The sequence below is a fragment of the Eumetopias jubatus genome, unplaced genomic scaffold, assembly GCF_037043125.1.
Source record: "Eumetopias jubatus isolate StellerSeaLion01/CBP00866 unplaced genomic scaffold, mEumJub1_p1.0 scaffold_2, whole genome shotgun sequence".
Lineage (NCBI taxonomy): Eukaryota > Metazoa > Chordata > Mammalia > Carnivora > Otariidae > Eumetopias > Eumetopias jubatus.
The window spans coordinates 12,952,457-13,024,545 of NW_028274808.1; positions in this window are offsets into that span (position 1 = coordinate 12,952,457).

Consider the following 72,089-nt stretch of genomic DNA (forward strand, 5'->3'; position numbering starts at 1 on the left):
TACTCCTGCCCCAGACTGGAGGATGTTGACTCTTTGGATGAAAAGCAAATATAGATGGCCTCCAATCCATTTGGGCTGATGGAAGGTTTAGAACTCAAAGTGGGCCACTGAAGGAGGCAGTTACTTTGTAAATAGTGTATTCAAATCAGTGGGACCAGATGATGGAAAGCCTTGCTGATTAAAAGAGGAGGCTGATTGGATTACAGCGGTATTTGTAATTATGATATTCAGTTCTCATGCATGGTGAAAAGGTGTTTGAACTCTGAACAAGAGAATATATTGTATTTGTTTTTAAAGAGAGAGGAAAGAATGAATCTTTTGAATAGGCTAGCTAGTTTAACCTTAGTGTTTGGCTGGTAACAGACATACAATATTAATCTGTGAAAATCTCCAGGAGAGTAGCAAATCTGGTAGTGAACACAGTGACAAGGAAAACCAGAACAGTTTGCTTCTATGGCAGATTGTATATTTAACAAAAAAGCAATGGATGAAAGACTTTTGTCTATGTTTTGTATGAGGACCTCTCTGCCTGGACTCCATCTTTTCCCCATCTCCATCACATTCACTACCTCTTTGGAAATCTCCCGCTCATTCGCTAAGACTCCACCAACATCATCGCATGAGAAATTTTCTCAGGTCACGTTAATTTCCTCTGACACTGTGACAGGCAGAGTAATGCCCCTACCCCCAAAGATGTCTGCCTCCTAATCCCCAGAACCTTCTCCAGCAAAAGGGACTTTGTAGATGCGATTCAGTTAAGGATCTCGAGATGGGGAGATGATCCTGGATTATCTATCTGGGCCCATTGCAATCACCAGGGTCCTTGTAAGTGAAAGAGGGAGGCAGGAGTATCTCAGTCAGAGTGATATGATATGAGAAAGGCTCAAACAGCAGTTGCTAGCTTTGATGCTGGAAGGGGGCCACACATCAAGGAACATGAGCAGCCACTAGAAGTTAGAAGAGGCATGGAAACAGATTATCAGAGTTTCCAGAAGGAGTGCACCTCCGTTAACACCTTGATTTTATCGCAGTAAGACCCATTTCTGACTTGTAACCTCCAGAATGGTATGATAATAACGTAGTGTTATTTTAAACCACTAAATTTGTGGTCATTTGTTCCAGTGGCAATGGGAAACTGGTGCCACTTGGCACAATTTTTCACTCATCTTCTGTGCATCCATATTATCACACATATATGTACTAGCGCAAATCTGGCTCTATCACAGTTTGTTTATGGATTGTCTCCCGACATATTCTTTCCTCAAGCACTCAACAGTAACTGGTGTCTTACTCATCTTTGTTTCCCCGGTGGCCTGCCCAGACCAGTGCCCCACCAGCGTGTCCCAGAAACATGAGAAAGATTCACTTGAGATTCATATGTCTTAAGGATTTGCTCAGATATCCTTCTTTCCCTGTTACAAGCCATTCTTCCACTGATACTCAACCCCTTGGTCCTCCCTGACTCAATATCCCAGGTCCGCTTGCAGTCTTTGCTGAAACATGGAGGCACAAATATCTGGCTCTGACCTTTGACACTGTTTAGGTTTTCCAGGCCCAAGCAGTCCCCCTGAGATCTATATCAGTAGGGACAGCTACCTTCCCTCTCCCTGCTACTCCTGCTTTCTCAGTTTCCTGGGAGTAAATCAGGCACTTGACACAAGTAAATACCAAGTAAAATTTTGCTAAATAAATAGGTAAATGCATAGTGTTCTCCAAATGACATAGTAGGTGATGGGATAAACATCGAAGAGATCCAAAGATTTCTATTACCTTATGAGGTTGCAATTGCACAGCTCTAGAACTATCTCTGGTTTCTTCCCTTTAATGACTTTGTCAGTGATGTAGACGAGGTTTGGTGCTAAGTGAGTTTGTAGATGATATTAATTTACTAAAATCTGCAAGAAATGATGCATAGTGATTGCAACACTGTAGGTCTTCTAGTTTTCAATTAATGCTAATATTAAAGATCTATTTTCTCTTTGGTTATTTACCTGAGAAATGGCTTTGTCTGCATTAGGAAAAGCTCTAACAAGGGGGCACATAACATCTACCCAGGCATAGTGAAAGAATATTTATTTAATGGAATACCATTTTATCCTGAAATTACCCAATGATTAAAATATATATATTGCGTTTGTTTGAAATATTACCATAAACGCGTAAATGGGCGTGCGATACAGCAGAAGAAACATGGCCTGGCGATTCCAGAAGTCTTTATGGTATCCTCAGTTCTGTCCATAATTTTAAGACCATCAGTCAATCCTTTTAAACCTCACCTTCCCCACCTCAATGTGAAATCCTGAGGATTTACTCCCAATTCCAACATTCTTTGATCTTTGGCAACATGCAGGAAATAGCATGACCCTATTAGGAAAATTCTTTCCACTATTGTGCATATTGATCTAAGACCTGAGTTAATGTTCATGTGCAAAAACGGTTTTTGAAAATCTTGAAAGAACCCAGTGAAGAAAACTCTAAAAAACTAAATTATTGGAAAATAAGCTTTGTAAAGGTACTAAAAGAATCACTGTTACTTTGTTATTGGAGTATGTTTAGAGGAGTCTTCCTAACAAAATTCAATAAGAGCTCAAGAAAGAAGGTGAATGGAAGATCCTCATAAATACAAAACAAAGCAAAACAAAAAGCCAAGTTCAGATTCCACTGACTTTGATATTTTTTTTTTTTTAAGGTCTAATCTTGAGTGTGATTCCTTACTATTTTTATTTTCCTCCTAGTACCTACCACTAGGATGGGTAAGCTTGAGGAGCAAATCATTGATCTCTTTGTATCATCGTCTCCTTATTTAGCAGGCAAAGTATTTGTAGGTGTGTTTTTATGTGTAAGAAATGTACCAAAGGGAGACATTTCTTTCTGAAACGTGGAAAATCTCCTTGTGGAGTCGAAGATGACTTCTGTATAGGAGTTAGAAAAAGGATCCTAAGGTTGTATTTCAACTGGGAGCCTAGCTGCCCCAAATACCCAGAGCCATATTTGCATAATCGATTCCAATTCTTTTCATCTTTTAAACAACTGAAAAAAATATTGTTTGTACATGAATTCTTCATAAAATTTTCCCTTAGTATTCATTATATACTTCTGGTAAACTGCGAATATATCTCCGTCTCAGTTTTGGCAGAGCTAAGTGTAGGGATAGTGTTCAGGGTCTAAAATTTAATAGGATTTGGGGAGGGACAGTGATCTTTACATATGAAAGGAAATATTGAATAAAATTAACTTCTCCGTATTATATTAAATTTTTTTTCTCACAACAATTCCGATTGTTTTATCTAGTAACTTTAGTTAAAAATTGAGACCCTATTTAAAAGTCTGGTTTAAGTGGGAGCCCACGTAGAAGGCTAGAGCCCAGGTTTGCTTGCTTCGGTGAAGCTATAATGGGGTTACTTTCGCGTTTGAGCACAAGGTAGATCTGTCCTCTATCGTAATAGGGCCTGGTGGCTGTAATATTTTACTCATTTTCAGCTATAATAAGCTTTTGAGTATCTGAAGCTACAAGGTTTGTGTTTTTCCTCCAATTTGTTTTAGTCCAAGGGCTCTCTGATGGGGTAAGGTGTAAAACAGTGCACAGGAGACTTTCAAAATTAGTTTCCTCACACCTGCAGTTTTTGAAAAATAACCTTTTTTCCCCCTAAAAATAAAAGTGAAATGTTTACAAAGACCTAAGGAGCTGATTTTTTTTTCCCCACCTCAACCAATTTATAGGATTGAGCAGAGTACTTTGGAAGCAGGGGGTAAAGCAAAAACTTGCTTTAGGAGATTTAACAAGCATTTGCCAATGGAAACATATTTTTGTACATTTTCCCCCTCTTGAATGGTTTATTGAAAAGCCTGTTGGGTTGAGTATATAAATGCGTATACTGAGTGATTTTTCTTTGCTATTTACATTATATTACTCCAAGCTTAATCATGACATTGAACTCCTTCCTTGGCTCTACGCTTGCTTGAGATTTATCCCTATGTCATTTTCTTCACAGCTGGTAAACGTGGATATAACTGGCTATAGGGATGTCACTTGACCTTTACTTGCTCCCCCTTCCTATAGAAGCTGCACCTTAGATCTTTAATCTTAGAGTCTACAATCTGGATAAGTTCTAGAGATCCTTCAGCCTAGGACCAAATAACATCCATTCTGCAGTTCATTTTTCCTTGAAAAATCTTCCATGGTACCCTGGAAATTCTGGGGATCCAAAGGATGAAATGAGACCCAGTTCCCCAAACCTATAAGTGTTCATGTAGTTCAGTATTCTTTTTAAGATTATGGACATGCTGTTTACCTGTCAAAGATTATTGAGACTATAAGATGAAGTTGAATTGCGTCTCAGTGCATTATCTGTCTGAAAACCCTTGTGTTTAATTCATCTTACCTGTAAGTGGAAGCTAAACATTCTAGAAGGCCCTCCGTCATATTTATTCCTGACTATCTATCTGCTATCCTATAAAAAGTATGATTTTGTCATTTTTTTGTATGTTTTTCCAGTTGACCTAGAAATGACATTGAGGTAAATTTACTAGTGTTATTAGAGAGCAAGAAGTGGGTAGCTATCACATGTGAGGCTCGGGGCCTGGATGTGGGACAGGGTGGGTCAGAAAAGAGCAGTAATCAGTTCCTCAAAAATTCACAGCCTGATTGGAAAGATTTAAAAAATGCATATGCAAAAAGCATGAAATAGCATTTCTTAGCTTTCTGCTGTCTGGATTTGGGCAATCCCTTTATTACATTACTGAACCAATTTAAATTTACCTTAGTGTAAGAGAGCAAAAGCCATACATTTTTCACACCCTACATATTATATCTCAATAATTGATTTCCATGATACCTGTAGGAAATGTATCATGCATTTGCCATTTGACCAAAACCATGCAGGGGCATTTAAAGTATTTTGGTGATCGAGGCCTTAAAAAAATTCCCCAAGTCTTAATGTAATGAAGTACTGTGAACTATATATTTTGTTGTGATTTATGGCAAAAAATATGAAAAACAGACGTTATAAAACTCTCACCTAAATCAACAATTATGACTAATTAGTGATGTGCAGTAACAAGATAAATTGCAAATAACCAAACATGGCGTAATTAACACAAATACTATTCTGATGTTCTTCAGTTTGTGGCGTTAAATAATTTCTGATATGGTTTTCATGTCAGTGACTGGAGGGAAAGAGGAAGAGATAAAGTATACAAATAATTACAGGAAAACAAAGAGAAGGAAGGAAAGTACAAATTCCCCATGGCCTTGAAACGTGTAAGGGTGAGAGACTGTTCAATGTGGAGTATGAAGTAGTTTGGAATTTGCTATCCTACTACTGAACCTATTACAGTTAGGATTTCACCACTGTTAAATGAACTATTTCCTTGAAAGTTGGTGTGCCCTACTTTATTTAACCAGTGTTTTCCACTGACACAAAGTTATTGTCATCATAACCTTTGAGGTCCTCTGTTTTGGCATTTCTAACAGGACTGTTTTCTATGTTGGGGGCCCCTGGGAGGCACGTTCTGCTGAGATGTCCAAGTACAATTTTACATGTGAGGCATAGCTCCCGAATTCCTCTTGGGTTTGCCTATTGTTGCAGAGAGAGACTTTGTAATTACCTAGGGATTATAGCAGAATATGAAAAGCCTGAAAGCAGCTTTCATGCAAATCAAGAATGTATTCAGCACAAACTTAGGGAGAAGCAGCTAGGAAGGGAGGCAGAAGTGTCTGAAAATGTTAAGGGTTCAAGCAGAAGGTCCTGCCTGAAACTCCTAATTAAAGAAGTAAAAACCGCTTTTAAAGAATGTCAAGGACCGTGGTTTGTATTCTCCACCAAGAAAAGGGTCTTCTGAGAATTGTAAGTGAGGTGATGGCACTGTCCAATACCCCGGGTTTGCCCTTTTTTAATACTCCAAAAGTAATGAAAATGGAGCTTAATGGTACATAAATAAAAATAATTAAATAGAAGATAGTGGTAGTGGTGCATTACCTGAATTAATATACAAGATTAAGAGGCCAATAACCCAGAAACAACTTCGTTATTTTGGTCTTTCATATAAATGAGACAGCTCTCTCAGAGTAGCATAAAACATAGCTTTCACTCTACCATCTTGATTCCAAATTAAAAAAAAAAAAACAAGAAAAACATTTGCTATGGATTACGTTTTTGGTGTTCCCTTTAACATATGGTTTCAGCACATGTTGTCATTGAAACAAGCCAGATTATCAGTTACACCTCTTCTGGGTATGTCTTTTTTAATTTAAGTTTAAAAAATGACTTATTTTTCTTACTGATTTCATAACCCAAGCTGGAATTGGTGATTAATTTACAAGTGTTAATTTTTCTGTCCTTAGGTTTATTTCTCTACTTGCAGAAGTTTTGACAAATGCAGGGAGCAATGAGCCATGTAACATTGAAAGCCCGTAATGATTTGCAAAGCTGTTTCAGATTGGGTGATTTTGGAAAAATAAAGGGGTAAATTGAATTCAGAAGAGAAACAGGCAGAGAGAACTCCAGTTATGGCTAATAAACACTGTTTCTTTTAAGGAATAAAAAGCATAGGTCGGATCGTTTCCCCCTAAAATGTTGCATATTTAACTTGCCAACATTTATTAATAGAGTATGTAGGAGAGAAATACCTAAGTTCTTATTAGTAATTATCCTTTCTTTGCTCATACAAAAGTCAGCTTTTCATTGTCCTTCCATCTTTTATTGTTTTTCTTTCCTTAGGTAGGCTTTGACAGTGGTACTACCTTCTCCCTTTTACTTATCAAGCTCATCCAAAGGCTTACTTACAATCCTCAACATCAGACTTCCCCAAGTATTGTAGGCCACACTGATTTTCCCTTCCTGTGAGCTTATTCAGAGACCCTATATTTTTTTTTTTTTCCTAGCAATCACTTGTTACTTAAACAGATATACCCTCCCATCTCTAGCTGCTTCACATATGGAAACCTCATTCTGTAGCAAGGACAAAAATCGTGTCTTTGATATTTGCCGGGACAACATAGTCCTATGGAAATATACTGTAAACCACATGTGTAGTTTTCAATTTTCTAGCAGCCATTCTTTATTTTTGTTGCATTTTTAAATTTTTTATTGAAATCCAAGTTAGTTAACATACAGTGTACTATCAGTTTCAGGTGTACGATACAGTGATTCAACAATTCCATACAACACCGGCTCATCATGACAAGTGCACTCCTTAATCCCCATCACCTCTTTCACCCATTCCCCCATCCACCTCCCCTCTGAGATCCCTCAATCTGTTCTCTATAGTTAAGAGTCTGGGTCTTGGTTTGCCTCTCTCTCTTTCTCTTTTTTTCCCCTTTGCTCGTTTATTTTGTTTGTTTTGTTTTGTAAATTCCACATATGAGTGTAATCATATGGTATTTGTCTTTCTCTGATGACTCATTTCACATAGCATAATACTCCCTAGCTTCATCCACATCGTTGCAAACAGCAAGATTTCATTCTTTTTTGATGGCTGAGTAATACTCCGTTGTATCTCTATACCACACCTTCTTTATCCGTTCATCAGTCCATGGACACTTGGGCTGTTTCCATAGTAGCCACTGTTTAACAAGTAAAAAGAAACAAGTGAAGTTAAGTTTAGTAATACATAATTACTTAACTCAATACCTCTAAGGTATTATTTCAATATATAAAAATTACTAATGAGATATTTTACATTCTTCTTTTGTACAAAGTCTCAAAATTAGGTGTGTGTTTTACATTCATAGCACCTCCGGGTTCAGAGTGCTCAATAGCTGCATGTGGTTACTGACAGCCACATTAGACCACAGTGCTCTGGAGTTATCATTCCCTAAATTAATGTATCTAAAAAACACAGGTACAAATATTTGATTGATAAATCTAGGTCATTCACAACATAAGAATGTGCTTGCTTAAGCCGTTGCATCTTTGTTGCAGTTAGAAGTTCACTTGCCTAGAACTCTGTTGGGAGTAATCTTGCTCTTCTTGCCTTAATAAGGTATTCGTTTCATTAATAATTTTAGAGGTAGGCATTTGTGTGGTTAGAAAAAGATTCTTAATATTTCAGACTTTTAAAAAAGACTCTTATGTTATGTATCTTTGGACAATTTAATCTGTTTTCTGATATTGGGAGATATTGGGGTTTGAGGCTATTTTTTAATGGATTATAAGGGGAAAACTGGTGTCTGCATGATACAGCATAGCTCCCACATAGGTACCTTCTAGGGAAAACATGCACAGAGCCACAGTGAACAATGGTAAGGAGGTGACACAGAGCAGCATGAAGACTGGACAGGTGATGTGCGTCTCGGTCCCAAGTCTACCACTAATTTAACATGTGTGCCACATGACTTAAAATCTCCTTTGCAAACTGAGGATAAGAATCCCAAAGTCGTCGTGAAGATCCAGTATAATAATATACGCAGAAGCAGCTTATAAACAGGAAGAATAAGGTCCATGGGGGATATTACGGCAACATCTAGATTCTTATATTTCCAAACATGAGGACCAGGTTACTGGGGACTGGATGATAACAGGCCCTGCTCCTCTGACCAGTTTCATAGGGCACAATTTTGAACTTTCCCAAGATTAAAGGGAAAACGAATCTGTTTTAATGCACTGCTATATTCACGTGATATTCACGGATGTATAGAATAATATAGATAAAAACATAGGCAAACTATAAACATCCCGTATTTATTAGCAAAATATGATATACTTTGGGAAATTTTATTTTTTTAAGATTTTTATTTATTTGAGAGAGAGAGTGAGGACGAGAGCAGGGTGAGGGGCAGAGGAAAAGGCAGACTCCCCACTGAGCAGGGAGCCTGATGTAGGGCTCGGTCCTGGGACTTGATCCCAGAACTCCGGGATCATGACCTGAGCCGAAGGCAAATGCTTAACCAACTGAGCCACGCCGGTGCCCCTACTTCTGGAAATTTTTTAAAAAAGGAAACTTCACCTGGGGGTTTTAGTAACAACGGTCTGTAAAGGTCTTTGGAAAACTGTTCAGATATTCAGATATTAGCAACTGCATTTCTGGTTTCTCTGATTTTTCAAAAAAAACCCCAAATTGTCAAAATTTATTTGACACGGTTTACAGCATTATTAATAACTGTTTGACAAGGAGGCATCATGATTAAAAAGAATTTCTAAATGGTATAAAACTCCATGATTCCCATCAAAAGATTGTCCCTGAAGTTAAGGACACTTCGAACTTAGAAAGTGGCGCTAGGCTTTGTGACTTCCCTCCGTCGTTCGGGCTAAGCTACTTGCTCTCCCTTGGAAGATATCCAGAAGCTACAGATAGGGCGGAATGGGGACTGTTTGGCTACTGTGTGGATTGAGCTACAGGGAGAGCATTCCATCAGTCCTCTGCCGTCAGTACCGCCTGCCTACTTGCTTCTGAGTGCAATAGTCTATGGTCTATAAAGCGCTAAATGGTTGGGCCTTCACCACTTAGAGCTCAGCTTTCCTCCCTGGGCAACCTCAGGGCAATTGGGTTGAGCCGGAGTGCTGCTGCCATATTCCCAACTGCCATCTATTGGGAGCTCGAGGCAGGGAATCTTCCAAGGAGGGCCCTCAGTGGTGGAGGGCCTCGCCTTCCATTAGCCAGCAATGAACTGATATGGAGATCTCCAGGGCATGGCAGAGAGCCCATCTTTTAGTCAGAGTTGAAAAGCAGGAATTTCTACTCTTTAAAAAGAATAATGCATTCAGTGAGAATGATCTGATTCCTTAAAGCAGGACATTAAAACAAACAAATAGTACAATTTCTTGTTTCTTGCCTTTAGCCTCCGGCATTCACTGGCTTGCTGCTGTCCTTCCTTGTCTGACTTTTACCTCACCTTTCTCCCATTTAGAAGGCAAAAGGTTGAATGAGAAAGAGATTTGAATGAATGCTAGATTTGGATTTTGAATTTTTCAGTTTGAGATTTGACCTAATACGTAAACCTTTCCACGTATTCGTTTATTTATATATTCTTCCAACAAATCAGAATTGGATGCCTACAATCTGCCAGCGTTTACTTAAGTGCTTCAGATATAGTAGAAAAAAAGAATCCTCTACCTTGCTGTAAGTTGTGGCCCACAGAAAAACAGGAAGATAAACAAATACACGTAATACTACATCAAAGGTGAGTAAGTGCCATGAAGGAAAATAAAGCAGGGGAGGAAGTGAGAGATGTGACTTTTAGATAGAATGACCTAGGGTGGTTTCTCAGAAGAGGTGATATTTGACCAGAGAATTAAAGTCAAAGGTATGTGCTATGCAAACGTAAGGGGGGATACCAAGTGCAAAGGTATGCTCAGTGTCATTCTGGGCTGACTATAGTGGATGGAAAGTAAGTACTGTTTGAGAGGTGTGCAGCCAGGTAAAACCTTATGGACAGAAGTAATACTTCGTATTTTACTCTCAGTGTGATGGTTTCAAGTAGGAGTGTTGATGTGATCTGTCATTAAAATGATCTCTAAAGATTAGTCTGCAGGTGAGGCAGAATTAGAGACAAGATGAGGGATAGTGGTCCCTTGGTCTTGGGTGATGGGAAATAGTCAGATTCAGGATATACTTTAAAGGAATGTCCAACTAGATTTGCTAGTGGAGTAGATGTGGGATTTTAGAGAATGGAAAGAGTAGAGGATGATTGCTAACATTCTGTCAGGAAATTAGTTAGTATATATTCTTTGCAGAGCTGTTAGGCAGTAATTATTATATAGATGTACTGAGAGCTAGGTAATATAACAATGCTCATGAAAGAGAAATTTGGGGCGGGGATAATCATTACTGTTATCCAATTTACAAAAGAATGGCCACATGATTCCTCTCAATAGCAAGATCCTTTGGTGCAGTTAAAGTGTGATTCAATTATTATAAAATCCATTTAGAAAGAATTATTCGAGAACATAAATAAAAGCCACTTTCATTAAGCACTGGGAGAGAGTAGCAAAAGGCATACTCTCTCCTGTCATCTAAGGGTGTATAATTAGGGTAACCATACATAATTGTTGGATGGGGGACAGCATATCTATTACTTTGGCGAACCTCACACTCATACCCCTTTGCACTCTTAAAAGTGTCATGGTTTAGACAGTAAATCATATGTCCACTCTATAACACAATCTAAATATTGGAAATTTCTGTGCAGCAAAAGAAACAATCAAAAGAATGAAAAGGCAACTTATGGAATAGGAGAAAATATTTGCAAACCATATATCAGATGAGGGATTAATATCCAAAATATATAAAGCACTCCTACAACTCAATAGCAAAAAAAAAAAAAAAAAATTCTTTCAAAAAAATGGGGGCACCTCGATGGCACAGTGGGTTAAGCATCTGACTCTTGGTTTTGGCTCAGGTCCTGATCTCAGAGTCATGATATTGAGCTTGGAGTCTGCTTGAGCTTCCCTCTCCCTCTCCCTCTGGCCCTCCCCAGCCACTCTCTCTCTCAAAAAAATAAATAAATCTTTTTAAAAAACAGGAAGATGACCTGAATATACATTTTACTTTTTAAAGAAGATCGACAGATGGCCGAGTTCAGGAAAAGGTGTTCAGCATCACTCATCATCAGGGACTAAGATACCAGCTCACACCTGTAATGTTGATAGTGGCTATTATCAAAAAGATAAGAAATAACCAGTGTTGGGGAGGATGTGGAGGAAAGGGAACCCTTGTGCACTGTTGGTGGGAATGGAATTTGGTACAGCTCCTATGGAAAACAGTATGGAGGTTTCTAAAAAAAAATAGAACCACCATATACAACTCTCTGTTTTCAACTGGATACCACTGGACCTTAAACAAATAGGATAGTTCTATTTAATAATAAGAATAGGCTTCATTAACTAAAGCGGGAAATTTGAACCTCCTCGAGATTACACCTCAAGGGCAGAATCAGCGTAGGCCTACTGCATCTTCCATTGTGACGATTAAATAAATAAATAAATAAATAAATAAATAAATAAATAAATAAAATTGAGTAATTCATTAAATCACTGCTCAGGGTATGTAAGGATTCTGATGTTTGCCCAGGTGACTTTTCAACTCCTAGGCTTACTATCTGTATTCCTCCTTTGGATCCTGGCTTCTTTGAAAGTTTAATGCTAACTTTTTCTTGGTGCTGACCTATGCCTTGAGACCTATCAGTAAATCATGAATGACACCCCCTTGCTTAATAATTCCCAGAAAGATGAGTGGTGTAGGCCATGATCCAGACAATTATCATATTATTATTGTTATTGCTATGACTAGTGTATTAATAGTACCACTGTCATCATCAACAATTTTAAGAGCTACATGCTATAGAAGAAGAAAAAAGAAGTGTATGGCTCAGTTCTTGGCCCTAAGGAACTTATAATGTGCAAATAGTTATTGCTCATTATATTTGATTGATTCACATTCCTTAATAGAAGTGAATTTAAAATTATAATTAAGGCTTACAAAAGGTCTCATTTTTAGACAAGTAATATTACATGACATTTTCTCTTTCAGCTAGGGATTTCAGGGAAGTTTATAAATATTACCTTGATAAACTTCACAAAACTCCTTTCAGGTTGTATGTATAAAACTAATTTGCAGATAGTTAATAAGGAAGAGAGCCTATATCAAGATCAAGGGATCTGCCCCAAGTCAAAATAGCTCTAATACTCTTTCTGCCAGTTGGGTGGAACGGCACAGCCCACCATAACATTCTACGCATTTTTTTCATAAGTATTATGTTACTTCTTTCAATATGAACTGGTGAAATAATTACAAAATATTTTAATAGGCTCATCATTCATGTTAGAATAGTGAAGCTTACAAAATTTAAAGTCCTTACCTCTAGTTATCCAGCTATTTGATCACCAAATAGCATTCTTTTCACGTCTCAAAAAAGATGAGCCAATGGAGGATATGAGAGACACAATGCAACCAAACTCTTTTCTATGACTCTTAGATTAACAAAAATTAATCATATCACTTATTTTCAGTAGCAAACATTATCAGAAAGTGTGTGTGTGTGTGTGTGTGTGTGTGTGTGTGTGTGTGTGTAATTTTGACCATTGAATTCTATTCTTAATAATCTTTGGGAATCTTAGTAAGTAAAAGCACCCTGAGGTTAATCCATTTTTTATAATGTCGGATACATTTAATAAGGTAAACAGTGGTTCCCAATTTTATCTCTTTCAATAGTAGAGTTTTATAAACCCTATTATCTACAAAATAGGGCACATTTGTCTACCTGTAAATTATTTACTTTGATACTATTTTAACTCATTCAAAATAAGCCATTTTGCAGTTGATTATCAGCTCTTATTTTCCCTTTTGACCTTTTTCTTGTTCTTCCTGACATCCCTGCCTCTCCCAACCCCCACCTCCTCCAAGTGATTTGCTTCCTCTACCTCAGAGCTTTCCTGTGTGGAACCCCTCCTATGTCTACTCATGCTCCAGAACCTTCCTACTCCCCTTTTCTGCTCCCAAATCACAGGCTTTTGTCCATCTTTAGATGCAGTGAGGAAATAGATCCTTTCTAATGTATTGGTGTTTTGTAGATGCTCAGCATACTTGGGTTTTATGAAGAATTCCTGAGGACTTAAAATTAGCTCAAACAGTTGGTCTCTCCAGTTGCCTTCATGTACATGTCTGTTTTCATGAGCATCTAGGTTTCTAGAGCATCACTGGCATCTCATCGGTGAAAGGAAAAGACACCACTTAGTGAGCACTGACCCTGTGTCAGATACGACTGTAATCATACAATTACCTCCTTTACAGTCACAACAACCCAGAAGTAGTACTATTACTACTGAATGTGGGGAAAGTAACTCGCCCAAAGCCACCTCGGTAATTAGTGGTGGAGCTGAGATTTGACTCCGATTCTGTCTGATTCCATGCTTCCAACCACTGTCTCCCTATAATTTTTATCCACTATGCTATATTTGCTCACATAAAATAGTTGATTTTAGCTAGTTGAAATAGCTGAAAAATGATTTTGAAAGCAATTATGCTTACAAGGTAGGTCGGAAACCACTAGGTTTCATCAGGAAAAGAAACATTTTTTTTTCTAATTATCCTGCCATAGCAGTGCTACATGTTTGAATAGTGCTTTGCAGTACATACAGTTTTTCCATGTTTATCTTGTTCAACCTTCACACGTGCATGTAGTAAGTTATAACTGCATTTTACAGATGAGGAACTGAGGCTAAGAGAGATACACTGACTTGGAAAAGGACCCCCAGCTAGTGTTCTGAAGAATCAGGATTCAAACTCTCACTTTCTAAAATATGGCTAGTACACTTTCCAGGATACTATGATTGTCTTACATTAGCCTATCTAAAAATACAGAAATTACAAGATATGAGATTTACACTCTGGAAATCACCAAATGGGAAGATTTCTTTTTTTAAAGATTGCTTAAGGGAAATGGGAATTTCGGATTTAACACCAGTTACTCAGTGAATAGTTTCTGAACGTTTTGGCATTTCTTCGATAGCTATCATTAGCAAATATGCAAGCATTGAAGGAGCATGGTCAAATGCTTTGCTATTTTTGTAACTGTATGTTACAACTCATATTACAGTATAGGAGATATAGGAGATGCAGATCCTAGATGCCTGGTGGCCAACTTCTTTCCCATGTCATTCCCCTAGAATAAGTAACAGCAGCTTCTAGCCATGTTGACTTGTGACGTTAGGATGGAAAGTTGACACTGTCCATTAGGATGAAGCACACCCCAAACCCAGGTTTTATGAGGCACATAATCCACATGTCTTGACTTTGGTATCTTCACATTTTAATGAACTCATCTCTTTTCTGTTTTTTCTGACACCCTAAGTATCAGGTTTATTTTCTCATAAGCCATAATTGAGTTTTTTTTTTTTTTCAATTTCACCAAGAAAACTAAAGTAGTAAGAAAATTTATATTAGCTTCCATTACATCATTTTTCACCTACTGTCATTTGTGCCCCTGTGCTTTATTTTCTTCCCCCGTTTCTAGGGAATTCAATATCCCAGTGGAAGGATACACAAAATTACATCCTCTCATCTACTCAAGGATATAACTTACCAATTCTTCTTACTCCTCTGTCATAAATGTTTCCCACTCTATAGGGACATCACTATCAGTATCAAGATCAGTTATTATTTCTTCCATCTTATAATATATAGTTTAACCTTATTTCCCTCATCTGTGTTTCTGCATACGAAAAATGTCTACCTGTTAAGTATCTATACTTGCTGATTCTAATTTCCCTTTTATCATTTTATCTTTTGCCAATCTCTGTAAGATTTTTGCCACCATTATGCCAACAAAAATCGTCTTATCAAGGTCAGTATTGGCCTAAAGAGCATCAGGTACTGTAAGGTAGGCTGCAGTGAGAAATATACCTGAACAGGTAAGTTCATTTCTTTACCTCCATAACCACAAGTCCGATCAAGTCTTGGTATAAGTTTAGAAAGAATAGAAAACACACTTTAGTGACAATATTTACCTTATTAAATAAAAGAGACTATTCTCAGTCCTCATTTTACCTGACTTATCAGCAGTATTTGACACTGTGGATCACTCTTACCTCTTTAAAACACTTCCTTCACTTGGCTTACAGTGCATAGTGATCCCCCTGCATCTCCAAATGATCTTTATTTAGACCCCTTTGATTTTTCCTTTCCTTTCTAATTTGAGATGCCAGAAGCTTACTCAGCTCAATCTCGAGTTCCCAATTCTTTTTAGTCTACATTCCTTCTTGTTGATTTTGCCCAGGATCATGGGTTCTAGATGCCAATCACTCCCAAATTTATATTTCAGTCCTAGGAATTTCCTATAATCCACATTTATGTGTCCAGCTGCCTACTTGACATCTTTACTTCAATATTTGGTTAACAAGCTTAACATAGGCAAAAGTGCAATTTGAATATCCCCACCCCTGCCTGCCTCACCCAACCTACTCCTCATTCAGTCTTATTTGAATCAGTTAGAGGTGTCTCCACCTTTCTAGTTTTCTAGCTGAGGTCAAAAATTTTGACTGCAACCTTTTTTAAAAATATATTTATTTTTGAGAGATAGAGAGAGAGAGAGCACGAGCAGGGGAAGGGGCAGAGGGAGAAACAGACTCCCTGGTGTGCAGGGAGCCCCATGCAGGGCTGGATCCCAGGACCCTGGAATCATGATCTGAGCCAAAGGCAAACACTTAACAGACTGAGCCACCCAGGCTCCATCCTTAATACATCTTTTACTCTCATCCCATACCCTCATCTGCAATGAGTCAGCAGAATACTTAGGTTCTGCCTTCTGATTGCATACAAAATCTTAAAACTTCTAATAACTCCATGATTACCACCCTACTCCAAGCCACCATTGACTCCTTCCTGGACTAATAGAATAATTCCTTGATTCTGTCCTTTCTTCCTTTACATCAGGTTATTTTCAAAACACCATGCAGAGTGACCCTCTCAGATCATGTCACTTTTCTGTTTAACACTTTCCAAAGACATCTGGTTTTGAGTAAATCCAGCGTTGTTACCATAACCTATAAGCCTGTTCATAATCTTGGACTCAATAGTCTACAAACTTTTCTACTAGTCTCCCCTTCTTTACTCACTAGCTTACCAGATTTTTTTTTTTTAATACTCCAGACGTGCCTCACCTCAAGGTCGTTTTGTGCTCTTACCTCAGATGGTCGCATGGCTCACTCTCTCACTTTGTATTCTTTGTTCAACTGTTGTCTTCTCAGTGAGAGCTTTCCTAACCATTTCATCTAAAATTGAAATTTCTCCCTACCTATTTTTATTACCCTCACCTGCATAATTTTTTCCCTTGGCATTTATTTCCATCTAACATTATACATGTCTCCCTTCAACTCTAAGCTACATGTATTTTCTTTGTTCCTTTTTTTTTTTTAACATCAATATACCCAGCATCTGGAAGAGTGCTTGATATAGTTTGTATTGATTGAATGAATGAATTAGTCTAAATCTCAATGGTCCCTACTTTCTCTTAACTTCTATAGCTCTATATCATTTATTTGGATTGTGATCATAGTCCATCCTTTTTTAACTTTTCATGAGAAAATATCCTGGGATTTATAATTTGATTACAAACTTATTATTTAAATAGAAAATATGAATATGTCCTTTATCAACCCTGCTTGCCTAGTTCAGAGGTTCATGCAAAGGTGAATGAATAAATGAATGAATGGGAAATCTCAGTGTGAAGGCTCATAGTGTGAAGGAATAGCAGAGGAGACTGGAATCTAAGAATGATAACTGAAAATTGAAAATTAAGGCAAAGAAGTTATGGGCTCCTAACAGAGGAGTCAAGCTTCCTGAATGCCATCTCAATGAAATATAGTTGCCCCTAATGAATTCAGTACTTGATCCACATGCCAGCTTCTTTTAGCCAAGTCTTCCCATTTGTCAGAGCTATATTTGGCAGATGCCAGACACTGTTCTGTTAATTTTAAGCAATGGAAACAATCTAAACAACTGAGACAAATAACAGACCCCAGGAAGATTACTGTGCTCTATTCTCTATCACACAAACGTTCCCACTGAATCAATTCTTATATACCAAAAGGTTAGGCAGTGCAATTCTGGAACAAAATATAAACTTAGATAGGCTAATTTCCAAGTGCCTCATTCTAGAATAATCAAATTTAAAGTGCAATGCTGGACTACTTTAGACTCAAGGAATATATATATATGTATTTATTATTATTATATTTATATATAAGGAATCCTGGAGTACTTTAGACTCGGGTGTGTGTGTGTGTGTGTGTGTGTGTGTGTGTGTGTGTGTGTGTGTGTGTAAAATTTGCAGTATTGGCTGAGGATGATTTATTTGAGTCACCTGACACAGGCTGGTCTCATTTCTCTCCTGCTATATGGTTCAGCAAACTGGTCAAAGGGGAAGAGGTGTGTGTATATATGGGTGCTTGGCAGAGGAGGTTGGTTAGAGGGTTTGGGTCAGTGAGAAGGCGGAATAATGAACAAACTCAAGAAACAGTATTTATCAGCTCAGCATGCAAAAGCATTGAATACAGTGAGAAAAGCTAACATTTATTCTAAAGAGGTTGATCGGCCCAATTGCATAGACAGGCTGGTAGAAACCTCTACAGAGGAACAAAGGAAGCCAGAAGAGAGAGAAGGACTGAGAAGTGGTGTGATGGGAAATGAGAAGTACACCTTCTGAGAACAAGAGACCTAAAATGCAGGACAGGGAGTGCTGATGATGTGTTCTAGCATGTAAAGCTCAGAGTTCCCAGTCACTTACCTGTCTCATGCTCTGGGGTGCTGTTAAAGGTCACTGTTATGTTTGACTGTAGAAGCCAAGATTTTCATATCAAAAGTGATTCCACTGAGATTTATTAACTTTCTGCCTGATATTTGTTAAAACATATGCTGTCACTAAATCAGCAGCATTTCCTTATTTTTGTAATAGTTTCAAATTGTCTTCACTTTCAAGTTTTTTTGTTTTTGTTTTCATTTTTGTTTTTTTCTTTTTATCTTTGCCCTATCTCAGGGACTTTTTAATTGACATTCTTGCAAAATAGAGAGCTACATCGAGCTGCTTTGCACCAAAGATAAATAATCATATTATCCTCACATTCTAACATGGTATTGCATCGGATCTAGGGCATGTTTCCATTGCTTTCATTGTTCTCTTGAAATTCCATCACTTTCATATGTCCCTCAGATTTCCAAATTCACCTCTTGCCTCAATTTTACTACTTGACATGGCTTCTGAAACTGTATCATGGAGACTATTCTCGTTAGGGGTAAGGAGTAGCTCTATTTCTGAGGAAATTATGGCATGTGTCAGTCTTGGAGTTATTGGCCCCACCTTCAGATCAGCATTTCCAAGAATCAGGCTCGTTGAATGCGCTATTCAACACCATGATTATGCCCCTATTCTTTCCAAATCAATTTCTCTTCAGCTTCTGTTAACTGTAGAGGGTTCTTATGTCTCCCCACTCAGAAGATACTCCTCCTCCTCACAGATCTCATCTGAAAACACGAATTTTCTATCTTTTCTTTGCCTCTTAATGCCTCTCCCTTCTGTTATTTAACTTCACAATTGTATTACTTAACTCTGTCAAGTATCTTGACACACAGCTTGCACAAAAGCTGCAATCCATTTTAAACCTCATCTTATTGTTGGAGACTCCTCCTGGATTAATCTGTGGTTATGCTTTGTGTATCAGCACATTCATAGTAACTTCCATGGATGAAAAGAGACCCGAGATTTAACAAAACCCAATGTTAAATCTTCTGATGATATATGTAGGTCAACTTAAGGATGTTAACATTATACCTATACAAGAACAGACACATTTAAATGGCTAATAGACAACACCTTGACAGAAGATTGTCTGTTATGAAAATATAAATCCTTCCATAGAATTTATAGCTTTTATCATAAAATTATTGTACACAGAGCCATATGGCATAGAAAAGATAAAGAGAGTGAGTAAAAGAGAAACACCCGAATTCATGTATGCTCCATTTTGCCCTTAGCCATCTGAATGTCCACTCAAGACCACCATGCTGTTTTCACACCAGGTCTAGGATTGCAAATTAGTGCAGGTGATGCTGGTTCACTGCAACTCTAACTGTGTTAACCATAACTCTTTTTTACCCATGGTTTGAGGCATTCAGTCTCAGCTCTGAGTCACTGAAGCAAAATTGGAGCATCTGGGTAGAGTGTCAGAACAGCAGAGCTAACATCAATGCAACACCCCAGTGGCTTACAGCAACCCACACTAAAAATGTACATCAGTCTATGGTTGTGGAGAGGCTATAGATTGTCTTGCATTCGGATCCAGATACAATGACTTATAAAAATTGGTTGGAAAACCACAATGACATAACCAGTCGTTTTTCCTATGATCTTAATTGACTTTCTAAATATGTGTTGGTGGTGGTTCAGAATATAATTCCACTTTTTTATTCTCAATTATTATATTAATCTTCTGGTTGTTTTTCTCAGCATGCATATGAGCACATTGACAGGTTAAACTGTTAGTGTGTGGAAGAACAGCACTTTATTTTTTATTTTAAGATCTTATTTATTTGAGAGAGAAAGCGAGAGACAGAGATAGTGACAGAGATAGCACAAGAGAGCACCAACGGGGTGTAGAGGGAGAAGCAGGCTCCCCGCTGAGCAGGGAGCCCAACACAGGGCTCCATCCCAGGACCCTGGGATCATGAGCTGAGCCAAAGGCAGATGCTTAACTAACTGAGCCACCTAGGCACCCTGGAAGAACAGCACTTTAAAAAATAAAAAGATTTATGGTATGCCCCGGTTAATCTTTGGAAAGAATTATAATATTATTATTATCAACATTATTATTTACCATCATCAAAGCTATCAGTATAGGGGCACCTGGGTGGCTCAGTTGGTTAAGCAACTGCCTTCGGCTCCGGTCATGATCCTGGGGTCCCGGGATCAAGTCCCACATCGGGCTCCCTGCTCAGCAGGGAGCCTGCTTCTCCCTCTGACCCTCTTCCCTCTCATGTGCTCTCTATCTCTCATTCTCTCTCTCTAAAATAAATAAATAAAATCTTTAAAAAAAAAGCTATCAGTATATATTATTGAGTCATAAGTCATATAATCATATTTTTTCTGTCTTGTTTAATTAAGTGGTCTGAGTAAAATAATATTGTCTTAGGTTTTGTTGTTATTAATTTGCAGGCTGACGATGGGATTTCATTCTTTTGACTTCTAGAGTCCTTGTAAGTAAATATGTAACTTTTTTTCTGAAATTGAGAGCTGCTAAAATGTTCTATTTGTTTTTACTTTTTTTCTATAGAGCATAAAAATAATTCTAAGAGCAAGAGTTTTTCCTAACTAATTATTTATATTTGCCAAGACATTCTTGGTGATTTTACAAATTTGGTATGTACGTATGTTCTCTGAACTTCAGTGTCAAGAAAGTAACCTTCTAAAAGCTTTCTGACAATCAAACTCTCAAAAATATTTTAATAATATAACTTATTATGAGTGCTATTATTATAAATTAAACACAAAATGAACTTCAAATATGAGTAACTCCTTTTCTTCTTTTATCTGCATGCTAATTACCATTAATTCACTTAGTATTCATTGAAATCATACTGATCATAAGGAATTTCTTTGGTATTTATGTGGACAATGTATGCCCTTTTAGAAACACTATTATAATTAATAATAAGTATTGTACATATTAAAATAACTGTTTTAGAACCCAGTTGGAACAATATTTTTGTAAAAGTATGTTATGTGCAAGTGAATCATTGGAGTGGCTGTTTATTTAATACACTCCCAAATTAAAACAATACTTGGACTTACACAAACTGCTTTAAGGTTTAATTGGATGGTCTTGCGTTAATATGTTGTGGATATTTGGTGTTTGTGTTGTACAAATTATTCGTGTGGCTATTGCTCAGTGCTTTTCATAAAGAGATACGAGTAGTCAAGATCTGTACTAGCAACTGCTCCCCAGAAATACTTCTGGGGTTGGGAAGAGAAGCAAATTATTTAAACCTCATGGCTTCCTGTCCTTTCCTTCGACCGTGTTCTGCTTCCCAGTGGGGATCCTGGAAGAAGGTAAAAATGGTGTCTTAAATTCGAGAAAAAGTTGGAGTCTTCTAAGAGACAACTGTGTGTCCTAAACCTTCTGGGGAAGACTAAATTGAATATACTAATTGCATTTATGTTGGCTTCTCTTATTCTTAGCATTAAGGTATCACTGAATCCTCTACTACAGATCGGTCTTACTCATTGTTTGTGTGCCAGAAGTAACTTGAATTTGTATCTCATTGGCTATATTTGCTACTTCAAATTCAACTGCTAGAATGCCGGTGAGGTCAGGCTCTTCTGGAAGGTGTGGGTGGTTGTGGCAAGAGATCAGAAAGCCTTGATCATGCGGAGACCCTTGGCGGTAATAACATTTCACCGTTTCATACTCATGTGCTTTTTAATTTTCTAAAACAAATGTCCATGGGAATAACACAACTTACCTCTATTTAGTGTGCTAATAAAGTGTGAATTTCTCTGGCAAAGTAGCCCATAATGAAGCATAAATGTGTAGGTGTTTATACACATTAAGAAAAAGTGTTGAGTTTGGGTAATGTTAACACATTGCAATTGGAGTAGACCGTCTGAGGTTCCTCAAACACACTGGAGCATCCCTGTTGTATAATAATCCACAGTCACATCTATAGATGTATTTGGGCGATAAAGAAACAGACAAAGCAGGTTGGAAATATGTCCGCATGCCCTCAGAATGATACAACCATAGGGAGTGAGGATGAGTGGAAATTTAACAACCTTTAAGACAATTTTTTTTTTAGAAACATACAATGTTATTATCTTGAATTAATTTTCTAGTCATTATAGGTGTGCTGTAACAGTTCTGTTGGTGATAAATTTGTTTGGAATCCATGTAGTTCAAACATTTATTTTTAGAAGTGTTTGTCACTTTAAACTAATTAAGCAATTTCCTGGTTTTAATGAATTTACTGCTTGGAAGCACTGACTGTAAATTTGTGAGACCAACTGAATCAAGCTGCCCCCTTGGAGGGTAGTGCTAACTATCCCTGTGAGCATTTCATGTTATGAGTCTGTGTTATTTTGTGCCCACCTTACTTCAGTCAGTGGAGCATAATTCCAAACATTTTGCTTAAATATCAATGCCCATTCTATTTTCGGTGGAATTGTCTCTTGTCTATCTTGTGTTTTAAAGCACAACCCCAAAATATCTGAACTATTTTTCTCTTTGCCAATCTATTTTTGCCTCCTAATTTAGGGAGTCTCATTACAGATTATGTTCAATAATTTTTCTTCCAGTCATCAATTATGGTAGCTCCAAAGTGAAGCATATGCAAAGATGCTTCAGATATACCTTATAATATTCCTTACCTGCTCTCAGATGGATGCCCTTGATAGAACTCCATCATTTCTTCTACTTTCTTTTCTGAATATGCCCATGAAGCCTGTTCTTCTCCCTCATCAGACCCCTGATAGGATTTGAACCTGGGAAACATGTGTACTAATATATCTATAATATGCTGTTTTCTCTTTATGGAACACCATTTTCTATCTTCTGGCTTTGTTCAAATCATACTTGTCCATCAAGCTTCAGCAAACATTGGACTCTATTATGAAGCATGCATGACCTGATGTCCCTCCTCAGTACTGATATATCCTTTTGTTCTTTCTCTGAGTTTGAGAACTTTCTTAAGGCATCATTTATTATCACTGACAGTTTGCCTTTTATCAGAGTTTGTTTATTACTTGCTTTTTCATCCAATTATATTTTCAGTACTGTGGGAAAAGTCTATTGTGTCACCTTTCACTCAGTAGGTGCTCGATAAATATTTATTTACATTGGTATTTCAGTTATTGCTCTAACAATAGTTTTGGAAACTTCCATACTTAACAATGTAAATTCCAAAAGATTGAGAGAAGCCCTGTTCATTCATTCTTAATATGCATAGGTTCTTTGTACATTCTGATTTAATATGTGTTTTTTAAGCTTATGTTGACTTTTGGTACTTTTATCTATCACAAAGACTTTAGAAAAAGTTATACTTAATTTGGACCATGATCTACATCATGGTCTACATCAAAGCTTTCACTCATTCACTCATTAATTCTGAGAATATGAATATAAATCTGATCTAGAATTTATATACTCCTGGAGAAAACCTGTGTGGTGTGGTGTACGGTGTGGTATACTCTATGATAACCATGTATTTTAATCATGTATTTTAAGACTCTAGATAAGGAAGCAGTTACTGCTCTCCTAAGGAGAATTACAGTGTCACTCAGATGTGGCATGTTTATTCGGTATCAAAGAGATATAACAGTTTTTCAGATAAAGAAAGAATATCATATGATATTATAGGTGATTATAATATTTATTGATCACTCACTAAATGTCAAACACAGTTGTAATCACTTTACATATGTTGTTAGCTCACTTAATCTCCGTAGCTATTACTAATACTCTGTTCTACCAATGAAGATACACATAGAGTAGGTACATTTGCCCAAGGCTACATAGCAAGATAGTAGCAGAACTAGGATTCAAACTTAAGCAATTTTGTTCAAAAGCTCAAGCTCCTGATTACTTTTTTGGGATAATAACTCTGATGATTTTCTACAGGGTAGGTCAGAGAGAGAATGGCAAAAAGAATAGGAAAGAAAGCTCTTGAAATTTCCTAAGTAAACAATGGCTAGGGCATACAGTAAGGATGTTGTAATAGCAATGGAGAAGAGTAGCAAGTTTGAGAGTTTTTTGGGATTGAAGCAGGAGTGCTCTTAGTTTTGGGGATTTAATTGGCTGTGTGTGAAGGGGAGAAAATTTGAAAATGCATATTCTAATTTTCTGGCTTAGAAGAATGTAGATGTTATATCATTAATCTGATCAAAAATAAAAGAAAAGGAATACATCTTAGGAGCAAAATACTGGATCCAATTGTAGACATGTTATCTTGAAGTTTTTAATCACAGTGGAAATATTCAGGGAATAATTGGGTGGGTGTGGGCCTGGAACATGGGAGGGAGGGTGAGCTGGAGAAACATAGGTCTGGCAGTCATCGAGGTGGTGGAGGAGCTCTGGGAGGAAATGAAGATAGAGCACACAGGAAAATAACTCTTGTAAGCATAGAGGAGAACCAAGAGGGGACCTCAGTTAATGCAAGGCAATCCAAAGAGGAAGGGACAGAGGAAATTGCTGAGGACATGAGGGAAAGCAGAGAGAACACAGGAAAGAATGAGGATGGGGGATGGATGGGAGAAGAAAATGTCAAGAATTAAAATAGTCAGTGGAGTCATTACAGCTCTGACTAAGACTAGAAGAAAGCACTGAATTATAAAATTCAGTGGGTCTTGGAGTAAAGTTGTAGGGTGAAAACCAAGAGAGGAGTAAGATTGAAGCCAGGAAAGACTGAGGATGAACAACTTGTCAAAAATTCTGTAGAGTGATAGCTTGTGTCAAATGAAGAGTGTTCTTTTTTTTATTGTTTTGTTGTTTTGGGGTGAGTGAGGCTCAAATGTTTTGTGTACATGGAAGAAAGATGCTGTAGAGAGGAGAGATGAGAAACACTGGGGGACAGGAGATAATGAATGGAGAGAGTAAGAACTTGGACAGGAGGGAAAGATGGAGATCAGCATAGAAATTAAGTCCTTAATTTCATCTGGAGAGGAAGAAATGTGCTTTTCCCCCTGGAGTTGGATCTGAGACAGTTAGAATAGAGTCCTGGCATATCAGTTTGGAGGTGGAAGGCATCCCTCTAATCAATTTCATTTTCTTTAAAAATATCAAGTTCCTCTGCAAAGAATAATAAGAGTGGGGTTGAAGCTTGAAGTTAGAAGACATGCCATGATAAAGCAAAAGTTTGTTGAATAAAGACAGGAAACAACAACAAAAACACACACAAAAACAAAAACATTGCCAGATAGCACCAAAGGCTCTCTTGACATTAGAAAGCATACATTGGGCACAGAATCACTTTAACTGATTATATAATTTGCTTTGGCATTTGTTTCAATCTTCTGGGAAAACATTAGAGCCATGTTTGGCTTACCTTAAGTAACAGGGGTTTATTGTAAATAAAGAAATGTGGGATTTCAATCCCTACATTGTCTTCATGAAGCCCAAAGTAAGACTGAAAGTCATTCAGAATTATGCAGGATACCACAAATCCCAAAGCGATATTTTATTACCACCAAGCACCAAGCACTAGTCATTGGCATCAAAATCTGTTTTTGTTAAGCTTTTTGTTTCTCAGCTACAGATAAGCAAATGAATGTTTCCCTATTGATTTATACCATATTATAACAGCTCTGTGTGTCGGGGTCCCCAAGACTACCCCAAAGTACAGTGTTTCACTGAGACTCACAAGACTCAGATTGCAGTCGTACACACAGCCATAGAGCAAAAGGATACAAAGCAACATCAGCAAAGGAAAAGGTGCAAGGGGGAAGTCTGAAGAAAACTAGGCACAAGATTCCCAGGGGTCCTCTCCCAGTAAAATCACAGAGGACACACTTGACTCTCCCAGCAATGAGTTGCAACAGCACAGATGAAATCTCACCTGCCAAGGAAACTCAGAGAGACTCTGTGCCACAGTTTTTATTGGAGGATGCTCAAATAGGCAGGCGCTGCCTGACATATACCAAGATTCCAAGTTCCAGGAAGGAAAGCATGTGCTCAGCATAAACTATATTGTTTACACAGCAAGCCACTCTTAAGAGTTTGGGTGGAAGGAACCCTCTCAAAATCCAGGTGTCCAGATGCCAGCTAAGGGGCTGAACTTGTAAGCAGACCTTGTGAAGGTTAACAGTCAAGACCTACTAGATTAACATTTATGGACACTCTGCTTCTGCTTCCCCTCCTACCTCTGTCTTCTCTTCCACTCTGCCTCATGATTGGTGCTTACACAAACATTCTGTCCTTTCCTCACTTCTGCTGAGCCCCTTCTCTGCTCTCTGCTGCCCATGATCTAGAAGTCCTCCCATTGAAACCACTTGAAGAGAGAACCAACTCGGTCATCTGGTCCCTCCGGACCCTGTGAGGCAGAGGTCTAACTGCTGGTCATCCAGAGGCCTCTGGCAAGCCTGTGAATTTGGCATGCTTGGTCCAATCCATTGTAAGTAGGAAGGTAGAATCATGTGTTAAATTTGGCTCAAAATGTTCATTGAGCATGTGAAGCTCTCAGATAATAATAAAGTCCTTTCCAAAGCAACAGTATCTTTTATTAAGGGACCAGTAACAGAGAGAGGAAGAGAGAAAGAGAAAGAGAGAGAGAATATGAGACAGGTGGTTTACTCAGGATTGGGGAATGATTAGGATGTGACAAAATGACACAGAATTATTCAAAGTTATTAATCCCAGAGCACAGACTTGAGAACAGAAGTGTCATATTCACCATGCTAATTTGTCTTTCTAAAAATCTTCTTTGAGCACACGCTTTACTAGTGTTTAGTTACTTACTAAATAAAAGCCAAATTTCTTATCCTTTCTCCATCACTCTCTGCATTGGTACAACCTTACTTCTGGTCTTTTCTGATACAATGCTACCCAAGAACCAAATAGAGTCATTCCTTGTACTCTAGAAAACATTTTGGAGTTCCAGATTTGTTGCAATTCTCTCTGAATGGAATGCCATTTGCTGGAATCATGATTCATCTCTCATGGTCTAGTTCATGTGGTACCTCTTCCAAGAAGCCTCCCATCATTACAAAGACTTAAGTCATCTTTCCTTCTTCAGTGGGCAAATGTGTGAGATGAGACAGGAATACGCATACATTCCTCTGCATATTTCTATCTCCTTAGACTCAACAGAAAGCTCTTTTAGAATGTAAAGAGAGTTTTACACCTTTGTTAGCAACTAACATTATTTTGCATACAGAGTCAATGAGTATGTGTGAGTGAGCGAGCGAGTAAATGATTGTCAGCATACCATGAACCAGCATTATTAGGCCCTTCTACCTTTACTTCAATTGTACTGGCTCCTTTGGACCAATTATACTGTATGTTTTTAATCACTTGAAACTGGCTGTCAAATAATTTTTGCAAATTAAACACTAATAAGGGGTAACATTTACAGTGAAAACATCAGCTCCTACTCTCGTCCCCACAGCACCTACTATATATTCAAGTTTCATTGTCATCCCAGGTGTTTTTGACAACAACTCTATTACGGTTATAAGTATCATCAAAATGTGTTCTTCTTGATCCAGTTCTGTCATTTGAAGGTCACATTAACAGAGGGTGAAGAAATACCTAGCACAGAGTGGCTAGAGATCCTGGTAAACATTCATGCTTCTGCTCACTTTGCAAAATGGGAAAATGCCTTTCTTTCTGCCCTATAGGTTTTATTTTCATAGATGGTCATATTTCAGAGGTGAAATATGAAACAAAAATGGAGGCATTTAACTGGAAAAGCCCAACTGTATTGTGCTTTACTCTCAAGGAGTGACATGTGCAAATTAAAAAGCCCTATAGAATGGAACTTATTGATTATACTACTAAAATATTTGTATGCCATCGTATTTAGAAAACCTTTCAACATCATCCCCATAGAGGTGGTATGGTCTTGCCTGACTTAATTACTTTAATGATTGGTGTGTATGTGTGTGTGTACAGGAGGCAAAGGAGAGGGGAATTATCCAGATGTCAAAGCACTGAAAATAATGAAGTATGGCATGTGCTCTGAAAGATCATTATTGCTATCGTTTTCCATTTCCTTTTCTAATATTGAACAGAATTCTAGAATAATAGGAAAAAAGTATTTTTTTTGACAAAAGTACAGTTCTTCTTTAAAGAAAATGAAATCTGTTGTCTGTGAATGAAGTCTACTTCTAAAAGATGTCATTAAGACAACAAATACTTTTTCATTTGTATGGAGCTCTTATTAGTACCTGATGCAGTGGATGCTCAATTAGTGTTATTCTCCTGATTATATATCTATTTCTCATCTCAACTGAACTAGATGGAAAGATGGTAAAATAAATATATAGTCTGCTTCAGTTAATCTTCTTCTCCTCTAGAATTTAGGCATTAAATTGAATATCACAAGTGAAAATCATTTAAGAGTTTCTTCTTCCTTGAATATCAAAGTAGAACTTATAAATCCAGGGATTTGAGAGCTTAAAGTTATTTGAGATTGTCCAATCCACTGGTTCTCACCCCACCCATATTAAACTGAAAGCCCCCTTTTATACCAAATAGTTTATTATGGAAACTCTATGAAATGAAATTCATAGAAAATATCACTTGTGTGTAATCATTTCAAAAAATAGTATAATTCAGGAATATAAAGGAGAAATGAAAATCTGCAAGAGATTAAATATGTCAATTATGCAAATATTCATTCACGTGCTACTACAAGAGAAAATGTTATGAACTCATTTCATCTTGCACCTATGCATAGTAGCACAGTTATGATGCACAGCTACAAATAAGGTCTTATATAAGTATATTGACAACTCAAATACCATGAGCCACATTACCGTTGGTGCTATGATTTTCTAAAATGGAGAAAAGCTTTAGTAAAATTCTAAACAAAAGTGCCATCTTCTATTACATGGTTGTTGGACTCCTGGAAATTTTATGCCTATTAAAGCTTTGCCAAAAGTAGTTTGTGTTCATAATTAAATGAAGTTAAGTTATGGGCTTGGACAATTACAAACGGGATTTCCCTGTTGAAAACCCACACTAGACTGTCCTTTCTACACATTGTGAGACTTTTCCCTCCATCCGCAGTGCCATGTGCATTGCCAAGTCTGTAGCATTCCTGGCTTTTACCCACTAGATGAGTATAGTACACCCAAACATGGTGACACCAAGAACTGCAACTCCACACATTTTCAAAAGCCCCCATGGACATCACTGCTTCTGTTGAGAACCCCTATCTAATTTAAAACCTTTACTTTATGGATGACGAGACTGAATACTGGAGAATTTAAGTAACTTAACTCCAGTCATGAAGCTAAAATAGAATATGGTGGCTGAATGCAGTTATAAACTCAGGCTTTGGACTCTACTGAATCTGGTCTTATGCCAATACAGAAGCTCTGACATAGGCAGTATCGGGTGGAACAGTGCTCCTGGCTGTAACCTAGCCAAGGATACTATATGCATATGTTAAAGTATCCCAGATTGACATCCCAAAGGATCAGTTTATTTCCTGAATGCATATCAACCAAATCTGCACCCTCTATTCCCACTAATTCCATCCATCAACTTGTTGTCTGCTAATACACACTTCTCTCCCATTCTTGGAAATAGATGTCTTCGAAGCCTTTCCAAGTGCTTTAACTAAATCCCCCCTTCTATCTGACAAACACATCATTTCCTCTCTGTATGGCTTCCAAGCCTTTTCTTCATTACTTTTGCCACATATATTTCCCATTGTTCATGGTGCGTGCCGAATCTCATATTTGCCTCCCCTGTGATTGCACTTCTCTTCATGTACTAGTTTTACTTACATGTCTGTAAAAATTTTATTTTTACTGATTTTACCTGTCCTGCTAATTGAAAAATCCTGAAGGAGAAACTACTAATTCCAAGCATCTAATGCCATGATAAATACCCTGTGGCCACTCCACGAATAGTTGAGTGACTAGAATAGTAATAATTCGAATGACAGCTTCATGCATGCTATAAAGGATGATTAGATTATATAAAGTAAACATCTCCAGATTCTTCAAATATTAGTGGTAAATAACGAGCTCTTCTTTGGAATGCATTTCATGATATTTGATTATTGAAGTTCCCAGACAAGTGACTATTTTGTCCTGTTGCTATGGGCCATCTCCAGGGAGAATTCTGTAGCACTCTTCACAGTGGAAACTGATAAGTAGAAGGGTCATCCAATTAGTTCTATGGCTCCAGGCAGAACTATACTTAAACTGTCATCAATTCTTAACAATCTTCAGAGAAAGAGATCCTACAATACCCAACAGTAACCAAACCGTTATGTCAAGAATCCATCCTCCCTAGATCTCTCTCAAAAACATAGCCTCATTTAAAATTATGTATTTTTCTTTCAACATTATTGGACAGTAGAAATCTTAAGTGAAGTTTATTAATATGAAACAACTAATAATCTTGAAGATGTTAAAACACTCCTGTTTGTTCAATTTCATTGTATGAAAGAAAAGAGCAGTGACTTTTTTTTTTCTTAATCTCAGTCCTACCTCTACAAATTAAACTGACTGTAGATTGAGTTACTATGTTGTTGTTTTGGTTTTGTTTTTGTTTTTTTATTTAATCTGTGCAACTACCTCCTCTTTTATCCATTGCCATTTATTCAGCAATCATTTGGTGATTAGCCTCTATGAAATAAACTCAGTGCTAAGCTCTGGGAAGTTAAAGATATTAAATATACTCTTACCCTCAAGGACCAGGTTTAGATGTAAATGACAAACATGCATAAGAATTTATTATCACATTAAACCAGAAGTACTCAGTAACATTTATCAAAAACAAGAATTAATATACACATGAAAAAGCCCATTAAATATCAGTATCTACCAATCGACATCAATCTACCCCTGTCAATTTATCCATCTATTCATTCGACCGACAAATATCTATTCCATATTTTGCACCAGGCCAACACACTGGGGTCAAAATAGTGAACAAAATATTTACAACCACTCTACTCCCAGAATCTACATTTTAATAATTAGAGAATACACACACACACACACTCACACACTGCATCCTGAAGAGTGTCATGGAATAATCAAGAATAGCTGACCTAGTTTGGAGATCAGTGTAGGAAGGAGTAGAAAGATAAGTTTCAAACGACAATATTATGTCTAAACTTAGTAGGAGTTAATTAGGGAAAAACAGGAGGAGGGAAATAATCCAGATGAGGAAGCAATATGTGCAAAGTCCAGGAAACAAAGAGAAGGAACAGTTGGAGGACCAGAAGGCCAATTTTCTGGCATGTGGAAAACAATAGGAAAGGGGTTCTAGCTGATGTTGAAATTGGAGTCAGGGGCCAGATCATTTAGTGCCTCATGGGTCATATTAAAAATAGGATTCTCTATACTAAAAAAAAAAAAATTGGGAGCCAGTGAAGACTAGCTTTGTGTATTGAAAATATGTGTGCATCTGCGTTGTGGAGAATTAATTAAAAAACCCAGATTGAATTCATATAGACCCCATAAAAGGATTATATTAAGCATAGCCTATTATGAATATAATTAGGATTTGGGATTAATGAAGGCAGTGGAAGGGGGAGCAGACTTCAGAGGCATTTAGTGATAAAATTAACAGTTATTTTGATGCATTGGATTTTGGGTGTATGTTGACTCCTTTTCCTGCATACACGTACAATAAGTTAGATGCACTGACATTGGTATTGCTGAAGATTTGGTGTTAGTGAGAAAATCATCAAGAGCATTTTGGATGTGCTAGGTTTGAGGTTTGTTTTCAAAATGAAAGTGGAGATGTCAAATAGGCAGGTATATACATGGATCTGGAAATCAGAGGAAAATCCACGCATGTGACCTAAGTTTGGAGTCATCTGGGTACAGATGGCAATTTAAGCCATGAGTAGGTATATAGTGGCCCAAAGAAAATACATTTGAAAGGAAAGAAGCCTATGTGTATTTAGAACTACATCTTGGAGGAGCATAATCCCTATAGACAAAAAGGAATCAACTAGCAAGATGGAAAAGCACAAACTAGCAAAGAAGAAGAAACTAAAATTCCAGATAAGAAAGGAATGAGAGAGAGAGAGAGAGAGAGAGAGAGAGAGAGAGAGAGAGATCAACACTGTTTAAGTCGTGAGAATCTAAATGTGATGAAGAGTGGGGAGCCCAGCTGGCTCAGTTGTTACAGCATGCAACTCTTGATCTTGGGTTCATGAGTTCAAGCCCCACATTGAGGGTAGAGTTCCCTTAAAAAAATAAATGTGATGAAGAGTGAAAAACAACTGAGGAGCCTTTTTGGATGATTTGTAACAGCCATTACAGTACAGTGATGAAGGCAGAGTCCAGATTGGAATAGACTGAACAGTAAGGAGAAGGTGAGAAAATGCAGCTAGTAAGTATAAACAACTTCCTAGAAAAGTATGGCCATAAATAGGGTGAGGAAACATGGAATCCTAGCTAGAGTTAAAGAAGAGGGGGGCTCGGGGAGAGAAGAGTATTTTTATTATGTTGATGGGAAGATCCCTATATAAAAAAGGGTGAAGATACAGGTGATAGAACAGGTAATGATAGCAGAACGTTGCTGAGAAGGTGAGGTGGGATGTATTCAGAGTACAGTTGACCTTAACCGGAAGGATGCATACCTTCTTTTTCATTACTGAAGAAAATGAGTAAAAATCATTTACAAATGCAACTATATTTTTGATACTGGAAAGCTGAATGATTTCCCATCTGAGGGCTTCTATTTTCTCCAGGAATTTGGTGGCCTGAACATTTGCTGAGAGTGATGAGAAAAGGAGGTGGTGTCATTATATAGCTTTGGAGAGAGTCAACAGGATCAGAAATAGGAATTGAGCAGAAAAATGCAGTGGCATTCTTAAGCAGCAGGGAGAGTATAGTTATGTCTGGTTATCCTGGCTTCATTTTAATACCAATCCAGGTGGATTTGCCAATCCTGAACCATTAATAAGTTATTCATAATTCTTATTTGTTTGAGTTTCTCCAGTTGAACTCAGGTGCCTGGAGGCAGGCATGGAGAAAAGGGGTATTTGGGTTCATCGAAGTTTCAGAAATCATCATACAGTGATAATAGGAGCAAGGAAGTTTAGGTCATTGGCAAAAGATTTATTGATTAGATAATGGAATGTAACCTGGATAGAGGGAACAACGAAGTCAGGAAGGCAACCAACGCATAGGGTAAAAGTACTGGTTTTGTGTACTAGAGTCTTGACACAGTTGAAGAATGGTCATGATGGGAGTCGTTGAATAATTAAACTGTAAAGTCTAGGAAATTGTGATCTTAAAACAGGGTGCCTGACTTACTAATTTTATTAATGGAGCAACTTCAATAAAGATAAGATTCTGACTATATCCATGTAAGAGGGTAAATAGAGGTGAGGTTAAAATTCATTGAATATGTACACCTACCTCAGTGTACTCCTGGATTGTAATAAGGTTGAGAACAAGAATCATATCCTATACTCTGGATTTGGCACATGGGTTAGATTAAATAATATATATGTATTGAATCAGCTTAACTCTTTGATTTTGTAAATATTATCAATTACTATGGCATTATTACTTTAGTTTAAGTGTTCTTTCTGACTACTGCAAAACTCTAACACTCTTCAGAATATAGATATTTGCTTTTTTCTACAATATAAAAAGTGGAGAGAAGTCACGACTTTTAACTCCTCTTTCACCTGGGGAAGTAAACTCATTAGCTTAGCATGTATTCAGAATAACAATATCAATAAAAATGACAACAAAAAGCTAAAACTTCTTTCTCTGGTTATATATTCATGATAGGTAAAAGTAAACAAAAGCCTGTTTTGTGGAAGAAAAGTGGTTTTTATATGTGATGGACAATAATTGCAGTTAGATATTTGTGGCGTTATCAAGAAACCATTATGTCTATTCAATAGTAAACTGAGCAAAAGAATGTCTGTTATCTTTTTAAATATCTACCAAAATAACCATTATTCTATTATTGAGAGACAGAAAAGTCCTAGCAAAGTCCCAGCAGAAATCCTTGTGTTTCAGCCTAGAATTTCCAATGCCACAAAAAAATAATATGCGAAGTAGACTTAATGTATAATACAAATCTTCTATGACCATGACTAAAATAGCCACTGCCTCAGTAGCATTTTAGTTAGATTAATAAATTCTTTCCTTGATTTTCCCAAATAAGAGATCTTTACTATGTAAAGATTTATTTCATAGTGAAAATTCTAAATATGGTTTATTTAATTTTCCCAGTCTTTGTTACACCTAGAGTCTAGCTCTCTTAAGATATCCACATTTTGACCGGAATTCTGAAAAAAAGTAAGCAATGATAATTATATTGAGATAAGAGATGTCTGTAAAACACAGTGGGCATACATCAAGGGAGTCAAAATAAAGAGCTTTGATGTTTCTGTCTTGTGATTGTGGTTCTCTACTAGCCCATAGGACTGGTTCATGTTTCTCATAAATCTAATTTCAGATGAATAAGGTATACTAAAGATTGTTGTTGATCATTGAAATTAGGTTAATTGCTTGGTTTGAGCTGTGACTGTCAACACGGATTTCCTCAATTTTATGCCAAAACTCTTACGCTTATTCATTATTTGTTTACATAGTGGTATCAGTCACCTTTCTACATCCCTGGTGCAAATCGTATGCCTTCTACAAAGTAATACAACTCATGAAGATTTGAAGACAGGAAAGAATGACATCACAGCAGTAGAATGGTCACACCAACTCTCCGACTCAGAATTTGCTGATTATTTTATTTTATTTTACTTTTTTTATTTTATTTTTTTAAGATTTTATTTATTTGACAGAGAGAGAGACAGCGAGAGCAGGAACACAAGCAGGGGGAGTGGGAGAGGGAGAAGCAGGCTTCCCGCCGAGCAGGGAGCCCGAAGCCGGGCTCGATCCCAGGATCCTGGGATCATGACCTGAGCCGAAGGCAGACGCTTAACCAACTGAGCCACCCAGGCGCCCGTTGCTGGTTATTTTAAAAGGTCACTTGACCTTGGCAGAGTTGGACACATTTGAGATAGATTTATAAATCAGATTTATAGTATTGCCATTGCTTCATGTGAACACGGGACTAATATTCTGTGATAGTAAACAGAAAGGCTTTTTTTTTTTTTTCTTTCCAGTATCAACTAGCATAGAATTTAATCATGAGACAAAGAACCCTGAACAGACTGAAGGTAAATAAAAATAATCTGTTCTTACAGCTTTTCTGATTATGCCTTTCAGAGTTTATGTGGAAATTTCATAGGCCTCTTTTTCAGTTATAAACATGAAAACCGGAAGCACGGGGTGAATAATCCATGTCACAGTTTAGATCTTTCAAGATAATCAGTGGTAGTTACCAGTCAAAAGTTTGTGTGCACATAGAGTAGTACTCCCTATCTGCGGTTTTGCTTTCTGCGATTTCAGTGACGTCTAGTTGATCCAGGCATGGAAGCGGACGATCCTGCTTCTGGCATCTCATCGGAAGGTCAGGAGTCACCTAATGTGATGTCACATGGCCTGTGTCCTTTCCTTCATCTGATCACATAGGCATTTTACCACCTCGCATCATCACAGGAAAAAGGGTGAGAGTACCGGACCATAAGGTATTTTAAGAGCATGTGATAGAGACCACATTCACATAACTTTGATTACAGCATATTGTTATTGTCCTATTGCATTCTTAGTTATTGTTAATCTCTTACTGTGCTTAATTTATAAATTAAACTTTATCATAGGTATGTACGTATAGGAAAAAAAAAACTTACATAGAATCTGGCTCTATCTGTGGTTTCAGGCAACCACTGGGGGTCTTGGAATATATTTCCCTGTAGAAAAAGGGGGATGACTCGTGTGTGTGTGTGTGTGTGTGTGTGTGTGTGTGTGTGTGTGTGTGTGTGTGTGTTTGTAATTACTACCTTCTCTTCAAATGTTTTAGTCCATTATATAACACATCATAGCAGAAGGTCATTGGCAATACAGGGAGAAATGCTAAGGCAAAATTTTCTCTGGCCATGAGAAAGAAGCATTTAGCAAATGCTACTCGAGTAATCGTTAATGCTGTGGGGCCCCGAGTGTCCATTTCAGAGTCAGCAAAATCTGTAGACCCAATCAGATCCCATTCTGTGGATGGATGCCCCTCCCCAGACACTGCAGGTGATTGCTCGGAATCACATCAGCTGCAGGAAGCATCTACTGTTGCTATTGCTGTTTTAAGCAAAACAGAACTGGTGATTAAATGTTAAAAACAACAACAACAACAGAAAAAAATAAAACAAAACAAAAAAGAAAAAAAACCTCCTTCCTCAAGAGCTTTCTTTCAAAGAGATACCTGCCGGGTGTGTGTGTGTGTGTGTGTGTGTGTGTGTGTACCAGCCCTAAGTTGAGGCTTAAAACCTCCTGCAAGTGGTATTTGTGACAAAATAAAAACTATCAGCCTCATCCCAGTAGAACTAGTGAGGATAGCTCCAGCAAGAATCGTGTGACAGACACGATTTTAAGTGAAGATGTTTTAATTTTTGTGATATAATGACAGCTGAAGCCTTTTGACATCCTAATATTCTGATCATTTTTCTTGTCTAGAATGTCATTATGCCTGGGCAGGCAAGGGGTTATGAACTGTACAAATTAGAAAGTTATTGCATCCACTCGGCACAGAGAGATTGGTCTCATCTTACTGGGTCAAGTGTACATTTATGAACATGCAATTAAAAAACAACTTGTCCGTCAGATTTAAATTAAGAATGTGTACATATGTGTAGCCTTTTTTAATTGTTTACTTAAACAGCTAAGTCATTTTAAATGTCTTTCTGCCTCCACTCAGTGAGCCAAAGTTGTTCGTTCCAGCTTGTAAATAATCAAGGTGCACAATAAGTATGCATTGGTTGACTGATAAATATTACAGAGGCAGGGAGGAAGCCAGCCTTGGTACATATTCCTGAGAAGGTTTTTAGACTTTAAAATCATTTTTAAAAGTTACTTTTCAAATAGACTTCAGAAACATTTGAGATTTTCAAGAGTTTGCTTTTTTCAGGTTTCCTTTTTTTAACATGTTTGCTAATATATTTTAAATTGCTAGCTGAAGTCATTTCTTCATATTACAGGAGATATCACAACTAAATATTTTTTCTCTTTCTCAAGCTATGTTGTCAGAAAACATACACAGAGAGTTAGGAACATTCCAGAAATGATTGGTCCTTAGGTATGTGATGTCCCCAGAAATGTGGGGGCATCGTTTTAAACTTTCTGTGAATTCATTCACTTTCAGTCCCTTGGAAAACAACGGAAGCTACATATTTAATATTGCTCTCTTTGAATTATTTCATATTAAAATGTTCTAAGAAATTATAAGTTCACCACAATAGATGATTCCATCGACTCTAAAATATAGGACCATTAAACCACCATTACCTTTTTTTTTTTTGATTCATGGACTTATTAGACAATAACTGGAGGGCTGGTGCCATTAATCTACCTTTACTAAAAACACTAAAATCAAGGCCTATGTCCAAAAAAAGGCATTAATACAATTATGCTTCCAACTCAAAATTTTGTGATTAAGTGCATAAACCAAAAAATAACTATACTTCTGGTCGTTAATATCCCTGCCTAATGAAGTGCATCTAACATATTACTTTACTTTTAATTCTCTAGTTTATTTAATTTAGGGACCGAAACACACAGATCCACGTTAACTTGCACGTGTTTCTAATTGTAGTGATTCATCACTGACCCCTTGGTTACTGGTTCTGTATCCTATTTAGCATTTGATATGGAACATGTTGATTTTTAATATAAAAGCTGGGCAACCCATTTTTAAAAAGATTTTATTTATTTATTTGAGAGAGAGAGAATGGGGGGGGCAGAGGGAGAAGCAGACTCCCCGCTGAGCAGGGAGCCCAACAGAGGTCCTGATCCCAGGACCCTGAGAACGTGATCTGAGCCACCCAGGTGCCCCACAGCAACCCATTTTTAACTATCAATGGTGATACCTCACTATTTGGGAAAGCAAGGGGAATTAATGGTAGAAAAGAGCAGACTGGTGGGGATTTTAGGGCTGGTGAACTCTTAGAATGGTCTGAATGAGGCTTGGGATATAATGTGTGTTTTTGCTCTGAAAATCTTTAATCCTTTGGCTCCCAGAATGGGCTTTCTAAGATAGGTTTGTATAACATAAAATGCACATAAAACTTTGTCTCTAGAGCACTTACATGCACTCCAATCCTTATAGAATCAAGTCTCACCCCCTTTCTAAGGCATATGTGAATTGGTCCTATTGACTCCTCCCACCCTGGTCCTTACATTAGCTATAACCTACATCATGCTTCAGTGGCAAGGAGGTGCATAGCACAATTTCATCCTCTCTCTGAGTCTGTGCCCTTGGTGCTTAACTTGTTGGCAACACCATTACTCTCTACATACTCAGTCGGGAAGGCTCAGCCCAAGCACAAACTCCCAGGACCAGGCAAAAGTCTCCCACATGCCCTTGCATCAACCTGTGCAGACTCTATCATGTCAGTTTCCATAGTTTATCGAAATGGTTTTTAAAATATTTGTCTCCACCACTAGAATTTAAGGTCCTCAGTGTCAGAGACTGTGTCTTATCCATCTTTCTATTCCCTAGACCTTAGTTAGTGTATAGATTAGACCAGTGCCTGGTTCCCATTAGGTACTCAATTAATGTTTGTTACATTAAAACATACTTAGCCTCTGAGAGAGAGAGAAAGGACATTTATATTTCAGCCTCCTCAACTACTATTGTCCACTTTTTCAAGCTTTAATATCATTGAGTCCATCCTTTACTGTCCCCAAAACAAAGGAAGTGGTTTGCTTGATCGCCAGTTAGCACGGAGTTACAGCCAGATCTTAGGGGTGCCTCTCTTTTCCTCCCCTCCCTCTTCCCATCTTTCCACTCTTCCTCCTTGATCTTCTCTTCCCTCTCTTCCTTCTTTTCCTCTCCTCCTGAATCACGACATAGAAGGGAGCATGAAGTTGCTCAGACCTCTCTAGGTCACTCTTAACTCTCCCTTAGGGGATGACAGAGGCTGCATTCCCGACATTTACCCACCCCCTTCCTTCCACACACGCAGACTCACACCCCTCCCAACATGCCAAGTATTACACTCCAAGGCAGTTGCAGTTTGGAAACTACGCCTACCTAGAAACATTTTGAAATGCCAAGTTGTTTTAAACTTGTATGATTAATTCAAATAATAACCTTTCACTAATACCATCAGCTCTTGATTGTTCACCAGCCATTATGAAAGGTGTGAGCTCCCTGCTTGTCATCCCTTCCCCCACCCCTCCATGGGCTCTTTGGCTCCTCTTCCAGAGGGAGGGCCCTGGAAAACAAAGAGCTGCGACTTAAAATCAATCCATTGTTCCACATGTTATCAGCTCTGAAAAAGATTTTGCAGAGAAAAATGTTGCCGCGATACTCTAAAATACGGTTTGGGAATTACAGTGGAATTTATCTGTGCTTACCCTATAAGTGATCCCTAATGCAATAAAAAAAAAAAAAAATGAATACAAAGGTAATGTTAAAAAAAAAAGCTCTTGTCAATAGCCAATACAGCTCTTTGTTTTAAATTTTGATCTATTTTTTTTATTTCTAAACAACTTGCAGAAATCTCTTTTAAAATTCTTTAAAATAATCTTATCTAATGAGGACACACTACTGTGGCCCGGATTCCTCTGACTTTGGAAGCTCCTTATTGATTTAGGTCCAGTTTCTTGAATTATTGATCCCTTAACTACTAGAATAATCAAGTGTTTAAAACAAAAGAGGACCTCAAACCATATTTGGGTGCTTCCTCTTTCTTTTAAAATAAAGAAAGAGATCCAGAGAGGTGAGAGGAACTGCCCCAGATCACATGTTCTCTCCTTGATGCTAAGTCGTACTGGGTGAGCAGGGTCAGTTACTGGCAGAGTTGGAATGAGAACCAGGGTGTTTTCTGATTTCTGCACTGTGTGGGTATTGTAGAATCAGCTGTGTTTTGGTATTCTGACTTAAATTTAAGCAATATCATATTATCCATAATTGTCTCTTACTTCTTATCAACATCTTTGAAAAACACTATCCTTCCTTGGGAAAATATTGCAGATTTATTCAGGTCTATTACACAAAATGAATTGTACAGGTGCAGTTTTGGCAATTATTATAACTCTCTTTTTCAGACTCTTTTCTGCTTTACTCCTCATGTTCACTAGGAAACAGTCATCTTTTTTCACTGTTTCTTTTATACCCAGGCTTCCATATATTATCTTGGAATCGTAAATAGGTTCTAAGGCTCCCCACATGTCCAGCTCATCAGGTGTTAGAGCAAATGTTAATGTTAGTATCCTTGTTCTTTTGGAGAAATGATGATGTGCCAAAATTCTTGCAAGTTGAAAGTGCTTAGATATGCAGAACTAAATATTTTTTGCAAGGGTAGCTCTCTCTTTAAATCTTATCCCTAGCACTTTTATTTCCTACATCTACCCAGCAGTAATTTTCCAGGAGAAATATAAATCATAAAATGAATTCATTTGTTACATTGGTTGTTCTAAAACAAAAATCAAGACCCAATGGAAGCAGAAATGATATGGAAAGTTCTGTTTCACCTTATGAAGGAATCTTTCCCAAATCCTTTTTCCTTGTTAGCATGGAATTATCCACCGATGAGTAGTAGCAGTACTTTGTTGGTGTTTTTTGTTTTTTTGTTTTTTGTTTCTACAGTTCCTTCAGTTAGTTCAGTGGGCAAAATATAAAGTTAGCTTCCATACTTTGAAAGATGGTAAAGATCCTTAATTAACATAAATTATAGTTGGAATTATTTTCAATTTTAGTAGCAAAACTCTCTCAGGCTAAGCCAATTGTGGCTATGGTAGGAACTTTTTCCTCATTAAGATACCAAATTCCTGCCGACCAAAGCCAACAGAGGTAAGGTTCTGACCCTCCTGTTCTCAACATTATGTTTAAAACTGGGTCTGTCACTATACCAAGTGTAATAGAAGTGAAGAATCTGGGATATTCTGTGGCCAGGATTTGCCCTGCTGGGTGAATATGGCTACAGAAGTATCAAGAAATGCAATATTTTGATTTTCAGCTATAAAGAAATCATGGCCAATTGGTGTCTAAACCTTTCTATTGATCCAGTTTTATGGCGATAGACATCTAGAAACAAGTTTCTCTGTAACTGACTGATTTTTAGAAGACTGAAAATGTTGACACCATCATTCAGAACTTGGCACCAGGAGAGTGGATGACCAGTCTTTGAGCTCTTTACTTTTAAGTGATTGCATTTGCAATTTATAACCAAAACCTGAAATTCTATTTTCAAAAGATCTAATGTAATATGTGAGATGAGGGTAGTAATTTTTTTTATTCTCTAAAAATATATATTTATCAAGTACTTATCACAGTGATTTCCGTGTCTACATACATGGTGGTTAAGAGAAGGTTATGTTTTTCTTTGTGTCTGGATTACTACAGGAATATTCAAGACAAGCATTTTCAAGTAACACCGTATTGCTGGCCCCTGATGCTTTGCTTTTCTAAATGTGGCAAGAGGACTATTAAAGACAGGGCATGGGTGTGATTGGTCCATGGAGAGCCAATCAAAAGGCTCCATCTGGGAAAATGCCAGTCAGTTTTCCCATCCATAAGGGAGGCTAGCGAATGTAAAATCACCTTTACTTCCCAATTTTGTTTTTTTAGCAAGATGATAAAAAGCAGAAGTAGAGAAAAATCCTAACTGTGATCTTATGTGATGAACTTCAGGGAAATATTTCCCCCATCCATTTCTGGGGAGGAATACAGCAAAACCATTACTGAGAATGTGCTTAGGAAAAACAAACAAACAAACAAAAACCACCACCAAACAGAACAGCAAAACAATCCAGTTCTCACCTCTAAATGCAGTCTATAGCTAAGACTTATTTATATGGTTTTTCAAAGAATGAGCAAAATGCATTCTTTTTAATGTTTCCCTATTGCTCCTGAAAATAAATGACTTTGCCAAGATATGCAATGGCACTATCCATACCTCAGTGATAGGTGCTTTGTTGAACTGCCTCACTCACTGGCATAATTTCCAGAAGTTAGGCTTCTAAGCATAAAATATTCTATGTTTGTCCTGAATATTTTGCAATATGAGACAAGCTCGGTACAATTTATGCTTCAATGTGTCCTACAGCAACTGAGCTGTCATATTGCACAATGCTGAAGGTAAATCTACAGTAATTTATTGTATACCTTTAGAGTGGGTTACTTTTACCTTGTTAAATGGTTCCATTGCCTCTGAGGGGTTATTTGCATATATTTAACAGAATGCAGACCTGGCCACATTTGTTTCTAATGTCTAATTAGATGTGAAGGAACCTTGACTTTAATATTATGCTTTAAATTTAACTCCGGTGAACTGTGACTGAAAATGATATTACAGTCTATTAGGTATGATCTGGAAAAATAAGCATGTAATTTGTGGTATTATTATTACAACCCCTTTTACTGCATATGTTTCAAACACTATTATAAAATGAATGTCACTACCATTACAATTTTGACATTTTAAATGAAACTGGATGAGGAGTCATAAAATTTAAATAAAAGAATATTCCATACTATTAAAGTTAAGGCCTTTTCATTTCCCCATAAACTTGAAAGTCTGTATTTAATCTGTTTAGCTAGTTAACTAATCAGTTTTTGTTAATGCTGTGGCCGATAATTTTGCATGGTATATGAAGCACTTCTTTTTTAGTGAAGATTAACCATTAAACTTTAATTGGCATTCACAATTTAATGGTAATCTGCACAACAGACTTGCATTTGTGATTTTTAACTGTTAAAGGAGATATGCAAACATCACATTTTGAAGGGCCCCCAAAGTTTCCTGGGTTATACTTGTTCCTGTAACAATGCTATTTTCAGGTTCATTTTCAACTTTCATAATAAGTTCTCAGATGAGTTTCTAGAAATGCCCCTGAGGTGATGGTTTGTGGACAGTGATGACTTTGTGCAGAGAATGCAGAGATGATAGGTGAGACCAAGGCCTGGAGGGGTCTGGCCAGGTTTGTGGACAGTGGTGTTTTTGTGCAGGAAATGCAGAAATGATAGGTAACCAAGGACTTGAGGGGTCTGGCCAGGTCACTCAATGATTCTGGGATTTGCAGGAATAAGATCAAACATGGTTCCTTTGTCACAATGATAATCAAACTACTGGACTCAGTAAGGAAATGAGGGAGGAGAGGTAGTGAGGAGATTTCAGGCTATATGAATCAATTCATTCCAGAGATGTGTTTTGAGCTCCTGCTATATTCTGGGAATATGATAGGTGCTCAAAAAACATGTCATTCTCTCATGAATGTTGGCTGATATTTTTATTATGATAATGAGTGAGGTGAAATTCAAACAACAAAGATGCATGCTGGAACTTCGCTCTTTCAGAGATTCTGAGAGCCATTTTGCTGAAACACAATTTTATTTTCCAGATATTGGAGGACTATTTCTTTAATTTTGTTGTTATTCAAAATGTAAGCGCTACACATTTAATTCACTCTGAAACATAGTGTACATTATTAATAGTTTCCCCATTACTTTCATTAGATCTAGATGATCAACAAAACTGTAGGTCAGGTCCTGACTTGTAGAATTTTCCAATGTCAATGGGGTAAACTCACCCATCATGGCTAATGTTAAGCTATCAATATGACATCACTGAATATGGAGTTGGGAAGAGATTCTCAGTAGCCCACTATTATACAGGATTCACCATACAGACTGAGTAGATATAAATAACCTTAAGAGCATGGCTAATATTAAAATACATCACTTTACAAATGAGGTGATGAATTTTGAGTTATTGTTTTGTTTTTAGTACAACCTAATTGCAAGTACATATAATTTAATTTTTAATAATTGCTGTGTTTATCAACAATTTAACAATCTGTGTTCGCAAGCTAGAATGAGTCAGCTATCACCCCTTCTCCTCTGTAGAAAATGGCTTTCAAGAGATAAAAGTAGAAACAAGAAGGTCTGCCAATAGTATGGGGAAAAGAAGATGGTGGTTTGAGCTAGGGTGGAGGTAGTGAGATGTAGTTGGTTTTGGGATATATTTCGGAGAAAAAGGCTAGAAGAATTTACTGATGAATTGGATATGGAGGGTGCCCCTATTGCCTTAACATCCTCATGTTTGTTTGAATTTAGAGCACTTTTTGGGTCTACATCTGTAATTATGTTTCTGTCACTTTTAAGCAATACAAATAAATGTTAAACAGGTGAGCATATTTCATATTAATATTATAACACAATTAACATTATTAAAACTGGAGATGAATAATCCCAATTAAAACAGCATCAGGGATTTGTAGAAGCATAGATACTTATGTTCTCTTCTCAAACTTCTTCAAACTCCAGATGTTCTTTCTTTGCTCTCTAAGTACACACTGATGTTAGCCCATTAATCTTTGGGTATATTGAAAAGAAATATGCATAATGAATTATTTAGAATGATGCAGAGTTTTATAAATTTGAGGAGGGTACACCTCTACATGAATAATGTTAATGTTTTCAAAGAAGACCTGTTCTTGAGAACTCTGATTTCTCTTTACTCAGTCACATCCTTCTTATTTTCAACTATAATGCATATTTTAGCACATGGATGCACAATTTCAGCAGGGATTGAATGTTTACTACTTATCATCATAAATAAGCCATTATGTATAAAAGATAGAAAAGTTCACAAAATCCCCATTCATTTTAAGGGAGTAATTTAATCACAGATCTGCTCTGTAGCTGTCATCCTGTGCAGTGTTAGGAACATAGCCCATGTCTTTTCAGTAATTAAAGGAATTATGAACATCTACTGATGCTCTGTGAACATGCCCCACTCTCTCTGGGTGAGTGTTAGAAAATTTCAATAAGTGATGATTAGATTAGGTTTTAAATTACAATTCAAATTAGAAATAATATTAATAATTGTGTGTCTTACTCTCCCCAAAAGAGTCAGCTTATATTTCCCCCTTCTGTGATTAAATATAAGCTTAACATTGATTCCTCCTCTTATGTGGACTTTTTTTTTTTTTAAGAATTAAATTCTTTCAATTTCAGTCAGTTGACTCCCTGGTTTACCTAAATAATGTTTTCACACTACCAGTGCCTTGCTGAATATCTAAAACTTAAGGCAGTCACAGCAGATCAATGCCTCTTTCCTTTATATTCGGAGTGGAGATGTGGGATTTGAAAGAATAACTGGTCACTTCCCACAGAAAAAGGTAGACTTCCCTACTACTGCACTTGGCCTTAATCAAATGGATTTTGTTGTCTCCTCAATAAGAGCAGATGACAATAAATAACTTATGCTTTGTATCAGTAGTTAAGCTGAAAAAATTACCCTGTGCTATGGGGCTGGGAGATCCAGATTTCAGTCTTGTGCTTTCAGCCAATGATGTGGTTGTTGGCAGACCCTAGTTTCGAACTTTCTTATCAGAAAAAATAAAGGGGTAACTTGAATTCTAAGGTCTTTTAGATTTGTAAGGTAATCCCGGAGTTTTTAATTTATTGTCATTTTGGTTTTCATATCTTATATGAAGAGCCTGAAAAATACCAAGATGTCATATCTCTACAGAATGCATGAAAATGTGATTTTCTTTACTATAAACATCAATTATTTGAAAAACAAGCAAACAACAATTTTTTTTAACTGCATGAGGTCAGTTCCAGCAACAATGATCTAATGTGAGGCAGTTGGAGATGATAACCCAGCACATATGTCTGAGTTAACTGCTTTATTCAAGGAAGTGTTCAATGAAATTTCAAAATACATATTTCCAATATAATGTCTTTGACTTTTTGTTGGATTTTGCTTATTCACTTCAATGGATATCAGGCATTAACTGAGAGATCCATCTGCCATCTTTCTATAGATCCCTAATCCACTGATAGAGGTTATTTGAAAGCATTTATCATACCTATTTAACTTCTACAGCGATTAAATACATCGTTATATTTTATTAGAGGTCTCGTTTTTATTGAATGTACTAGGAAGAAAATAGCTACAAAATCCTAGAAAAATGTTTTTGATAGTTGAGACAGGAGAATAAAGAACCATAGGCATTAAAAGGATTCAGAAGACCAAGCAAGTAGGATAAAGCAAAGATAAAAGACACATTCTTCTGCTCTTGGGCCTCATTCTGCACTTAGCTTCCCACTGAATTTGCCACTCCAGAGAAAAGTGGTTGAGCTCCCACATCTGGTCTTTTCAGAGCCCCACATGTAACTCAATGGCAACCACCACAAGAAATCAGGAGGCGAGAAGGCTTATAAGTGGTCTCTGATTGCTCACATTTCTCACATCTGGATCATTTCTGCCTCTAAGTCAACACAGCCACAGAAGTTGCCGTTCTCATCGTGCGGCACTTAGAAAATTGCAATTCCACCCTCTTCATTGATACCCCATTCATTAAAGTGACCCCTGAAATCCTCCATGCTGCAGACATCCAGGTCTTCATGGACCCAAAGCTCTATACTGACTCCAGACAACTGGAAACATTTCACACTCACACTTGTGAGCTGTGCTTACATGGCTCCAAGAACATATCCCAACACACTGAAGACAAAGTCCTCCTGCCTGTCACATTATCTACTTTCCAGATTGTTTGGTTTTCCTCCCCCTCCCTTCACCTTATTGCAACCATCGCTTTCTTTTTGGGGGGGTGCTGCTCTCCAAATAAAACTTCTTTCTGCCCCCACCCACTTATTGAAAATACTTAAATATTTTTCTTTCAGAAATAAAATCTTTAACATTGGGTAGATTCTGTCATGGCCTCTAATAAAGTAACACTCAGTTTGGTTTTAATCAAATAGTTGCACACATTTCACAGGAGATGGACATGTTTTGTTAGAAGTTGGATGTTGAACTTGAGCCTGAACTTGTAGGTTCTTTCTACCTCTTCACATAGGTGAAGCCTGGTTTTTCTCTATTGTTTGGTCCCCACAGCCTCTCCAATACAAGCAGATTAAGGAGATGCTTTTAGTGCCCGCTGCTACATGTAGCTTTACTACTTGAAACCCATATCAACTGTTTATTATGAGTTAAAAGAGTGGAGAGTCAGGCAAACTGAGAACTTTGAGCCATTCACAGCCAAATGACTTCTAGAATTCAAGGTTCGATTCTCCCTCTCTAATTACAGCCTCTGTCCCCAAAGCTCTCTGACTTCCTCACCCACAAACCTATTCTTTATCTCTGTCACTCTCTTTATTTGGGCCTCTGTTTGTCCCCAGGCCATTTCTGCCCTGCGTCCCCTTGACTCCTTGCACAGCTGTGATGTATGGGCAGGTATCACAACCATGCCTTAAACATTCTCCTACACTTTTACGTCATTGGCTCCCCCAGTGTGCCGAGTCTCGGACTCTGGGGAAATCCCATTACCAAATCTTAGTTGTCCCTCAAGTGACCAAAGTTATCGAAGACAGTCAAGAAAACATCTGTTAAAAAAAATGATGCTTGTCTCAGGTCAGCAGGGCTCTCAGTGCTGTTCGCCATCCTTTTATCCTTAGATATTGATTAAATATCGAAATTCTGAAAAATTCATTCGGGCGGTCACCAAAGTTAAATGGTTGGTGCGTGCAAGTTCATGGAGTCAGGCAATGTACAAAGGGAAATCCTGCATCAGGCTGGTCTGAGACAGGAGTGACGGACAGAGCCCGAGAGCGTCGAGTCAGACGAGAGTCCAGAACAGCCTGCTTGTCAGGGGTGGTGCTGCTATTTGCACATGCTTGAATGTCTGAGCCCAGAGCCGACAAAGATAAATTCCACTGTGGTTGAACAAATAGGCTTTCCTCATCCTCAACCAGTAAATATCCCATATTCTGAATAGGCTCCCAATTGACTTCTTGGTACAATTTGAGCTGATGGTCTGCACAGCTGTGTAGAAATGAGGGCTTGGGTTACATCACAGACAACCTCTCTGACTATAATTGCCCCATTACAGAAGTGATCAACTGAGACGCCATTGCCAAAAGTCCCTCGTTGTGAACTCCCTGAGACCGGATACAGACTGTTTTTGATGGAAGGCCAATCGCTTAGGGATTTACCGCCCTTAGTGGTTCTATAGAAGGCAACAGAGCTTGCTTTCAGGGCACAAGGAGAAATCATCTGTTTGCTCAGATCTCCGCCTGAGTGCAAACCTCATAGTCCCCAGGGGCTTTGTTGATGTTGTTGTTATTGTTATTCTTCATTATTTATTGATCATCAAGAATGCATAATGTATTGAGAGATGATAATGTTCACGGGAAATATAGTTTATGTGTATGAAAAATGCTCGATCTAATACACTAGACATAATGTTTGGAAGACTAGTGCTTCTTACCTGGTAACTGATGGAATTGGCTATTTGGAAGTAGTGGATTTTTATTATTTTTCTTTTAGGTAAGAGTGTGCATTAGAAAGTAAACCACCCCAACTACTGGAATCTTTGTCCAGATCATCTCACATGCGATTGGCTCATGGAATTTATTTAATCCAGATCAGCTTGGATTCCCTACATGGTCCCTCACTCATTTCTTTCCCTGTCTTCCCATTCCCTTTTCCTTTCACTCATTCACTCCTTTATTCAGAGAATATTTACAAGCATGTATTAGGTGTCAGAATCAAAGATTAATGAACTACTGCCATTATCTCAAAACCTAATTTTTTTAAAAAGAAGCCAAGACAATTTACCATAGATCACTTCCCATCCTGGTCAAAATACACAGACGTTGCTCTTAAGGTTAATAATCTCATAATTAGTATTGTGGTTATGAGCCTTAATAGCACAATTACAAGAATATTTATTATTTACTGTACAAATGACATTAAAGGGAAATTGTTTTTAAAAAATTTGCTTAGAGTTAAATTGATGATATTGTAAGTATAAATTTAGGGGTACACAGGATTTTTCTTTATCTTCAGAGTTTCCTCTCCCCACATGGTACAGTTTCTCTTAGTTTTTGTCTAGTTCTAACCTGTTTTTGTGAGGATGTCTTTGTCCAAATTTCTCACAATGGAATTTCCCAAGATTCAAGGATAGGTGCATACTTACAAATTAATTAGCAACTAAAATAAAGCCAAACTTGTTTTGGAATATTAAGCTTCTATAAAATGAAATAAGCAACAGTTTCATCCATTTCCTTATTTAAAAATGTTGTTAATATGCTATATTATAAATGTAGTAACATGTTTTAACATTTAGTTACAGAGAAACTTTTCCAAGTCTGCATCTGTGCTACCAGAAATTTTCAATAGTTGGGACAATGTATTGATGTTTGTTTTCTGTGACCTTTGTACACATCAATGTCTTTACAGAGGTTCAATAATTTCTTTTGAATTTGAATACTGAGAGTTAATGGAGAGAATACTAAAGAAAGACACAATTCATTGTTACACACATGCCCAGATATACAGTTCTATAGATGACACTTATTTTCTCAATCTTAATAATATTCACCAAGCAAATTATTTATCACCATGGAGTTAATCCAAATGGGTGGAATTGACCATAGTCTATATAGCATCCATAGGGTAGGCTAAATCCATTCATAGAAGCTGCTTTGGATTAAGAAAATAATTGTGATCTGAATATTGTCTTGAATAAGCACCTATGAGAGGCAAATATATCTCTGAAAATTCTCCACAGTATTGAAGAATTTTCTTCTTTAATATTATAATTTTAATGATTTCAAATTATAGTCCAGTAATTATAGTCAAAGTGTATAAAAACAGAATGCCCATTAATTAATTGTTCTATATATGTGAATTGCACTGAGAAACTTGAAAAATTTTAAAAATTCCCCGTGTGTTCTAATCTGGGAGCTATGAATTAGTACTTGAGGTTTGCAAGCATTTCTTGAACCAGTTTCTTATAATTCCTCCCAAAGAAGACTTTTGCTCCCAAAGTAGCCATATAAAATAACTAGAATATATCCATCATTCAAGCACTCATTCATTTTTGATCAACTAATATTTACTGAGTTAATACCAAGTGCAATTCGTAGTACAATGTGTCAGACATACAAGGGCAAATGATTGCCCTGAAACTGTATTTCTCTATTCAGAGTTTAGCAAGGACTTCACCACTAGCCTACGTAGTGTCTTTGTGAGTTTAAGACTTAAGAGCATGGACCGAATTTCAGCCACTTTGGACTCTTGATTAGATATTTTGCATATAATAAGCATTCTCCCCTTCATACAAGGCATCTTTGTGCATGTTTATATAGCACAACAGGGCTCGAGTTGTGATTAATTCTGTTCCAGAAAAAAGAGATAATCAGGGAAACATAGATAGCATGGGAGGCAGGTTCTCCAAATGGTTTCCAGGGATCTTCCCCTTAGTATCCACACCTTGCATAACCCTTCTAACAAATAGAATATTGCAGAAATGGAACTTCTCAGATTAGGTTGTAAAAAGACGTATTTCTGTCTTGGGCACTCTCTCTCTCTCGCTCTCTCATTATCTCTCATTCTCTCTCACTATTTGCCCTGGGTGAAGTGAGCTGCTATGTCACGAGGCAATCCTGTGGAGAGGCCCACAAAGCAAAGGACAAAGAAATGCCAGCAGCCATGTGAATGACCTTGGAAGCAAATGCTCCCCCCGCCCTCCCTGCCCTCCTCCACCAAGTGGAGCTTCCACATAAGTCCACAGCCCTGGCTTCTAGTTTAACTGCATTTCACAAGACTCCTCTAGCCACAGGCACTCAGCTAAGTTATGCCTGGATTCCTGACCCACAGAAACTATGAGATAATGATGTTTCTCATTTCAAGCCATCAAGAGATACTACAGTCTCACTATCTTTTTTTTTTAAGATTTTATTTATTTATTTGACAGAGAGAGAGAGACAGCAAGCAAGCAAGGGGAGTGGGAGAGGGAGAAGCAGGCCTCCCACTGAGCAGGGAGCCCAATGTGGGGCTTGATCCCCATGACCTGAGCCAAAGGCAGATGCTCAGATCCCCACGACCTGAGCCAAAGGTAGATGCTTAATGACTGAGCCACCCAGGCACTCCAGTCTCACTATCTTTCTTACCTCAATAGTTTTTATTTTTATTTGTATGACAGTCAAAATGAGTGTTCTTGGAAGACCATCTCTCCTAGGCAGCTTTCTTCTAAGTGGTGACATAAGGACCCAAGGCTCCTTCTATGTTGTAACCATGCCCTCTTTAGGTTCTAGTTCTTTCCATTCAGCCAACAGATGGGGTGAGATAAAAAAAAAAAAAAATGGAGATTTATTTTGTGGGGAGGCGGGGGAGAGAAGGGAGTGGGTAGAGCTGAAAATGACCTCTATCACTTCTGCCTAGATTCCATTGGCCAGAATTTAGTAACATGCCAACAGTTAATTGGAAGAGGGCTGGGGGATGTCATCTAGCAGTATACCCAGAAGGAGCAAGGAAATGCTTTGGTAAAGAACTTGTCAGTTTCTACCACATGAGGCATAGAGTGTTTGGGCCAGCATGGAACAGAGTGTGGAGAGAGAAGGATGGCAATTTCAGGCAGAGGAATCAGCTCCCTGGGAACTGAAGTACTTTGGGATGGAAGTGATGGAAAAGCCCAAGAGAAACCACATTCGGACAGTTGGCCCTTAATTTTCTTTCTGTAGTGAGTAGAGAAGCAAATTTGAAAAATAACAGGAAGCTAATTATAAAGAAATAAAATGTATATCTTTTAGAAATATACTTATGCCAAAATATAGCAGATTTTGATATTCAGAAGTGTTGATGCCAGTTACTCGGGGCAAATTCTAACGGGATATTGAGAACATCTCAAACATGAGGATATCAGTGCATGAAAGGAAGTCGAACAGGCTCCACATAGAGGTATTTGATTGCATTTAAGTGAAAAACTAGTTCCTTCAGATAACATTGCAGTACTTGTTCATAGGAGAGTGCTGGAAACAAAAGAGCTCATTTCCAAAAAAAAATTTTCACTAACAAATAATTTGGCTGTCAACACATTGCCAATATCGTACTTTTAAAAAACTATATTTTGACCAGCCAACCTTTTAGCCTCTTTGTGCTCTGATTTTAGCTTTCTTTATATTCACATTTCAAATAAATTTTAATGTGTGATCCAATGGAAGGTAAATCTGATATGAAACTTTATAACAGAGTAGAGAGATTTGCATGAAATAAGGGAAGATTTGCATTGCCTACATACTTTCTTTCTGAAGCCGAGGATTCCCTTGTTTTCTTAGTTCTGCCAGTGGGAAATGAAAGAAACTAAATCCAGAACATTCCTTGCTGGCATAAAGACAAAACTACTTCCATAACTTTAATAAAGAGATAATTTTATTCCCATGGTTCTTTCTTATTTGTAAAACCATAGTGTTTCAATTATATAGATCACAGAATGGAAGAGAAAATGTTGTATTAGACCATATAAATGGTTAAGAAGTATTTTTAAATAATTAAAAACTAATTTAAACAAATATTTTCAATATATCTGAAGTCTCTTTCATAATAACAAGTGATGAGCCCAAGATTTACTATTATTTTGAAAGCTGCCCTTTAAATCCAAGGAGTAGAGTTTAGGGTTTTAATGGAATCTGTTTTATATCAAATAAGCATTTGGGAGAAAAGGCAGTAAATCGTATTTGAATCTAAAAGATGAATAGATGTTTCTCAATGAATGTGAATTCTGCTGTTTCCATTTTTATTTGGATATAAAAACTTTGGAAGAAAATATTAGTTGAGATGGTTATGGGCCTACTTTATTATTTTAAGAATGTTTTTACCATCAGAATAAAAGGGCATCCTTTATATCTAAATGATTAGAATGGCATTCATTTTGGAAAAAAAAATTAGTTGAAGGGAAAAACTAGAAATGTCACTACAGAAATCCTACTGGCACGTCACCTTGTGGAAGAGTGGCAAGGTGCTTGACTTTATGCTCTGGCATAAATATCTCTTGTCAGCCTTGTAATTTCGGGCTAGCTACTTGTCATCTTGATGGACCTCTTCTAGCCCATATGCTGCCTTGTGTGACTTTAAAGATGTTTCCTCCCCACTGGGCATCCTTGAGCAGGGGACAGCTTGCCTGGCTGCACATGGTGGTCCTGCACCAATAGAATCCATAGCACCTACTAGCAGGACCAAAGAAAATAAAAGGCTCAGCAGACAATACCTTCTCTGTTGCAACCACTCAGCTCTGTTGTAGCAGCTACAGAAGCAGCAGCCACATGTGGTAAGTACACGAATGAGTGTGGTCATGTTCCAATAAAATATCCCAATAAGACTTCATTTATGGACTCTAAAACTTAAAATTCCTATCATTATCATGTGTCACAAAATATCATTCTTCCCTTTATTTTTTCCAACACTTAAAATGTAAAAATTATTCTTAGCTCACAGGCCATATAAAAATGCATGGTAGGCTGGATTTGGCTGAGGACTCTAGTGTGCTGAATCCTGATGGAGATCATTTATCTAATTACCTAAAAAAAATCTCAAAACTTGCTACTCAGAGTGCTATCCTGGGAGCTTATTAGAAATGTAGAATCTTGGGCCCCACACCCTGACCGATGGAGTCAGAATCTGCATTTTTAGCAGGATTTCCTAGATGATTCTAGTGCTCCTTTAAATCTGAGAAGTCTTGATGTGGCACACAGTTAAGAATCAGAAAGAATAGAGAAGATAACAGGCTTTCTGAATAGAGTAAGTACACACCACAAAACTATACACTAAAGGCTGTGAAATTATCACTACAAGAGCCCTTTAGGCCCTAAGAACCAAGTTATATATATAATATTTATATAAATATATATGTAGTTATAGATACATATTATATGTGTTATGTGTGTGTAAGTTCATATGCACACACAGTCTGATGGTATGGTTTACCATCCACAGCACATTGCAAATGGAGGGCATTTCTGTAGGTGGAGTCCATCTGATAATGCTATCAAATAATACCTAAAAGCCTGAAATAATTTTAAAAAAGAAATCAAATTAAAATTCTAAAAGATCAGGAGTCTTGGACTCACTTTGTGTCAAGCTGGACAGTTGTATGTGCACTCGGCAGTCCCCGGGGGCATCATCATATTATGGCAAAATGCAGTAGCTGATGTTCATAGTGATAACCCTAGGGCAGCAAGGAAAGGTTAAATTATGTTCAGCATTCTCTGCTTAAGAAGACTGGAACATGTCCCTGCACTTTAAGAAGATTTCCATCACAGGCAGTTAAAAGAATGGTTGTGCTTAAAGAAGGCTTACCTTCAGTTATGTGAAAAGTGTTTATGTAGAATGGCATTCTCCACTGATGCTAGATAATCATGGTTTTGTCTTTTTAAGTTTTTTTTTTAACATGTTACATTTCATGTAGATTTCTTGAGGATGGGCATCTCTAATCTTTGATTTCACACTTTCCCATTTGAGAAGGGGCAAGACCATCTTTGTTTTATTTTTCTTTTCACCTTGAACTTCTTAATAAGAACAGAAGCCTGCCGTTCCAGGTTAGTGGGTGATTGTGGAAGTCAGAAAAAAGTATGCTTTTATTTCCTCTGTCCTAATTCTTCTCTGGCCCTACTCCCAACCGAATCCTGATCCAATGCTTTACCATTCATTTCTCTCTCCCTCTATTTTGCATCTACTTAAATATTATTTTTAAAGTATTAAATGTTATCCTATGACTCTCTTCCCCAACCTCGCATCTACCGTAGCACAAAAAAATAAATAAGTAGCTAAAAGTAAGATCTACAGATAGCTGAATAAATCGAGATAAGAAGTAAAATGATTGTCATAAGCAATACGCACAGGCTGAGTACTTTTACCATTGAAAGGTTATGAAGCTTACTTTGCTCCCTTCTTGGAATGGCAGAAGCTAGGGGAGGTGAAGACTGAGTGAAGACCGATTAGAGACCCACCCGTAATAATGAGCGTTAACAAGTTTCATGTCCTTCTTTTTCTCTGTTGGACATTAAGGTGAGAGGGGACCGAAGGGCTTTAGAGAGGGTAGAATATGTAGGAAAACACCAGCAGAGAGAAAAGGAGGGACTGGCCATTCTGGTTTCTTCCATGAAATTCTAATTGAGAACTCGCGGCATGGCAGACTGCAGAGGATTCTACTTCTTTGAGCTATGGTCAGGCCTGTCATTAATATGATATCCAGTTCCTAGGCACTTCTCCCCGTATGCTATATTTAAAGTAAATGGCAAAATGATCTGCATTAATGAGGGCCCAGAGCACTGTCTGTACACTAGTAGGAAAGTCATACTAACGGTAATTCAGTTTCAATAGGTTGGTTGTGTAAAGAGCATGGCTGGCAGCCGCTTCTCAAAGCAGTTTCCAAGTGGGCAACTGAAGATGGGCATTCTGAGTGAATAGGGACAAAAGAAAGGTTTCAAGGACATAAGGAATATACTTTGTAATAATATGGGCACGCCAGCATTAGCTCCAATGTCAGGCAGCTTGACATTGCTGGCAGAGAGCAAATGGGGAGTGAGGGATTCTCGTTGAGGAAAAACATGGCGCTAAGAAGGAAGCAGCCTACTTGAGGGCCTCAAGTGGACAATCAAAGGCGTAAGCCATGTATCAAAGTACATGTGCCCTCATCTGAAAGGAGTTCCATACTACAAGTTAGCTTTTGCAGTAATACCCACAAACAGCAAATTTCATATGCAAAAGATAACAATTATTTAATGCTGAGGGGCTTTTTTTTCTCCAAAATTAGAAAATATGGACTTTTTTTCTCAACATCTTTTTTTTTTTTTTTTTTACCACCTATCTGCTATGTATTTGGCACTATGTGTCCAATGCTGGCCTTTGGAGGTGCAGCTGGGAAGAGCGCAAGCCCAGATCTTGCCCTTGTGGAGCTTGTATTTGAATTCTTGACTAATTCGGTAGAGTCTCTTCTTTCTAACTGGAAAAATACATCAGTGTTGCTATTCTATCTATGCAAATGTTTTTCATCATCTCCTTTCAGAGAGTTTTAATTATGGATTATATCCACACATTACCATTTGTGTTCATTCATAAGAGCCCAAATTTCCCACTTCTGTGTTTTAAAAACCCAAGCTCTAAGAGAAGTGAGGGGTTTTGTAGGGGAAAATATGTGTATTTTCTCACTGAGGGAGATGTTCATCATCAATCCCCCTGCTCAAATGAAGAAGGCTATAGGACCTTAAATTGTCAACAACTTTCAGGGTTTGATATGCTATATGAATGACACATGGGGTAATCCAGTTTGGGAGGTACCCAAGCTACCTTGTGACAGGCTGCTCAAGGACAAGATGATTTGGGTCCCATATCATCCTGTGATAAATTTTACCCAGAAGAAAGCAGAGAACTAAGATAGTATCTCAGGTGCCGTCAGAATGTGCAATGAACAAAAATGCATCTCTTTATAGTTGAAGCGTTACATGTGAGCTAACGATATAGGCTGGCTTTTAACAAACACTAAGGAAGGCTTTCTCATTCACTTTGTGCACGTGAGAATTCCGTGTCTTTGTACACATTCTTAAAGGCTGGGTCTGAAAGAATATTTTCCCCATGGAATCTTCCTTGCAGAGATGCTATTCACAACAAAGCTGACCTGGGATAATGCCCCAGACCCTCACATGGTATGGCAGGCCGAGCTGGACACTGGCCAAAGTTTTCCCCTTAAAATGACTCCACTGAGAGTCTCCCATAAGCCAACCCTTTATAACTGATGCTGCCTAGGAAACAGATGTTTGGATGATTTTCATGTAGATTTCATCCAATTACTAAAGAGACTTGTTGTCTGCTTGGAAGTGTTTTGATGCTTGACTCTGAATTTATTCAATCTGTTTCCCAGTATATAAAGGCAATAAACCTACCTTTCTTGTATCGTTCTTTTTGCTTTCTTTCTTTCCCCCTCTCTCTCTTTTCTCCCCCCTTTGGAGGACCAGTCCTCTCACATACAATGAAGTTAATTTTGAAAGTGTGCCATCGAAATGACGTGAAAAGTCGCTTAACAGAGGAGCGAGGTTGTTCAGTCAAGCTGAAAGAAGCCTGCATTCTTGCATTTGCATAACGCACTGTATATGGTGCTATTTGTTAAAGTAAGTTGAATAGATAGTACTTAAGTTACATATAAATGTGTGTTGTTTTGAACTGTTTATGTCAGTAAAGTAAATCTAATGACACAAACATAATAATACCTTAACTGCTTTTATAACCAGTTTACAATATTTATCCTTTGTGGAGCACTGCTAATGTTGTCTGCAATTCAACAGTAATTTTCAATCACAACCTCAAAATAGTTAGTGTTAGAAAGAATCAATATGCACTACATTTTATTGCATACCCATGGGCAATAGCTTGCTGTTAATGATCACAACTGCCAACTTATATCTATCACAGTAATTTTTCTCTTCATAAATTAAGTGGAGAGAGGTGTGAAATAAACTCGAAGATCATGCAGTGGTATTTCAGTATCTTGCTCTCTCTCTCACTATCTGTCTCTCATTTTTAAGAAAAGGTGTTTTTTTTTAAGCTTTGGCTATGCATTCCATTATTGGGAATTATTACCACCAAGGGCTCGGGTTTTGCTATCAATATCAGCAGTGGAAGGAATACCAAGAAGGCTGGTATTAGTGCTTTTTCACTTTATCTTTTTCATGTCACTGAGTATAAAAACCTAGCTCTTTAAAATCGATTCCTTGGATGTTACCTGAAAAGATCCATCTCTGCCAAATGCATGTTACTGTACAAAGAAATCTAGTTTGATTTGATTTTTAAAATGTTTAAAATGGTACATTTTTGGATCCTTGGTGTGTGTTGTCTGTGGGAGGGGACATCACAGCCTAGTGAGGACCAGGGTAGATTCTGTCTTGAACATCCTTCATTCGGTTGTTATTTTCACAGATACGTATTAATGTCACCATGCCACTTTTGTGCCAGACACTATGCTAGTTATTGAACTTACCAAACAACGGAAAACAAGCAAACAAGAAACAAGAAAGAGAGAAGAGAAAAAAAAAAAAAAAAACGCCAACAATAGAATACCATAAGGAAGGGCTGGTAATTAATGGAGACCAACAAAATTTGAAATCAGTCCTGGGGTAGAATTCAAACATTTCTAAGTTGTGTGAATTTAGACAAGTTACTTCATCTTGTTCTAAGAGTCTTAGTGTCATCAAGGGTTTAATGGGGATAATTTAGTACCTATAATGTTGTGGAGAGATTAAATTAGGTCATTGTAGTTACGAATGTTATTGATGGCACCAAGGAAAGCCCCTGCTTTCTAGGAGCTCAGTCCGCCGACAGGAAAGGGTGAGGGACAGGCAAACAGGTCACGGTGGTGCAATATGACAGCTATGGATGGTATGTCCAAGGTTTTTGAGGGCAGAGATGAGTGCCTTGGGAACCAAGGCTGGTTGGTTTAGAGCTGAAAGACCCAGGTCCAAGGATCCCTGGCAACCCTTTGTGAATTGCCTGGTTGCTTCGAGAATTCTGCTCTGATCTTTGGAACTTCTAGGATCCTATGAACACTGAATGTTGATTAATGGGAGGCTAGCACATTTCACCACCAATCCTGTCAGGCCCCACTGTGTGCAAGACATTGAGCTAGATCCTAGGGGGAATTGAAAGCTGGATGACATGAAACATCTATCCTCAAGTTTCTCACAGTTCGACACGGGCTCTAACAGGGCATACTCAGCCCCTTTCTGACACTCAAAGTGACTTCGTTGTGATGGTTTTATTTCTTGTGATCAATTATTCTGCTTCAGGAGATAGCAATCTTCCTGGGAGTGGAGGCATATGAGAAACTACTTCAAATCCCAAGCACCAAATGCATAAGCCTGATGTTTTAGTACCTGCCCTTTCTTTCTTCTCTCCTGTTACAGTGCAGGAGGCATTGCTCCAGGGGTCAAGGGTTTCCCAGTTCTTTGTGCACCCAGCTGTCTCAATAAATTGCCGCTCTCCATGATCCCATCTTCTCTACATCTTCAGCTTTTCCCTTTCCAGAGGCTTCTCCCATTATCACTTAAACATGAACCTCCTGTCTATTAGAGGGTCTTCACTTAACCCATGGCTCCCTGCAAATACAGTCCTTTTCCTCACTTTTTTCCCACCATCTAAGAGTTGAGTGTGTTCCCAGTCCTCACCTTATGCCCTAGCATCATACCACCCCACACAGGCTCGGCTCCTGTGTTACATGGAATGTCCCATGATGCGTATTTGCTCATATTTTGTCATTTTATTTGACCTTTTAGAAATATTCACCTTTGATCACTCCCTCTTTGATACCCTGGATTTCCATGTTATGTCATTTTCCTTTCCCCTGCTCTGGAGTCTTGACCTCAGTCTCCTTGTGTAACTCTCCCTTTACTCCATTATGAAGCACATGTATTCCTCAGACCTTGTCCTAATCATCTGTCTATCTCATTCTTTACTCTCCACTTGGATTATTGCCTTCCTTCCATGGCTTCAGTTAGCATTTTTATGTTGACGTTTTAGTGTATATATCTACAACTTGCTGGGTACGGCCTTTGTGTATTGGGCATACAGAGAATATGTATAATCAGTGTCTCCTGCCCGGAGGAATAAATAGCCCTATTGGCAGGTCATCCACATATCCAAAACCAGACTCATGGATCTTATCCCAAACCTGTTCCACTTCTCATATTCCTACTATGGGCAAGTAGCACAATCAGTGGCTAAAATGTGAAACAAAAAATTTCTCTCTGTCTCTTTAGTCACTCACTAAACCCCTTAATTCTGTAAATATTTTTCAAGACCATTCTTTCTATCTACATTTTCACAAACCAATATCTAAACTGAATGTCCATTCACTGTTGCCCCTGCCCCAATTTGTTTGCCACATTGCGGTCCAAAGCGGTGATTATTTTATAAGTCAAACCCTAGAATCTTCAGAAAACACTTCAGCACCTTAGGGTAAGTAAGTCCCAGACCTTTAACATGCACTAAAGGTAGGGTGATCATATCATTTATCATTCAATCCAGGACACTTTTGGGAGTAAAAGGAATAATTTTCACAACTATCCCAAGACAGCAAGTGTAACTTAGGCCTGTCCCAAGTAATCTGGGACATATGGTCACTATTCCTAGAGAGCCTTGAAATGGGGGGGGGGGTGTCCCTCAATAATTTCTCTGCTCTCTTTTTTTGCCTTTTTCCTCCTTTTATACTTCCTTTCAGATTTACTGGTCTCCTGCCAGTTGCTCAGCAGTTCCAAGATAGTCCCCCTCCAATAGTATTCTATTGTTTCTTCAGCCTCAAACACACTTTCCCTCATTTAAAACCTTCACAGTCATTCATGTCTCAGTAGACAATCCATCCCCTCAAGGAAGTCTTCCAGGATGTGATTGGGTTTCTCTCATCAGGATGCCAAGACACACTAAGTCTCTTTCACTAAACTTAGCACGACAAGAATTACTCTTTAAATGGCTGGCTTCCGAGTATCTAGATTGTCAGCCTACGAAGGCGAAAGCTATTTGGACTTACCTGCCTTTCTATCCTAAACTTCCAGGGCAGGACCTGGTTCATAAGATAGAAGATGCTCCATTAATGTTTGTTGAATGAGAGAGAAGCTGCGTGGTTGGACTAGATGATCCTTGTGGTTCTTTGTTTCGAAAGATTCTATAAATTGTATAAATTTGTATTTCAAGGTATTCCAAGACAGTACATTTCATATTTGAAGAAGATGAACCTATGTAAGCCAAGCCCATGGTTTTTTTTTCCTCTAGTAATGGTGGCATTCTTTTTACTGAGCCGCTATTCCTGCTGAGATTCTAAGGGCTTTATATCCACCACTACATCTCTACAACAAACCCTATGAAGTAAGTATGACCCTAATTGTAATGTGGATTTTCATGTTACAGATGAGGAAACGGAGGTTCAGACAGGTTAACCTATTTACTTAAATTTAAATAGCTGATAAGAGAGAAAGCTGGGTCATAAAGGAGAATGTCTCCTAGGAATACAGGTGGTATACGGTCTCTCTTCTATCTGTGACCTTCCAGTTCCCCAGTTGTAGCTTTCTAAAGATCACTACTTCTAGAATATTTTCAGGATTTTGTTTTAAAATTTACCTCCTCCAGTAATTTTCTACATAATCCAACCTGATGCTGAGTGTTCCTTTTTTTATGGTGACATGACATGGAATCTGTTGATAGTGTTAATATGTTACTTTGTGATGGTTCTCACATCCTCCCACGTTATTATCCATCTAAGATAATAAAGCTGTTGTCTTCAGGGGGTCTTCTGTATGTGTGCATGTATGTGCATTTATGTGTGTGTTTTCTTTGTACATACACACTGCGTGGTCACAAACATGGGAAACACTCAAATACCATGGCCTGAAGTCATAATGTGTTATAACTTTTATGAAGACTTTAAAGTATGGTTAAGAGTTGATACCCTCAGACGTCTGGGTGGCTCAGTCAGTTAAGCATCTGCCTGAAGGCAGAAGCTGAAGCTCGGGTCGTGATCTCAGGTTCCTGGGATCGAGTCCTGTGTTGGCCTCCCTGCTCTGCAGAGTCCACTTCTCCCTCTCCCTCTGCTGCTTGATCTCTCTCTCTCTCTCTCTCTGTCAAATAAATAAATAAATAAAAATTCTTAAAAAAAAAAGAGTGATACCCTGGAGTGAATTGCATGACCCTAACCAATCATTTAACTGCTCTATGTCTCAGTTTCCTTCTCTGTAGAATCGGGCAAGATTAGTACCTACCTTGTAGGTTTGTTGAAAGGATTGAATAATTATGTAGACATGCATAGAACTAGAATGGCCATTATAACTATGACGGTTGGCATATAGTAAATGCAATCGATGGGAAAACTGCTGTTGTGGCAGGAGGGAGGAGTCCTTTAGCTATTCTTATTATTCAGCAAGGATCGGGGTGATTGAATTTATTCACATTTGGAGACATCACCGTGTCCAGCTTTCCACGCCTCCACCAATCTCTCCCATGCCCTTCTTCTGTGGCTTTTCTGTTGTTACTTTGATTTTCCCTTGCTCTTTCTTTGCAATGGTCAGAATGTGTTTCTCTTCTTTGTGCTGTCAGGACTTGAGACAATTAAAAAGACCCTTGGCTGACAGTGGTACCAGTAAAGTTCTCATTGGTTTCATCAAATTCATTTAGTAGATGAAAGGCATTATTTTTTTAGTGATGGAGTAGATGGTGAAATACAAAAATTAACAGGGAGCAAAGGTGCTGTGTAGGTTTCTCTCTTGGAGGAGTTGACTGCAGCTCAAAGGAGATTTGCAGAGAACATAAAAATCCACATGAATGCCTGAGTGAGAATTCATAGAGTATTCTCAATTATCTCTGATTTTGGAGAAAAGTGCAGCTGATCCAAAAACAAGTTGATAATGTTCTTCAATCGCGTTCAAATGGAGAATTCTAATTCCAATAAAGTACTTGTTCACTTACCCTCATTCCTTTCCCTCAATCAATATTCTTTGAGTTTCTTCTATTATTTGGTGAAGAAAGCTTCAATTAGCTGATTATCTGTCTTTAGCACATTTCTTTCACTTCTTATAGTGTTTGATTACCTGCAAACAAAGAAAGCTAATAATCTATTTTTATCAAAGAGGATGTTTGGTCTGCAGGAGTTCAAGAGCATCTGAAATGAGCTGGGCTGGAGCTTGACCTGAGGGAGAGGGCTTAGATGGAGTCTAATGGGTTATCAGAACACCCAGAGAATAGTCACAGCACTGAATTTAAAATATGCAAATCCTGCATTCTGATTGGGAATATATTGTTAACTCTGAGATTTTCAAATGGGTGTGTCTTTTTACTGTTTGTGGATACTTTAAATAAAGAGGCTCACTGTGCACTCCGCTTCTGCAGAAGCCACCTTCTACACGTGGCTCTGGATTGTTCTATCTCACTTGCCAAACCATGCTAAGTAGTAAAATCTGCTCTGAAAATCCTGTAAAGTTCCAGATTAAACAGTTCTGTCTTTCCTTCTTAAGCTTATTTCCTGTGTGACTTGTGCCTGGCTCAGGGTTTAGTGAGGGGAATTCATGTTGTCTAGTACCTAGTCACATTAAGAGTCTTACCAAGTAGCAGGATATACCAAGACCCTATTGGATCTTCACAGGGAAAAAAATACTAAAATTTGGAAGCAATGTTTCTGCATTACTACTACCACTAAGTAACATTGGTGGGGGTGCTTACTAGGTGCCATGCACAGTTTTAAAGGCTTCATTTGTAAGAATTCTTTTAATCTTTACAACAACCCCACAAGGGAGGAACCATTATTATCTCCACCATATGGATGAAGACATATATTTAGGGGGGGAAAAAGGGTTTATCAACTTGCCTAAAGTTAGCAGTTTACTACAGGCAGAACCAAAATGATACCAAAAGCAGCTTGACTCATTCTCTTTCATGGATTTGAATCATTCTATAGATTTCTATGGCAGAAAAAGTAGTTTTACTCTAGTAATCATGAGTTTAGAAAATCATAATGATGTTGAGGAAAATGCGGGTGAACTAAGTAAGTGATAATGAAAACACTAAGAACATTCAGAATTGACTAGAGATGATGTCACTATTTGCATCCCACTCTGATTTTAATGTTTCCAGTCATTTCCAATTAATAATTTTGTTGTTCTCTTCCCACCAGAGTTATAAATTAAAACTTATAGGATCGTAGTTCCCTACTATCATAGATATTGTTACATATGCCATTGTTCTCAGAGAATTAAACGCCCCTTAAAAAATGTCTTCTCAGCTCTTACTCTTTGTAAAGAAAATATGATGGAGATCTTCCATCTGTCCCTCCGGACTCTCTCCACTCTCCTTCACCTGCTTGATGTTTCAAGCTGCTGCATTGAATGAATGTAATTTGCACCATTTCTCTTGGTTCCTTGTTGAGTTTATTCAATGTTTGGATTGAGGAAACTGACAGAGGAAAGGATGGAAGGAGAATGGATCCTTTCTGACAGATCACATCATGTTGACTGATTAAGGACTCCCAAGACTCCTCATCAGTGGCCCTCTCTTTTGGGGTTCCACAACTGCTCCCTCCTTTTCCTCCTCAGGCCTATGGGTTCAATAATGCTCCCTACTCTTACTAATCTCAGAGTACTTCAGTGGTGTTCCCCATCTACAAGTTCGCAAATAGTGCCTTTACTCTCCTCGATTACTCGATTGCTCACAATGAGCTTGCCGTCTAGTTCCTGCCTAAATCCTTATGGAAACAGAGACCTTTGGAATTTAGTACGGTTTTATCCATTTCATATGACTGTTTCTATTCAAAACCAATTTTTCTACATTTTTTTTTTCCCAGCTGAAAGAAACTCTACCAAGTTTCTGCTCCTAAGCTTGTGGTATAATTTCTGAAATTCAGGTGGAATTTGTAGCCTTTTATTTAACAGCAATTCTAAGTTGTGAGTAATTTCCATTTTAATCATAGAGGAAAAAAATAAATTAATTGTGCATGACAGAATTAGGTAATGTCATCACCATCTTTGTATATTGCCAGAGCCATTGGAGTCAAGAACCTTTCTGATGATGAATAAACTGCTTGACTGCCTCATGTTGGTAGAACTAATAATTTTTTGAGTAGTTATTAAGTCCCGAAATTATTTAGGTGCTATGAAGGATGCAGATGAGATGAAAATAGATCTGCATGCTATTATAGGAGATAAACAACCTAAATACTTCTCTCAGGAGTTTTGGTTCTTTTATGGATGGGGATAGGTAGAAACTCACTAGAGTTAGAACTCCTCTATCTTGATTTTCCATTGGTAACTCTTTCCCTCAAGTGTGTATCATTTTCCAGAAATCCAAGTCTTAAAATACCTGCTAAGATGTGAGACTAACGGCTTATATTTCATGAAATGTTTGTCCGTATTGAACAAATAAATGAATAATTGACTTTATTCTGTGTTATAGACATACTTTTCATGGAAGTTCTTTTTATTTAAGTGTAGGAACTATAGATTAATATCTCTCAAACCATTCTGTGTCTTGGATCATGAATATGATTAATATATCCAGGTGTTCACATAAGGTTTTTGGGAGATTTATATGAGGAGATTGTAAGAAAAATGTGAATTTCAAATACAGATTTAATACTTAATGTACTTATCACTACGCAAAAATGACTAAGCTACCCAAGAAATGTAAGTTGGTTATTGCAACAGTTAGCCTTTGGTGCATAATAAATCACCCTTAAACTTAGTGGCTTAACACATATTTATTTAACCCTAACTACTACTGGTCAGGAATTTGGGCACAGCTGGATAGTTCTTCTGTGTTAAATTGCATTCATTCACGCATCCTGAGTCTGCAGCCAGGTTGGCTGGCAGCTGGCTTGTCTAAGATCACCTCTGCTAGGAGAGCTCATCTCTGCTCCACATGGTCTCTCATCCTCCAGCAGGTTAGCCAGGCTTGTTCATATGGCAGCTGGGCAGGATTCCAAGTGGGCCAGTAGAAGCATGGAAGAAAGTCCTAACATCACTTCCACCACACTGTATGGGCCAAAACAAGTCATAAGGCTGATCGGATTCAAAGGGAAGAGAAATAGCATTTATGCACTCATGGGAAGCACTTCTGAATCCCAAAGCAAAAAGCACAGAGACAAAGAAAAGTGAGGGATTGTGACCATTTTGTCACCTTTAAAATTATATAATAAGAAGCAATGTGGAATGGGAGTGATGAACCAAATACTCTATTGTGCTTTTAGTGACCAAAGGAGGTGGGGAAGGAGGAAACGTTGTTTTGCATGTATCAACACATACAGATAGTACACACGTATGTCGATACTTCTGTTAGATGTTTCTCAGACACAAGCAGACCTTTTCCCTTACCAATATTCTAGCCTTGGTTCCTTCCCTGTTCTTTTGCCCAGTCTATAGAGTTCCAATTTTTTTTTTCTTGGCTTTTCTGTACTCTATCCTTACTCACTCCCTGACTCCCAGATCTGCTCTATTCCTTCTCTGAGTGAATTTTATACTTCCCCAGTCTCTCTTATCCTGCTGACTGTCTATTCCAGAATCTGGCAGAAACCAAGTCAATGAAGAAAACACTCAGTCGTTTGGCAACATGAAGAGGCAATTAGATGCCAGCTTCTAAAGAGCTAGAGGACATTTAAGCCCAAGTGCTGGAAATCTTACTGAAATTATAGACAGAACAGAGGGAGAAGTACTTCAAAGACTATTAGCTAGCCAGAGCTTGGCCCCATCACATTTATTCCATTGCCTATTACAAGAAGGCTTCCATGTTCTTGCTAAAGCCAGTAGAAGGGAGAATGGATCAATGGGCATCTGTGTGAGAGAGTTCCTCAGAAATAATGAAAGCTTGTATCAGCCCTTTAAGAATAAGACCTAGAGAAAGTGATTCCCAGAGCATAACAGAACGCTGGATGCAGGTGAAAATGAAGAAAAGGATTTCAAATTCCACTGATAATCCGTAGTGCAGCTCATCTCCAAATGGTTACTGAGATGTATATTGTAATTGGAAGCACAAAAGTAGCCATTCATTTCGTTCTATACAGTCCTCAATATTGTACTCAGACATATAGTAGGCTATTACTCAAACCTCTATTTTCTATTTTTTTATTGTTATTCTTTTAATACAGACCTTGCCCCTTACCCAAGTCAGGATTGTGAGTCCACTGAGGGTTTTTCAGACATCATTAACCACAGGAAGAGAACATAACACAGCAGAAACTTGGGATTGAATAACAACCTTGAAATTCAAACTGACATCATGTATTATTGTTTGCATTATATACTAAACAGTTATTAGGAACAATTAGCAATTAAAGACTCTTAGGTGCAGTTATATGGTTTTCTACGATATATCCTGAAGAGTAGGATAAGTGCTTTGGCTGCAAGCCAATCGTCAAAAAGCCCTCAGAAAACTCTAATCTAAAATGTGTGCTCCTTTATGGCCATTGAATGAAATGCGTTAATCAAGCAGAGCCACACACAAGATGGGGAGGCTTCAGGTGTACGCTTTCACTTTGAAGCAAATTTCCATTTCTCCTAAATCCAGGCAGCCCCTAAGAAATAATCAGATTTACACTTGTTTTTTTTCCACTTCACTTTTATGAAGAAGAAATGTAAAATAAACACAGAAACAGATACCCAGAAATATACCAGGATGAATTTAGTACAATCTCATCAATCTTCTATTTCTGTAGAAACTGTCAGGAATATTTGGCGTTTATCATATTGATCCTGAGTCCCTACATATTCTTTCAGAAGCATCAAAGTGAGATTATATCATAGTCAAGCTAATTTTAATCTTACGTATAGTCTACATATATTTAATTCTTGAAAATCAAATAAAATAGAGAGTTTTAGTTGTTTTTTTTTTTTTTTACAATATTCATCCTGCCAAAGGGCCATATTCCCAATCCTATTGAATAAATTGGATTTTTTCTTTTATTATATATTGTGTTTATTTTATTAATCTCAGAGTTCTAGCTTTAGTTTATTCACCTTTCATTGTTACAGAGATTTTTTTTTTTTTCCAAATCAGAAGTTGTTTATATAAAATGATCATATAGCAAACTGATCTCAATCTCTAGCACAGTTTTAAAGAACACGGAATGACTGAAAGTGGGTGTCCAGTTCTAGAGAGTACTCAGTATGGAAAAATAGAGAAACATGTTAACTAGAGCATAATAAATTCTCAGTTTCTCACTAATCTTGATTACTCAGATCTTTGGAATCATCTGTTATAAACATCTGATCCATATTGAATAACATAAGTTACATCCTTCTAAATTCCAACATGCTAATAAAAGCATTAGGGATGTAGGAGGTAGAACCTAAAAGCCTAGGGGACAAAACCCAAACCCCTCAAACTTTGCAAACATTCAAGTCACCTTAGTGAGCCAGTTAGATTCATTTAAACTTGCTAGAAATGCATAAATATGCAAAATTAGAAATGAAGTTTACATTACCAAGCCTTGTTTTTCTAACATGAAAATAGAAAAGCAGATGCTCAATAGCAAAATACCATATGGAAAATAGTAACCAGGGGCCAGGTATTCTGTGCAAGCTATAATTTCATATTTAAAACGTAAAGTGACCCTGAATGCAGTTTTGAATTTTTCCAAAACATGAACTTAAGAAAATAATCTACGATTTCAGTCTGTTAATAAGGGATTTTTTTTCATCCGGCTGTAGACTCACCCTCTGGTGCCTGGAGCCTGCATTCATGGGTTGGGTTTCTCCCGGAGCCGTGGGCTTGCTTTCCCTTGTGCTGGAGCTAAGTCATTTCCTTCAGTAACTGAAGGTTTTCTATGATATGTGTTCTCTCATTCTAACTGAGTGAGGGATAATCCCCATTAGGGAGTGAGGCACAAGAGGTCTTTTACTTGCAGACTGAGTACGATTGCTTCAGTGAAGAAAGGTCTTGGATACCTCTGGGTCTTTTGTTGCTGCTAGTTATATGCACTTCCAGGAGATGGAGCTATTTATGGCTCAGTCTGAATTCTCATCATCTTTTCTGGCCTGTTCAGAGGGGGGAAAATGTTTTGAAATCTTAGAATTTCTTTGAAGCAGCTTAAAAAGTCATTATTACTGGATGGCATTGGAAGGTAGGAAATGGGTTGAAAACACGGATATGTAGATTAAATACAAAAAAGTTCCCTAACTTAGAGCACTAAATTAGTATAGGAAAAGCAGAAAGAATTGAAATCCAATAGAATGGTTGTATGGAACTCAGTATTTATGACCTCTTTCAGAGGGAGAAAGAAAAAGACTATTTTTTTTTTAGAAAAGGAAAAAAAAATAAAAACAATCATTGGTGGTGGTGATTTGTTTTTTATAGAACATGCTCATTCCAAAATCTGATGAGAGAATAAAAATAATTATAATTATTAAAATGGTGCTATTTTAGATTTTCCGTCCATTTACCCTAAAATATATCTTACTGACACGTCTCCCCTTCCACCTGACTTTTTTTTTCTCTTGTACCCTTAGCAGTAGTTAGGGTGTTATTGCACCTCTTGTGAATTTGAAGTATGTGCTTTCATTTCATTATATACTTTCTATATAAGAAGTGTCATTTATGAATGATTTCTCAAAATGCAATAATAGAGTTAAGTTGCCAGCCATGCAGGGCAACCATCCAATCATGAAAACCCACTTGACATGGAGGAAAACTACTGTGGATGTGTGGCTTAGGAGACGAAGGTGCTCCTCCTGGTAACCAGCTGTTTCAGAAACAATATCGTAGCAGAAATTTCAGAAATACATACCATCCATGCCAATAAGAATCACATTTGAGTACTTTTTATAATTATAGAATGCTCCCATGAGAACCTTCTATGACATCTGAGCGTGTGAGTGTGGTGTCAATTCACCAGTGAGTTTACACATGGGAGGTCCCCTTGTTAGGCGGTGGGGGAGTTTAGTTATAATCCACATCTTTGGATTCCTAACCTTAAGCATTGGTGCATGTGCAGTGAGGTTTCTTTGCTGTTTTGTTTGGTGTGTGTGTGTGTGTGTGTGTGTGTGTGTGTGTGTGTGTGTGTGTGTGTGTGCGCGCGCGCGCGCGCGCGCACGTGCGCGCACAAGGATGTAAGAATCTTGGTTTCTGATGGGCACTGGGAAAATCCTCCTGTCTGCCACAATTGACCAAGAATACAAAGTATTATAGACTTGTCATCGAAATTGGGTTGCCCTATTGGTCTTTGGGACCATCTGTTTTGCATCATCTTAGATATTAATAAGAGTGTCATCGAGCCACTCTTTCTACAATTTAATGTCACAATTTCCTCATATTCTTCTGTGATTGTTTTTAATTTATGAATGATAACATTTGGGATTTGTGTTTTCTCTTTTTCCTAAGCTTCAAAAGTTCTTCACAATTGTCGATTTCCTTTGGTACTTAAACCAGACAAGTGGCGATGTCTGATAACTGCTTGTTAAAATACCGTAAAGAGGAAACATTAAATTTTCTCCTACTGAGATGATATTTTTCTTTAAATTTTAGATATGAATGTAAATTTTATATAGAATCTATATTAATATAATATATAGATTTTCTCTTATTTCTAGCAGCTAGAAATACACTGACCAGGTACAAATGCTGTGCATCTTGCTAGTTGTTTCTCAATATACTATAGATATGATAGGAAGAAACCTGGACTTTGAACCCGGACCTGAGTTTGAATTCTTGCTCTTTCTTTTGCCCACTATGTAACTTGAGCAAGCTATGGATCATCCCTGAGCCTTGGTTTCTTCAACTATAACATGGCCAAAGCTGGACCTTGCAGGGACATTGCATGAATATTGAATAACCACAATCTTTAATACCACTAATATATTTAAGGGCAGGCCTGTGTCAGGGCACTTTCTTCACTCATCTTTCTTTCCCATGCAACGTTTTTGTCAATGGCCACTGCTCTGGTATTTATTAGGATGTTCGAGTGCTTTTCATTTGGGCCTGAATTTAATGGTGGGAAACAGGTGATCTGTATTTTTTTGTTATTATGTTATGTTAGTCACCGTACATTACATCATTAGTTTTTGATGTAGTGTTCCATGATTCATTGTTTGCATATAACACCCAGTGCTCCGTGCAATACACGCCCTCTTTAATACCCATCACCAGGCTAACCCATCCCCCACCCCCTCCCCTCTAGAACCCTCAGTTTGTTTCTCAAAGTCCATAGTTTCTCATGGTTCGCCTCCCCCTCCGATTTTCCCCCTTCATTTTTCCCTTCCTACTATCTTCTTTTTTTTTTTTAACATATAATGTATTATTTGTTTCAAAGGTACAGGTCTGTGATTCAATAGTCTTACACAATTCACAGCGCTCACCATAGCATGTACCCTACCCAGTGTCTATCACCCAGCCACCCCATCCCTCCCACCCCCCACCACTCCAGCAACCCTCAGTTTGTTTCCTGAGATTAAGAATTCCTCATATCAGTGAGGTCATATGATACATGTCTTTCTCTGATTGACTTATTTCACTCAGCATAACACCCTCTAGTTCCATCCCATGTCAACAGGTGATCTGTTTTGCCAAAGAAATGAGAATTTCCTGACTTTCTGAATTATGTACGTTTTATTTTCTTGTTATCAATTTGAGTTGAGAGCATGTAAACACTACTTTCAGAAGGCTAAGGGGAAGTGAAACAAGATGGAAATGAAATTATCTCCCTAAAGGATTCCCTAATAATCTCTAGTGTTTCACGCAAGTGGGGTGAGTGGCTCTGTAGGAAAGGCTCTTTGGAATGAGCCGTGCAAATGAACCTGCCTGCACATCTTCACCACCGCAGAAAATTGGCTCTGAAATGACTCGTGTGTGAGCTCTACCTGCGTGTTTTCAGTTGTCACTAGCCTACTCAGGGGACCAAAGAAGAAAGGTTTTTTCCAGGACCAGTAAGTCTACAGGGGTCTGAGAGTGGGGATCTGCCAACACAAAATTAAAGTCATAAGGAAGGCACATTAACAAAGGCTCTTTTTCTTTTAATAAACATAAAAAAAAAAGCTGTCCCATCAGGCATGACTTTTTCCAAGTGTTACTGCAGTTAGAGCTTTTTAAAATTCTCAAAATATAAAATACGAGAGAAAAGAAAATGTGACATTTCACTTTTTGTATGTTTTGCTTCAGAGTGGCCTCCGATGCTAATTATACACGGAACTTACGCTGTTTACTTTCACCTACAAGTTATAGATTTAAGTTAGTGAAGGTATCGGTGTGCTACACGTAGGGTCGCATCATTAACTATACATTTTATAACCATTGGGTGTGCAAGATAGGCCAAATGCTGCAAATGTACTTTATAGAACTGTACTGTTAGACAGATATAGGAATAGATTTTTTTTTTTCCTAAATCAACTATCTCTTCTCTAATTCACCTCCATCTCTGGTTGATTATTTTGGCCTCTCATTTTCATGGTAGCACTTGAAAAACATAATTTAATAGAAAAAAATCACAAACTCAACCCTCTCAATCGCATATCCTGATAAAGGAAGCCTAGAGACTAACATTAAGATAGGTGAGAAGAATCTAAATGATATGTAATTTCAGAAAGGAAAGAGAAGCAATTTACATTTCT